Source organism: Bubalus kerabau, chromosome 9 (assembly GCF_029407905.1).
Source record: "Bubalus kerabau isolate K-KA32 ecotype Philippines breed swamp buffalo chromosome 9, PCC_UOA_SB_1v2, whole genome shotgun sequence".
Taxonomy (NCBI): Eukaryota; Metazoa; Chordata; class Mammalia; order Artiodactyla; family Bovidae; genus Bubalus; species Bubalus kerabau.
Genome location: NC_073632.1, coordinates 83,118,452 through 83,190,540, shown reverse-complemented (window position 1 = coordinate 83,190,540; position 72,089 = coordinate 83,118,452). Strand labels below are relative to the sequence as shown.

The 72,089-nt window shown below is 39.2% G+C and overlaps 2 protein-coding genes across 2 annotated transcripts in view; both read left to right on the top strand.

Annotated features, from left to right (window-relative positions):
* Positions 1 to 22,080, top strand: part of IFNGR1 (interferon gamma receptor 1) — a 24,162-nt gene extending 2,082 nt beyond the window's left edge. The window contains exons 2-7 of the mRNA XM_055535734.1: positions 9,798 to 9,912; positions 10,571 to 10,734; positions 12,090 to 12,262; positions 14,210 to 14,396; positions 18,751 to 18,878; positions 20,908 to 22,080. Of these exons, the coding sequence (XP_055391709.1) occupies positions 9,798 to 9,912; positions 10,571 to 10,734; positions 12,090 to 12,262; positions 14,210 to 14,396; positions 18,751 to 18,878; positions 20,908 to 21,456 (1,316 nt within the window). The 3' untranslated portion in view covers positions 21,457 to 22,080. The remainder of the gene's footprint in view (positions 1 to 9,797; positions 9,913 to 10,570; positions 10,735 to 12,089; positions 12,263 to 14,209; positions 14,397 to 18,750; positions 18,879 to 20,907) is intronic.
* An 8,177-nt stretch (positions 22,081 to 30,257) lies between these two features.
* IL22RA2 (interleukin 22 receptor subunit alpha 2) lies at positions 30,258 to 49,011 on the top strand. Its single transcript, XM_055534688.1, has 5 exons — positions 30,258 to 30,318; positions 34,439 to 34,574; positions 37,528 to 37,706; positions 47,460 to 47,626; positions 48,862 to 49,011. The coding sequence occupies exons 1-5, from the start codon at positions 30,258 to 30,260 to the stop codon at positions 49,009 to 49,011; spliced, it is 693 nt and encodes a 230-aa protein (XP_055390663.1).
* The last annotated feature ends 23,078 nt before the right edge of the window (positions 49,012 to 72,089 follow it).

The following is a 72,089-nucleotide window of genomic DNA, read 5'->3' as shown; positions in this document are numbered from 1 at the left end:
TTCCGGGAGGGAGAGCCATAATGTTCCTGAAAGAAGTACAGGTGCTGAGCCAACAAAATAATAGGCTCACTCTTGCTCAAATCAGTGGGTAGCCATGGGATTATTTTCAGGAGATCAGTGATTTTATGCAGGATCAGATCCACCATTTAGAAAGACCATTCATCTTAGAGGATAGTTTTGAGATAGATTCAAAGGAGGGATGCCACATAGGAGGCTGCTACTTAAGTCTGGGAGAAGACAGTGGTAAGTTTAAATGGAAAAGAAAAAATTAGAATAGAGAGCATAACTTGGGGATGACTGGATGTGGGAAGAGAGGAAGAGAGTGACTGAGGTTCCTGGCTAGGGCAGAGCAGTAAACCAAGTACAAGGCTCTTCCTTCTGAGACTGGAGGCCTCCTGACCATGGGCCCCTTGGGACTACACAGTTCTGTGTTCTTGATACGAGCCCTGGGAGGAGGATTGCCTGCCTTTCTCCATAGGAAGATCTGTGGCCTTCTGTACTTGAGCATTGTGTAACCACAGGTGTCAGCTACCTTTTTCCATTTTGTTCTTCCACTCTGGGTATTATCTGAAGAGCAGACTGCTTTAAAACAGGAGTGGGGCTCTTAACACCTTCTCCACTTGATTATTAGCTGTTCATTCTCTGACTTTAGGTAATGCTTTGGGTGTGTTGAGAGTTTTCATTACTTTAGATTCTATATGTATTTCAGAGATTCAGAGTGCTTAAATCAGTGCATTTCAATTATATTTATTGAAGAGGGTATTAATAATTTGTTTTCATTTTATTGTGATTCGTGATTTATATGGGTTTTTGAAAGATCCACATTTTGGTTCTATATAAAAGAAAACCTAAAGAACTCAAGAGAGAAATAATCCCTTTAAAGACTGAGCTAAATGGATAATTAATGGCTCCATTTTAATTGGACAAAGAATCAAAATGAAAGATGAGCCAGAATTAAATGAGTTCCTGACAAAAAGGAATCAGTTACTTGTAATTTTCTTATTAAGGCAGTGTCTTTGTTTTAGATTATCCCAATACTAGATATCCATTTCAATCATGTCCATTCTAAATAAATAATTTAGTATATTGTTCAGATTTTCGGGGACTGTCTTGTAATTGTGATAGTGTAATAAATTAGGCAAAATTACTTGAAGCAAATGCTTATGAAGTCATCAGAAAACAATTATCTCCAGTTTCTATTTATATTTTTTCCCCACTTTTAGTAAACTATCACAAAGATGATGCTTACACAGCTTTTATTAATTAAAACCAACAAAACTTTGCACACTGTCAAGTCTTTGAGTAACTTCTCTAAGCTTTTTTTTTTTCCCCTTCTCTTTTTGGTAAAAAGATGTAAATACTACCTCCCTTCTAGGACAGTTGTGGTGTTTAACTGAGATAATGCATAACAAAGTTGAGCTCATAGCTTGTCCAGTAAATATTTCATATATGTTGGTGACTGTCATTCAATTATGTGCATGATTTTCACAAATATATATTTTAAATATTGCATTGTTTTAGTTATGAATGAGAAATTGTGTCAGCTTTAAAAACAAACTCATCCAGATCAATATGAAAAATTTTAAATGAGCTCCGTGACTAACTCCTTGTTCCAACGTTTTCCCATTCTTCCTAAGATTGAAAAGTCCTGTTTAATTTTTTCTGTTCCTAAACTATTTCTCAACTTAGAGTGAATCAGTCCAAATGAGAATTAGTCCTGAGAAATGAGTTCTCTCAGGGACTAGGTGGACCTGGTTCAATTAGAATTTTATTGGCATGCCAAGCAAACCCAACTAGATGAAATTGAATAAACAGGAACAATATTACAGCGCTGCATTTCAGATCAGAAAAGTGTCTGGGAAGAAGTTTATTGGATAAGCCCTAATTTGGTTGTGGTTTCTGCGAAAGACCTGGGGAGTTTTAGTTCATTACAAATTAAGTGTAAGCCACGATTTGATAGAACCATCCTTCAGAAAAGTATTCATTCACATCAGTTACATTACTTCTGGGTCCTATATTTTAAGGAAGAGAGAGTGAGTGATAAAACCTGCAGACAGGAGGAAGAGAAGACTTCAGGGACACTAGAGGTCTTGAAACAGCTAAGGAACTCGGGAAGGTGAAACAGACCTGAAATATTTTAATGAACTCACTTGAACCCTTAGTTCTAACACCCTTTTTACGAAGGTACAAGGAAATAATAGAAGGAATTTTAAATAGGATAATTTTTTCCTTTCGTTTCACAAAGTGATAGATAGGATTTCTTTCAAAGCCCCCCAATATTTAAATGTTTCAGTTTTTAAACTTTTATGAATGCTTGAAACACCATGTGCAAGAATTCTTAAATGTCTTTATTCAGCTTAAATTTAGAGGATGGTGCTATCAATATTTGCTAAGAGAAGAAGTTGGAAAGCCCTAAGAAAAAGTTATTTTATCAGCATCGTAAAACCAGTAGATAGATCATAATCATAAATATATTCTGAAAAGAATGCAGAAGTCTTTATGTTTTCCCCTTTTTCTGCCTGGATTTCTCATGTCATTTCTTATTTTGCTGTGTAAGAAGAAACCTTTGTGAAAATGTCCATAACCCCGCATCTTTAACATGAGGAAGTTGTTAGATATTTTGAGAGTTGCTCACTCAGAAAAAAATCTGGATGCTTTAAGTTAGTTTGTTTTTGAGTTGTAGTGTCAGATGACTTTGAATCCTCCAAAACAACTTACTGGCCACTGTCTCCTTAACCTCTTTATGCTTCTGTTTGTCCTTCCCCTAGGGAGGTTGTGAGCAGATAGTCGAATGGTGTCCATGGAGTGCAGAGCTCTGTTTTGCATTTAGATGTACACAACTTTTGGGGCTTTCCAGATGACCCAGTGGTAAAGAATCCGCCTGCAGTGCAGGAGATGCCGGTTTGATCCCTGGGTTGGAAAGATCCCCTGAAGGAGGAAATGGCAACCACTCCAGTATTCTTGCCTGGAAAATCCTATGGACAGAGGAGCCTGGTGAGCCACAGTCCATGGGGTCGCAGAGTCAAATATGATTGACCACGCTCACACGCACTCACATAATTTTTTTGTCTTTGAATGCTATTATGTAAAAATCGGCGAACTGCTGTGACTGTCTGTCTTTCGGTCGAAGCACAGATGCTTTCAGAGGCTACAGGATGGCGCATAGGAGGCTGCCTGCACCCCTATCACCGTCCCTGCAAAGGAAATCTGGAGGTGTCTGTAATGGTGTGCTTCCCCCCTGCTGCCTTTCCCAGTGAGGATCATAGAGCTGTCCTAGCTACTGGTTTAGGGGCTTCGGTGACACCTCCATTGCCCCATCTAGCGGCAGGGCTTCACCACGTGCTGAACTTCATTTGTCTTTTCTGTCCTTTCCCTTGCTGTTTTTTCATATCCTTGCTCTTTTTTTCATTTCTTATCACCAGGAAACAATCCGCTGTAACCAGATCTCTCCTTTTTATCTGTGTTGTAATTAGAATGTTATGAAAAGTGATTCTTCTCTCCTTTGTTTGATTTTGTTTAACCTTCAGCTGCTAGCTCTAGAGGAGTTTGGGGAAGCAGATCTTAAAACAGAGCTGAACTTGACTCTGGGTTGTATAATGGCAGATATAATGCTACAAGGACTCTAAACCCATTTCCGAAAACAACATGTGTTACGGAAAACTTCTGGGCATTTTTAAGAGATGGGGACATCTGTAAGATGATCCTACTTCATAAGATACTCCTTTAACTCCATTCTCTTGCTATTTCTACACATATTTTTATTGACATAGAGTACATTTATTATGAATAGAAGTTAGCTGTAAGCCTCAATTATTTTAAGCTAATTATGTAACCATTTAAACTTTAGGTTACAAAATTCTGAAACTTAAGGAGAACACTGCTCATGTCTACTTTATCATGTGATTTTTGGCAAGGATGACAAAAGCAGATGTCTGATCACCACATGGTTTCTCTTCTGTAGCATTAAAACCACAGGTTACATCCTTTGATGTAAATATTCAAAAGTCTCTCCTATAATCTAGTAGTAATTTCTGTGTTTTAGAATCCATTGAAACCTCTTTTCCTACTACCTGCCTTGATTGCTTTGAAAGCTGTGATTTAAGTCCTGTCCTAGTCTAATCATGCCAAGCTTTTACTTAAATTTTGGGAAATATTTGATTCACTATAAAGACAAATGCAACACAAGTCTACTGCTGTTTGTATTTCATAATGTATGATTCAGTAACCTCTTAAATATAAATTGCACTTTATTTTATATTCTAGTACATAGGTTTATTTCTGTATGCCTTTCCCTCAAATGCAGAAACTAATTTCAGATTGGGTACATACATATTCCTACTGGGAATAATTTTTTAAAAGGTACTTAAAAGGAAGTGAAGGACTTGTCTTTACTGGAAACTGTGAGAGGATCCTTGTTACATAGTGGCAGGAAACTTAACACCACCATCACCTTTAATAGCAGAGAAAGTAGGAAATGTGCCTGGTGAGCCCAGTGACCTAGCAAAGGAGGTTTCCAAGCAGATTGAAGGCGCCATGTGGTGTCTTTTTATTTCTTACTGTAAAATACAAGATTAGAGTAATCAAGGGAAGGACTGTTAAACAAAAGAAACCAGGACCTGATGGTTTGTAAATTCTCAGCTACTAACTGCAGTCACGAAATTAAAAGACATTTGCTCCTTGGAAGAAAAGCTATGACAAACCAAAACAGTGTATTAAAAAGCAGAGACATCTCTTTGCCGACAAAGGTCAATATAGTTAAAGCTATGGTTTTTCTAGCAGTCATGTATGGATTTGAGAGTTGGACCATAAGGCTGAGCGCCAAAGATTGATGCTTTTGAAGTGTGATGTTGGAGAAGACTCTTGAGAGTCCCTTGGACTGAAAGGAGATCAAACTAGTCAATCCTAAAGGAAATCAACCCTGAATTTTTATTGGAAGGACTGATGCTGAAGCTCCAATATTTTGGCCACCTGATGCAAGGAGCTTACTCATTGGAAAAGACCCTGATGATGGGAAAGACTGAAGGCAGAGAAGGAGGTGACAGGATGAGATGGTTAGATGGTATCACCGACTCAATGGACCTGAGTTTGAGCAAACTCAGGAAGATAGTGAAGGACAGGAAAGCCTGGAGTGTTGCAGTCCATGGAGTCGCAAAAAGTTGGACACAACTTTGAGACTGAACAACAAGAGCAGCAAAAGATGCTAAAATTAAGAAATGGCATCTCAGGGACGTTCTGATTTATTACGAATTTTCTTAACATTAGGCTTCTTATGTAATTGCAAAATTATATTTATATGTGTGATTGATATTTGATATTAATGTTGAATTGACCATAGAGGGGGATGCCTTTAATTTCCTTCTCAACCATAGAATGTAAACTGTTTGAGACAGGTTGCTTCATGAAGCTGAGGTGTGAACACACCATAGAGGAAGGAGCCCTGTTAAGGAGGGCTCAGTCCACCCTGCTGTGTATGGCCACAGGAACTCGACTAACACCAGGGCGAAATCTGGCAAGTCCAGTGCTTCCTGACTACCTGCAAGAAAATTGCTTAGAGAACCAGTGAGGATAGATACCAAAAGCCATCAACATTATTCCAGAAAGGAAAAGTAGAAAAATGCTGTCTGATCACTGGTTACAGCTTAAAGGGCATATTGAGTATTTGAACATGAGACATCATTCCAACTTCATAATTTCAATCTTTAGGTACAAAGTGTTCTACTACTTTGGTGAATAATATGGAAATTAGAGATTTCAAGAGACACCAAAGCTATTCGCTGAGCAGGAAGTGTAAAACATATTAGTTTATCAAAAAATTCTGTTTGTCTTTTATTTTTTATTGAAGTGTAGTTAATTTTCAGTATTACTTTCAGGTATATAACAGTGATTCAATATTTTTAAATTATACTCCATTTAAACTTATTAATCAACTATATTCCTTGTGCTGCACAGTGTATTCTTGTAGCTTATTTATTTTAGACATAGTAGTTTGTGCCTCTTAATCCCCTACTCCTCTCTTACTCCTACCACACCATTGGTAACCACTGGTTTGTTCTCTATATTTGTGAGCCTGTTTCTTTTTTGATACAGTCATCCATTTGTTTTTAGGTTGCACATGTAAGTGATAATATACCGTGTTTTAACTTTTTTCACTAAACATAATGCAGTCTAGGTCCAAACATGTTGCTGCACATGGCAAAATGTCATTCATTTTTTGTGACTGAGTAGTATTCCGTTATGTATGTATGTATTTATGCATATATGTATATTACATATACACATACAAACACCGTATCTTCTTTATCCATTCATCCATTTATGGGCACTTGAGTTGCTTCCATATATTGGCTTTTGTAAATAATGATGCTGTGAACATTGGAGTACATGTATCTTTTCAAGTTTTCCTAGTGTTTTTGTTTTCCTCAGATATATGTATATATCCCAGAGTGCAATTGTTGGATCATATGGTAGTTCTATTTTTAGTTTTTAAGGAACCTTCATACAGCTCTCCGTAGAGGCTGCACTGATTGACATTCCCACCAACAGTGTGTACTAGGGTTTCCTTTTCTCCACATGCTTACCAACATTTGTTGTTTATAGACTTCGATGATAGCCATTCTGACAGGTGTGGGGTGATTTTGAATTCCATTCTCTCTTTAAATTAATTTTCTTCCTAAATAAAAACGATTCCTAAAATTATGATAAGGCAGGGTTTCTCAGTGTTCGGCACTGATGGCATTTTTGACTGCCAAAATGTGGAGGGCTGTCTTGTGTATTGCAGGATATCAGCAGCATCCCCAGCCTTTGTCCCTTAGATGCGAGTAGAACCCCACCAGCACCATGCCCTTAGGAGAACCATACTGTCTCTAGACAGTGCCGTATATCCCTAGGGGACATAGCACCTCTTGTGGAAAACCACTGATATAAAGGGAAAAATAAAAAAGGGGTGGGGGTATGACAATAGAATCACACTGTCCTCGAGGGCTTCCTTAGGTGGCTCAGCAGTAAAGAATCTGCCTGCCAGTACAGGAGACATAGGTTCGATTCCTGGATCGGGAAGATCCTCTGGAGGAGGAAATGACAACTGACTCCAGTATTCTTGCCTGGAAAATCCCATAGACAGAGCAGCCTGATGGGCTACAGTCCAGGTGGCTGCAAAAAGCCAGACATGACTTTGTGACTGAGCATGCAGGCACACACTGTGTTTTTTACCTAAATAACTCTTGATCCGTGTTCTGCTTTGAAACAATAATGCAATTGCTAAATAATTGTAAATTAAGACAGTGTACCAGTTTGGCTTCAAATATTGGAATTTTTGTTTTGGGAAAAATACAGTAGGTGTTTTCTTCAGCAGTAAGCAAATATCCTGTGTATGTGAAATTAACACCTCACTTGACAGGTGAGGGATTCTGAAACAACTCTTTAGTAATATAGCAAGGAAAGAATCCAGATTTCTTAAGGTCCAACCTAGGGAATATATTTCTTATTAGAACAGTCTACTAGGTATAAGGCTACCGGGTATAGGGCTTCCCTAGTGGCTCAGTGGTAACGAATCCTCCAGCAGTGCAGAAGATGCAGGTTTGATCCCTGGGTCAGGACAATCCCCTGGGAGAGGAAATGGCAACCCACTCCAGTATTGCCTGAAAAATGCCATAGACAGAGGAGCCTGGTGGACTGCAGTCTATGGGGTCACAAAGAGTCAGATACAACTTAGTGAATAAACAACAAACAATTCAGTATAAATCTAAGTGATTATCATTATTATCTGGAATATACATTTTTTAAAAGTATAAACTTTTGGCTCTCTCTGAGGTTTTTAGGGTGACAAGTTATGTTTGGAAGCCACTGCACCTGACCACATTGCTATTCATTTATTTATTTTAGCCGTACAAGCAGATCATGTTTGATGGAGTTTTCTAGATAGGTAGGATTGAATGGTCTTACATTTCAGGTCATATTGCTAACTCTATACCTTCATGTTTGTTCACAGAGAAAGGCAAGAAAGGAGAGGGGGAGAGAGAGAGGAGGAAGGGAGGTGTGTGTTCAGTTTTCTATGGGGTGGTGGACAATAACCATTTACACCCAGCAGGGGAAAAAATGGCAGCTTATAGTAACTAGATAATGGTTGTGGTAGAGTTTGATTATAAGATGTTAAAATGACTTCTGCCTGTTTTCTTGTGTGCCACTTGCACATCTTATCAACAGACATTTTCTAAAATGGTTTAAAAGAGCAAAGGCAGAAGGAAATATAGGATATGTTTTGAAAAAAGCTGCTGACGAAACTGGACTGCTTGATGGCTCCGTCAGGCAGTCGTTCAGTATCTATTGCTGTGCTGGAGAAAAGGCAGTAAAGGTGTGTAACAGTGCTGAGTGGAGGTTTGAGAGCCCAGGTAGCACTTTAGAGTAAAATTGACCATCCCACTTGTGGCCAGTTCTTCTCTAGCCATTGAATACAATCTTTGGTACCAGATAGAGAAAATTCTAGTGATTAACGAATTGAGGATTATTATTGCAGTGCAATTATTGATAAAAACTCCTAAAACATTCTAGCGATGTGTTGCTTATACTATATTAGTATTTTTTAAAGTCAATTGTGTTTTATTTGTACTGTGGTAGAATATATATAATGTAAAATTTACCATTTTTCTTATTATAAATGTGCAGTCCAGTAGCATTAAGTATATTAACATTGTTATGCAGCCAGCACTCCATCTTTGGAACTTTTCGTGATCCGATATTGAAACTCTGTACCCATTAAACATTAACTCCCCATTGGCTCCTACCCCCGCACCTGCCCCTGATAACCACCGTACTAGTCTCTGTCTTAATGTATTTGATTATTTTGTATGCTTCATATTAGTGGAATCATACAGTATTTGTCCTTTTGTATCTGACATATTCCAATTAGCATAATGTCTTCAAGGATAATCCACCTTGCAACAGGTATCATAATCATCGTATTCGTTTGTAAGGCTGAGTAACATTCCATTATATGTATATGCCACATTTTTTATTGTGGTACAAACACTTGAGATCTACACTCATAAAAAACATTTTAAATACAGCAATTGTTGTTGTTGTTCAGTCACTAAGTCAAGTACAACTTTTCAACCCCATGGACTGCATGCAGCGCGCCAAGCTTAACTGTCTTTCACTACCTTCTGGAGTTTGCGCAAACTCATGTCCATTGAGTCGGTGATGCCATCCAACCATCTCATCCTCTGCCACTCCCTTCTCCTGCTTTCAGTCTTTCCCAGCATCAGAGCTTTTTCCAGTGAGTCAGCTCTTCACATCAAATGGCCAAAGTATTGGAGCTTCAGCTTCAGCATCAGTCCTTCCAGTGAATATTCAGAACTGATTTCCTCTAGGATGGACTGGTTTGATCTTCCTGCTGTCCAAGGACTCTCAAGAATCTTCCTATGAGTAAACAATACAGTTTTGTTAATGATAGGCACAAGGGTATACAGCAGATACCGAGAACTTACTAATCTTGTATGCCTACTTTTGTACCCATTGGACGCAATTCCAAATTTCCCCTTCCTGCCACCCCCTGGGAACCACCATTGTTCATACTGTATTTGTGTGTCCCTTACATCACAATGTTGTTTCAGTAATTTAAAATGAATTAGAATGCTTCTGTACATTCTTTAATAAAATTAATTTTTAGAAATTCTTAATTTAAGTAAATTGACTATCCTGGTGAATTCTTCAAGTGTATATTTGGCTTCTTCTGTTAAGGTTTTGTAATGTTAATGTTTGCTGCTCACTATGATCCTTCTTACTTTTTGCATCTCTTGTAGTGCCACCACCAACCAATGTTACAATACAAGCCTACAACTTGAACACTGTTATGTTTTGGGACTATCCTGTTATACTACAGAGTCCTGTGTTTACCGTACAAGTGATGAACTATGAGTGAGTGTCACTTTTATCTTTTTATCCTGTTTTTGCCAAGGCCTTTGCACATCTCATAACTGATTCTTCTGTCATCATTCCTTCCCATGTGGCAGAACTGCCTGAACTGCTTTAGGACATCCAGATATAATAAGGATGCAAATTAGTTCTTTTCAGAATATTTCCTGCCTCTTAGTTCTTCTTCCTGTCAGATTTAGGGTAGAGGAGTATGACTAACTTCTGATGTGTTAAGGCATGACGAATAAAGCTTGCAGTTCTGTGTTAAAAACAGCCAAGTCATCTTACTTCCTATAGTGTATGTATGAAGTAGAAAGAAAAATTTCAACAGAATTTTTGACAAGTATTAGGGGTTATTATATGTTGGATTCTATAAGTTATGACTGTTAATGGACTCTGGATTTGTTTAAAGAACAGATTTTTTAAAACTGCATGTGGAATGTGGTTTATATAGGTCTTATTCTGAATTGAGCCTCTTTATTGTAAATGATTTTATAGATCTTCTAACCAAAGAGTAAAAGTTTCCCACTTTATCTAGCTTCTTCATCCTGTTCTTATTCATCTCTTTCTATCAGCTCCATGCTGTGAATGAGCAGCAAAGCACGGACAGAGACGGTTCATGTATTAACAGTAAAAGTTACCTTTGTGTTCTTTATTTTAGGGACGGGAAATGGATTGATGCCTGCAATACCTCTGATCATTCTTGTAATATCTTTTCTGTAATTAATGATCCATCAAGTTCTGTCTGGGGTAGAGTTAAGGCCAGGGTTGGACAAGAAGAATCTGTCTATGCACAGTCCAAAGAATTTATTTTATGCAAAGAAGGTGAGTAGAATGTATACGTGTCTGAATTTTAATTTCATTCGTGTCTTCTGTATATATTTGCTTTTATAAGCAGTTACTAAAAATTATCACAATGTCCTTAGGAACATTTGGAGAAATATAGGGAGTTCCTGTCTTCTCTTCGCCCAAGCCCCACAAGATAAGAGGTACCTGTCACTTTGCCCTTCTAAACCTGAGAACTGCTCTCAGGACCTGAGAACTGCCCTCAGTCTTCCCCTCAAGGCCTCTGGCAATTTAACACATTAAATTTAACATTTTTAATTTAACACATTAAAAATTTTACAGCTCTATAATCTCTTCAATCACAGTGATTTTTCAGTTCTTCATGCTTCCGACATCCCATTCCCATGATCTGCCTGATCTTCGTTGTCACCTCAAGCTCCAGACTCTTCAGGGCCCATTCTTCTTTTTTGGCTAACACCCTACCTTGTAGCTTTCATATCGTCACTCATGGGTAAGAGAAGTCTGTAGTCACATGGTTCCTTCCCAGTCTTGTAGCTCTTAATGCCTTGCCTTCTAGCTTCTCTTTCATCCTCGTTCAGCTTCCATGCTTCATGACTTCAGCCACTGCCCGGGCTCTGCTCCTTCCTTTTGGTTTGTGCCCACTTCGTCTCTTCTAAAAGCCCTGCCTCTACCTGCCCCTGAAGTAGTTTCAGTCCCCAGATTCCACGCTTCTGTCCCCTGATAATTATACTATCTGTTGTGTCAGATTTTTCCCACACAGATCTATCAAGGTCATACTATGTGCCAGAAAGTATGCTAGGCCCTAGGGTATATTGGTGAGTAAAAACAGATCTGTCAGGCACATAGTAGGTGTGCAGTAAATATGTGAAGAATAGAGAAATGGTTCACCTACAAAGTTCCAGACATCAAAGACATCATAATAAATATTATGGAATCAGTGAATAGCTAGTTATGATTTTCGTAGTAAAAATTGAATGTATTTTGCAAACTTTTATGAAGTCTTCATGCCACGTGTCCATAGGCACTGGAAATACAAAGAGTTTTGATGAGGATTCAAAGATAATTACAATGCCTTTTCTGAAATGTATTTTAAAAAGCATGTTCTGTTTAATGATTTTTAATCTACAGAATCAAAGATAAAGGAAAGATAAATTCATTGAGCTTCTTTTATGTCAAGGCTTTTTACCAAGATTCCTTAAAGACAGTTAAAATATATTCTAGATGTTTGTGGAACGATTTAAATGCAGTCCTGCTTTAGAATAACAGCAACAAAAAGAGTAGGTTGATGGATTGAGTTTGGCAATGTTATGTAATATGCTGTGGATCACAGTTCCAAGGCTGATACAAATTCTTTTTTGTTCCCTACCCCCCAGGGAAAGTTGGACCACCTAAACTGGGTATCAGAAAGAAGGAAAACCATATCATTGTTGATATATTTCACCCTTTAATTACTGTAAATGGAAAAGAGCCAGAAGCTATGTATGATGATGAAAATACTTGTTATACATTCACATACAGTGTATTTGTGAGCGTCAATAGAAGTGAGGTATGCGTTTCTATCTCATCTTTTTCTACATTGAAATTTTCCTGTTTGCATAAATTGTTTTATATGTGGTAAAATGAAAGTAGAGTGTTTATGAATATTTAGTCAAGACTCATGGCTCATCAGTTTTAGTAAGAAAAAAAGAAATATATATTGAAGGGAATCAGTACTGGAGTTAATCTTTAATACTGGCCACGTGAATACATTTTAAGTTTTTTCTTTGCCTCTTTTAACAGTGTGGTTCTAATCTAGACTGTTAACCTGTGTATCTCCATTTCTCCACTGGTAAGATGAGGATAGCTTTAATCCTTTCTTCCTCATTGGTAGTGACGTGAAGTAATACAAAGCTCTAATTGGAATCACTGTCTTTGAAAGAAGCAGCTACCCATACTTCTGTAGGACATGACTGCACCCTGGCAGTGACGTGCAGCCCACACTTTGCCTAGAATTCTTCTGTTGCATCCACTCTCCACAGCACTGCCATTCCTTTACTTAACAGCATTTGTCAAGCACATGCCTGGTGCCTTTCAGGCCCTAGGAGTAGCCGTGAGCAGTGCAGACAAAGCTCCAGTGTAAGTATTGTGGGAGAACCACAGAGCAGGGAGGAGGGCCGGGCAGCTGGGTGGGGCAGTAATGATTTCCAGCAGGGTGGCCAGGCCTCGCTGGGAAGTGTTACTGGAGCCAGGGCTCGGGGAGGTTAGGAGGTGAGCTCCTGGATGTACGTGGGGAGAGTGTTTCAGGCAGAGCCTGGCAGAGGCACCCAGGCACACGAAGGGAGCAGCACAGCTGAGCAGAGCACTGGGGCAGCTGACATTGGAAAGTTCACTGGGGACCACTTCTCTTGAGACATTGGAGAGATCTGACTCTTCTTCTCACTGAGTCATTTTGCGTCATGGAAAGATGTTACAAGAAGAAGGACGTCTGATTTAGGTTGTGAAACATCACTTTGGTTGCCAGCTGAGTTGTCTTTCTGAAGTGTGTACCTGACCACATTACTTCACTGCTTAAAACCCTTTAACAAGTCCCCATTAAGTACAAAATCATTTCTAAATTCTCTTCGGTGACATGGCATAATTTGGCCTCTTGCATCCTTTCCAGCTACATGTCTCCAGCCTTCCAGCTTCATTTTCATTTGTGCTCTGGTGAACTGCTTACTGTTCTTAGTTTCCTGCAGGTACCCTGCTCTTTTGCAGAATGCCCTTCTCCACCTTGTCTGCTTTGGAGAATTTCTATTTATTCTTCACTATTCAGCTGGCAAGTCAGCTCTCCTTTGAAGTCTTTTCTGACCCCATGGACTGTTTCCTCTTCTGTGGTCTGGTTATTCCTCATTTCATAGAGTGGGGCTTTCTCATACAGTCCTCATCACTCACTCGCATTTCCTTCTTGTGTCTCCTGTACACTCTATCATAAGTTACTGGAGGTCAGGCACCACTTCTTACCTTTGTGTCCTTAGGCCCTAGCACAGTGATCCATGCGCTGTGGCTGGTTGAATGAATAATAAGCTCCCAGAGATTGCTTCAGTCCCTTCCATGTATTACTGCTAAGAGATGCTCCGGCAGGATGCCTGGGTTATTCTTCCTGTGACATGCTCGTCTCTCACACCAGCACGGTTTCAGGCACTATAGAAATAGGACCAGTGAGCATTTGTTGCTTTGACAGCCAACACTGAACATTCCTGCTATTTGAGTTTTTATATTCATAATCTATATTTTAATTTTTAAATTTATAATCTCTATAAAGAACATTTTAACAGATTTATAGCATCATGCATCATGCTTTGTTGAAGTAACAGGTTGACTTACTGTATGAATATCAACACTATTTTCAGACATGTTCAGCACTCATCATGTCTTATGTTTTTCTTCAAATGTTTGACCAGGATAAGTGGTGATTTTTTTTTTCCAAATTAAAAGGTGCCATGCATTTTCTTTGTTTTCTTCTTCTGTCCAGACTATGGATAAAATGTACACGAAGGAAGAGGATTGTAACGAGACTCAGTGCTTCTTAAATATTCCTGTGTCCTCGCTGAATTCTCAGTACTGTGTTTCAGCAGAAGGAGTCTCAGAATTATGGGCTGTTACAACTGAAAAGTCTGGTGAACTTTGTATTACTTTTTCTGATGATAACAACACAGAAGGTAAGTTGTTACAATTTTTTCCTAAATGTAGGGTTGTGGTTTAGTCCCTAAGTAGTGTTTGATTCCTTTGGGACCCTGTGGACTAGCCCAGCAGGCTCCTCTGTCCATGGATTTCCCAGGCAAGAACACTGAAGTGGATATTCTCCAGGGGATATTCCCCACCCTGGCATCTAACACACATGTCCTGCATTGGCAGGTGCATTCTTTACCATTCAGTCACCAGGGAAACCCAGTATAAGAAGTGATCACTAAAATGGTAATGTGAAAAGAGTTGATTTTTAATTTCAGTACATCTCTGCTCTTTACAAAAAATATTTAGTAGTTCCATTCCTGAGAAGTTTAAAATTAAAAATAAGGCCATTTTTCAGTCTTAAAAGATACAGAACAACCAATTTAGAGAGCCATGTGATGACCTTTGACCCAGGAAAGAAACAATGTAACACATAAAGCTGTGTGCATAAACTTCTGCATTTCAGGATTATGGGTAAGGACATAACATCAGTTTGTTACTCTAATATAGCAAAATGTTATATATCCATTAAATATTCTTCCTGGGGACAGCAAGTTTATAAGCTGAACAGTAGTGCCCTGACTGGAATTGTGTTACCTGCGAACTAGACAAGCGCTGGAAATCAACATCCAAAAATAAAGAAGATTGGTCTAAATCATAGATCATAGGTCATTTTTATAACACATTCTTAAATGTTTTCATTTTATTATTATTTTCTTTAACAGGCATTCTCATTTGGCAGGTACCTTAACAAAACTTCGGGCTTATTTTTGATGTTATGAAATTTAAAAGTTCATTATAGATAATTTTTAAAATATAAAAAGCCAGAAGGAAACAAAAGCTGTAGTTCTGCCATCCAAATGAATACTCAGTTATTCACAGTTTGGTGGAGTTTTTTCCATCCTATTTTTTCTTTGCTTTGTAGCCATGATCATGCTGTAGTACAAATATAACTTAGTATATGGGGCTTCCCAGGTGACTCAGTGGTAAAGAATCTGCCTGCCAGTGCAGAAGACACAGGAGATGTGGGTTTGGTCCTGGGTCAGGAAGATCTCCTAGAGTAGGAAATGGCAACCCACTCCAGTATTCTTGCCTGGAAAATCCCATGGACAGAGGAGCTTGGCGGACTGTATATAATATAGTCCGTGGGGTCACAAAGAGTTGGACACAACTGAACACATGCACGCACGCTAAGCATATGCTATAAATATTTTTTCATTTTATTTTACATACTTTATCAATAGTATTTTTAATGTCTCTAAAATATTTTATTATGAAGATCATATTTGAAGTGAAGTGAGTGAAAGTCGCTCAGTCGTGTCCGACTCTTTGAGACCCCATGGACTATACTGTCTCTGGAATTCTCCAGGCCAGAATACTGGAGTGGGTAGCCTTTCCCTTCTCCAGGGGATCTTCCCAACCCAGGAATCAAACCCAGGTCTCCCGCATTGCAGGCGGATTCTTTACCAGCTGAGCCACAAGGGAAGCCCAAAGATCATATTTAATGTTTCTCAATTTTTGGATTAACTTGTCGATTTGTCTTTATAAATCATACTTTGGTGACTGTCTTTGGGTGTGTGCGTGTGTGTGTGTCTGTATGTATGTGTGTATATATATATATGTATGTTACAGTGTTCAAGTGTTTTTAGAATATATTTCCTAGGTTAAAAATGTACAAAAAATTTTGCAAATTTCTTTTCAAAGAATGAAAATCTAGCCTGAAGAATCAGACCAAACACTTAAAATGAATACTGAAAACTTTTACGCCGTTACGTGAGGATTTCAAATAGATAACTTAAAATGATGCAGTGCATTTAATATCCGTTTGTGTTATGCTGTTTTGAGTAAGAAAATGCATAAAATTTGAAATAATGCAAATACCCCAGATTTATTTAAAAAAAAGAAATCCTGAGTTACAAACCAGACTGACAGGTGGCAGCACAATGGTACCTCTTTGGCTCATATGCAGGCAGCATTCTCTGCCTGTCCACTCCAGTGCTTTTGAGCAGGGTGCTGTGTTGCTTATGGGGTTATTTTATCTTTTCCTTTTGTAAAAATTTTTTTCATGTCCTCTAACAGGTGTGATACAGGCATTTATTTTAGTAACTTCCAGAGTTATTCTGTTTTTTTGTTAGCATACGATTGCTGTGTTAGTTTCTGCTGTACAACATGGTGAATCAACTGTGTGTGTGTATATATCCCCACCCACCCCCCATCCCACCCAGTTAGGTTATCACCAAGCACCAAGCTGAGCTTCCTGCGCCTTACAGCAGGTTCCCACTGGCTCTGTGTTTTACACGTGGTGATCTAAGTATGTCAGGCTAATCTCCCAGTTTGTCCCACCCTTTCCCCTCCATGTCTACATGTCTGTTCTCTACATCTTCATCTCTATTCCTACTGTGGAAATAGGTTCATCTGTACCATTTTCTAGATTCCACATATATGCATTAACGTACAATCCTTGTTTTTCTGACTGCGCTCTATATGACACATTCTAGGTCCATCCACATCTATACAAATTACCCAATTTCATTCCTTTTCATGGCTGAGTAATATTCCATTGTAACTGCTTACCACATCTTCTTTATCCATTCCTCTGTTGATGGACATTTAGATTGTTTCTATGTCCTGACTATTGTAAATAGTGCTGCAGTCAACATTGGGGTACACATGTCCTTTTTTTAAATTTATTTATTTTTTAATTGAAGGATAATTGCTTTATAGAATTTTGTTGTTTTCTGTCAAACCTCAACATGAATCAGCCATAGGTATATATAAGTCCTCTCCCTCTTGAACCTTCTTCCAATCTCCCTTCCCATCCCACCCCTCTAGGTTGATACAGAGCCCCTGTTGGAGTTCCCTGAGACATAAGCAAATACCCATTGGCTGTCTGTTTTACATATGGCAATATAAGTTTCCATGTTACTCTCTCCATACATCTCACTTTTGAATTACGGTTTTTCAGGGTGTTTGCCCAGTAGTGGAATTGCTGGGTTGTATGGTAGTTCTGTTTTTAAGGAACCTCCATGCTGTTTGCCTCAGTAACTGTATCAGTTTACATTCCCACCAACAGTGCAAGAGGGTTTCCTTTTCTCCACACCCTCCCCAACATTTATTGTTTGAAAATTTTTGATGATGGCCATTCTCACTGGTGTGAGGTGATAACCTCATTGTAGTTTTGATTTACATTTCTCACAATTATGATGTTGAGCATCTTTTCTTGTGCTCTTGACCGTCTGTATGTCTTCTTTGGAGAAATGTCTGTTTAGGTCTTCCACCCATTTTTCAATTGGGCTGTTTTTTGGGGTGTTTTTTTTTTTTTTTTTTAGATTTTGAGTTCCAGGAGCTGTTTATATATTTTAGAGATTAATCCTCTTTCCTTTGCTTTGCAAATATTTTGTCCCTTTCTATCTTTTTGTCTTGTTTATGGTTTCCTTTGCCATACAAAAGCTTTTCAGTTTCATTAGGTCCCACGTGTTTGTTTTTGTTTCTATTTTCATTACTCTAGGAGATGGGTCAAAAAAGATCTTGCTTTCAGAGTTATTATTTCAAAAAAGTAACTTTGGAATAGAAATTAAAGGTAATAAAATGCTGTGGAGGATGCAAATACCACCACAGCATGTAGAGCACTGTTAATTTGAAGAGAGGACTGGAAAAAAAAAATTGAAGATTGTGCTGTGAAAATAAAAAGCAGCATTAGAGAAAAATATACAGTCGTGATTGTAGATGTTTGTGCCCTGAAACAAATCTTCCCTATTTTATATTATTCTTTATATCTGGTTTACATTCAAAGGGACTTTATTCCTGTGCAGCTTGCCTGTATGTGTGTATTTGTGTACGTCTGTGTATTTTATTAAGTTTTTGTAATCTTTAAATAACAAAATGTAACAATTCAGAAGAGTGGGACTAAAAGACATACAGATTGTTATAAGAGTTACAGACAAAAAAAAAAAAGTTACAGACATTGCCAGAGTTTATTTATAAAGAGATATATTTAATTATTTTTTTTTTGCCTTTTCAACTGAGAGAAACACCCTGTATTGGGGGCTGTAAGGAAATTATTATGAAAAAGTCATTTTAGCCACACTGTATGACAGTATAATTGCATAAAGTTTAGAATCTGAAAGCTGGGAAGAATCGCACGTTGATATCTTGGACAGGTACCTAATTTTTTACTCATGTCTTCTGACTTCTGTGTCAGTGTTCTTTAAAACTCTGACCATATTAATTACCGGATATGTAAATCCATTAAAGAATAGCACTGAGACTGTATAAAACTGTTTGATGGATCTAGCACTGTTTGACTGCAATTCTAATTTGTGATTTTTTTTTCCCTTTTTGTAGATCCTGTTTGGATTCCTATTGTTGCTGCTTTACTTCTCTTTCTTGTATTTGCTCTGGTAGTTGTATGTTGTATCATTAAGAAGTTTTATCCAATTAAGCGAGAAGGCACCAAGTTACCCAAATCCTTGGTAATATATTTAGATTTTTTTTTCTTTATTTATTTATAGTTGGCTCTTGAACAACATGGATTTGTACTGCACAGGGCCACTTCAGTATTTTTTTAGTGAATATATTGGAAATTTTTTTTGGAGATTTGTGACAGTTTGGGAAAAAACTCACCATATAGCCTAGAAGTATTGAAAAAATTAAGTGAAGTTAGGTATGTCGTAAATGTATAAAATGCGTGTAAATATAATACACAGGGTACATACAGGTCAATCAGCTGTTTATGTTATTGGTAGTTCTGGCCAACAGCAGACTCTTAGTAAAGTTTTTAGAGAGTCAAAAGTCATATGTAGATTTTTTGACTGCAAGAGAGGCTCAGTGTGCCTAATCCTTGTATTGTTCAAGGGTGAACTGGACACTAAATGTTAATTTAAACCTTTTTGATAATTCTTTGAATTTTTTTTTAAAGTAGAATGATACTCAGCTGCATGTCACCTATCATAAATCACTCAATCTGCCACATACCCAAAACCACTTTTTTTTTTTTTTTTATTACTATGCACCAGGTGCCTTTTTATATGAGGGGCAGAGGCATAGTTAGGCCTAAGTGCTCAGGAGCTTAAAGTCACGTGGGAAAATGATAAGGATTAAGTGGTTGTCCAGTGCGATCTGAGGTTTGAAGATCGAGGTTTATATACATGCCAGTGAGGACTTGGTCCATCTTTGCAGAGTTGGGTTAGTCATGGCTTCTCCAAGGGCAGTGATAGCTAAACAGTCTTGAGAGGCAGAGGAGTTTGTCCAGGTACCGAGGGACAGTGTGCTAAGGCCCACTGTCAGTAAGGTGTGGCTTTTGAAAACCTGCGAATACAGAAATGCTTCATGGTAGTTGAAGTGTAGAAGGAAAGGTGACCAACAGTGAGTCTAAACTAGAAGGTTGACATTTTAGTGCCTAACATTTTAAAGTATGATGAAAAGAACATTTAAAAGTGTCAGAATGATAACTGTTTAAGTCAGATATGACAGGAATCATACCTGTGGTATGTAAAGGGCACATGTAAATTTGTTATGGAAACACTGTCTTTAAGTAGAGGGGATAAGAACTGTCAAAAGTTAGCAGACAATCACATATGAATTATTAACTACTAGTGCCTGGAGAATCCAAGGGACAGGGCAGCCTAGCGGGCTGCCGCCGTCTATGGGGTCGCACAGAGTCGGACACGACTGAAGCGACTTAGCAGCCCCAGCAGTGGTTACGGTAACCCACTCCAGTGTTCTTTCCTAGAGAATCCCAGGGACGGGGGAGCCTGGTGGGCTGCCGTCTATGGGGTCGCACAGAGTCGGACACGACTGAAGCGACTTAGCAGCAGTGGTTAAGCACAAACGAAGCTCTCAGTATGCTATTTTACACCTACTCGAGAAGGAAAAATAAACCTGAATATCCACTAGTACCTTGTAATAAAAGTCGTGTATGCTGGCAAAAAAAGAAATTTTAACCCTGAGGAGTTGATAAGTATGCAGTGTGTGTACAAAGTAGCAGCAGCCTAAGCATGCCACACTCTAAAAAATGAATCCTTCAAAAGATAGTTTCATAAATAAAAAGATGTATAAAAATATTAACTTTAGCATGTTCTATAAATGGTAAAAATTCAAACACCTTAACACTTAGTATTAGATAAATGATTTCATCAATATAAAATTATTGAGCCTATGAAAATTAGACTATAAAGACAAATGGTGAAACATTACCTAGAATAAGTAACTGTACTCCTATTACAAACGTAACGTGCGTGCTTGTTGAAGGTAACACACAAAAAGCAACATATGTTGGTGAGATAGTGACTTTCTAAAAACTTGTTTTTAATCTTAATAGTGTTTCCATTAAAAAGAAACAAAAGGCAATTATCAGACTCTATTCCACTGTTATCCTAAATATGCCAATGAGTGATACATTTAGTTACCCTCTACCCTTTTAAACCTTTTTTTTTTTTTTTGAGGATAAGCACTTAAGTTTAATAATTTATTATGTTTAATCACTGATTTCTCTTCCCTTAGCTGTCTGTGGTGAAAAATGCCTCTTCAGAGGCAAAATTTGATTCAAAAGTTATATCACCCATCACCTACCAGCCAATCGCCGTAGAAAATGAGCAGCTGTCCCCAGGGACCATTTCAAGCCTGCACACTGAGGACGATCCAGGAAAAGTGGAACACGGAGATCTTTCTAGTGAAATGGAAGTGGTGACCATTGAAGAAAATATTTCTGACTTGGCCCCAGGTAGTCCTCTGACCCCAGAGAGAGAGGATTCTATCCACGCAAGCAGCAACCAGTCTGAATCCTGCAGCATCACTTTGAATGCGTATCACTCCAGAAATGGCTCTGATAGTGGCCTGGCGGTGTCAGACAACTGCTCCAGCTCAGAATTTCCCCCAAGTAATAAAACGGAAGTAAAGACTGAAGGACAAGACTTCATAACACCGAGAAACACCACCACCTCCTTTGGTTATGATAAACCGCATGTGTTAGTGGATCTGCTTGTGGATGAAGGTGGTAAAGAGTCCTTAATTGGTTATAGACTTACAGCAGACTCCAGAGAGTTTTCATGAGATCAACCAAGATGACAAACTGGGAAGGATCTGTTTTTCCTGAAGAGCTTTTCCGCTTGTATTCCATGAACAGATCCAGGATTTCAGAAATGGCGTCATCTTGATAGAAATCAGATGGAGTGTCATGTTTTAGATAAAAGTGTAAAGAGCCTGTCTGGCCATGTCACTTTTGGTCTGAAAACTGCAGTCTCTTTTTAAAAAAGCCATTGTCACACGTGAACCTTTGCATCTACATGTTAATGGTGAACATAACCCTGCTTCCTGTAGGTGTTAACTCCAGGGTCCTTTCTAACCACTTTAAGAGATAATAAGGATTGTTTTTCTTTTTGTGCCTCAGCATGGTATACTCTTGCCTGGAGAATCCCAGGGATGGGGGAGCCTGGTGAGCTGCCGTCTATGGGGTAGCACAGAGTCGGACACGATTGAAACGACTTAGCAAGCAAGCAGTGTATATAATTTTTTCATATACTTTCAGGAGAAATCCTGAATGCTTTTCAAAACTGCACTTAAAATTGCCTTGAAATCAATAGTATTAAATAGAGTGTGTAAGTGAAAGAATGTATGTATATTTTTATGAGAAATTACCATAAGGGATATTTTTTAATAAAGTAACTTTAAAATTCATTTTCGTTTTCATTCAGTTAACTGGGATGTTTTTTATTCATTCACTTGTTTCTATCCATTAATATTATAGAATCATTTTCTAATTATTCATATCTTTAAAACCATCCTAAAAATAGCCTAATCTTTAAAAATGGTCTTTTTGTATCTATATCTTAATATTTAGCAATCAGTGTGCAGAACACACACAAGGAAAACCAAAAGTTTATATTACACAGAAGTTTGGGGAATTACTAAGAGGCTAGGAATTTTAAGACTTAAATTAATTAACTGACCCCCAAAAATGTTAAATGCAAATTACGTGAGTACATTAACAAGCCATGGAAAAAAACGTATTTCTTCTCACCTAAAAGTGCAGATTAGGTCGTGGAGGGCTCCCCGCCTCACCCAACTCAGGCCTCTGCTCACCTCCACTGGCAACCACACCTTGCTGACAAGCTCTCCCCCTGCCCCCTGCTTCATCTTTCTTGAGGGCACTGATCCTTGCCTGAGAAAGCAGTCATGTGTCTGCCACCACATGTAGATGCTAGGATGTCAGCTCTCTGAGAGGAAGAACTTTTCTAATCCCCTGTAATATTTCCAGACTTCAGGACAGTGCCTGGCAAGTGTTACTGAACACAGCAAGTGTTCAGTAAATACTTGTTGATGAAATGAATTGTCTATACAGTCACTTCTATTTGGCTTACGATTATGTCCGTGTCAGTTTTACTCCTTTTGCAGCGAAGTGTGTGTGTGTAGAGAGAGAAGTGGTCTGTTTTTGTGATTCCAGAAAAATCTGAAAACTTTTGCAAGACCACAAATTCTTGCAAGCAAGAACTGAGTTAAAATCTGGAATAAAGGTGTGGGATTAAAGTCAGATGATAAGCTAGACATGTTACAAAACAACCCTTCTAATTTTTTTTATAATTTTATTTACTTTTGGCTGTGCTGCATCTTTTCTGCTGTACTCGGGTTTATCTGGTTGAGGCGAGCAGGGGCTACTCTTTATTGCAATGCTGCTCTTTGCTGTGGCTTCTCTTGTGGAGCTTGGGCTCTAGGCACGCAGGCCTCAGTATTTGTGGCATAGAGGCACAGTAGTTGCAGCACTCGAGCTCTAGAGCATGGGCTCGATAGCTGTGGTGCATCAGCTTTGTTACTCCATAGCAAGTGGGATCTTCCCAGACCAGGAATCGAACCCATGTACCCTGCATTAGCAGTCGGATTCTTATCCACTGCACCACCAGGGAAGTCTCTTTTATATTTTTTAAGAGTACCAATATCCATGTTTTGTAACAGGGAATCAAACTCAGTGAACTGATTTTTCCTCAACAATTCCACCTGTGTTGTGTCATCTATAGAACTGTTCTTTTCCATCATTCCCAGTGTCTTGCAGGGTTACATGAAACAAGATATGACTCACTGTCTAGATCTGTAGGGATCCTTTGTTTCACACAGCAGGAATCCCCCTTGACTCCTGCCTGAATGTTTGGAAAACTGCAACAGTTCTCTGGACTCCCCCAGCCTGCAGGAAAGACTGATGTTTATCAAGTCTCTGCTCTAAGCAGATGTCTGGCAAATTTCTTATTGATCCCAAGTGACCTAATGTGGAAAGTATTCTATGTTTCTTCCAAGTAAAGAAATTGGGGCACAGGGAAGTTGCTAAAAGTTGTTAGGTAAACTAGAAATCACAGAGGTGTTATCTTGGGAAGACAGCACCGAAGGCACTCAGAAGCCAATAAAACCTGGAGGACAGCAGGCCTGGGACCAGTGCAGCTGGGAGTGGGGTGGGTTGCAGGTCAGAGGTGAAGGGGTCAGCCAAGTCCTGGAATGTGGAAGCCAGCAGCCCAGTGTGACCCTGGGCAGGAACCTCTGTGGGAGCCTCTTGGGCTGAGGAAAGGACAAGATGGGGGAAGGCAGGTCACCTCTGCAGTATGAGGTGGGACCCTGACTTTGGAGAATTTACGAAGCCTAAAAGTCTAGACTCCAGAAATCAAAAATTAGTGCTCTGGGTTTTCTGGGCATTTGGTGGAGGGGGATAAAAAATGGCATCCTCCAGGCCTTTGAGCACCTGGCTGGGGACGACACTGGTGAATGAAGCTCAGAGAAACTCATGTTGAGAGACTCAAACTCACTGTCACTTGCCTCCAAAGTCCAGGATTTTTCTGTTGTGGTCTGATGTCTCTAGCTTCCTATTATTCAAAACCAAAGGGGTAGGGGGGACCCTAAACCTTCCACTTGTCTTTGAATATGTGTTATTCTTTGACAACTGGCACCTAACCCCAGAAACAGCCTTCGATGAAGCTGGGAATATACTGGCATAAGTTACTTACGGCGGTTACTCACAATGCTATCATAAAATAGTACATGAAGTCATTATTTTAAAATGGGAAATTCCTTTGCTTACTCTGAGGTTCATGAGGATTTTTAAATTTTATTAAGAAGCTCAATGTCCTTGTTGGATTGTCTGGCCATGTTTTATCTTCGTTCGTGAATAATAAATTAATACTGATCTGTTTCTCGGCTCTTCAACTCCTCGCAGAAAGAAAGCAATAATAAAGGGGGTTTCCAAAGATGCAAGTGGTTGCCAAAATCAGCATCTTTTTCTTCCCTGGGAATCACAAAAAAGCAGCAATGAGAACTGAAATCAAAACGTTTTCCCACTTGGAAAGTTTGTTTTTAATTCTCTTTAAAAACGCTTGGATCAGAAAAAGTAATCCAAGTTACAGAATTGTTAATAATAGAGGGGAAGAAAATCACATTTCAGAAACAAAAGGGAGAGCCTGCGGGATACAGTCCAGAACAAATTCCTAGTGTAAATATTTGTATTGATATCAAATAAAGAACAAAGCAAATGCAATAAACATGTGACACAAAGAATTTTTCTTAAAAAGAATAAGTTATATAGAAGAAAAGAACTTTAAAAGGTAAAAGAGGAGAAATGAATGAGACATGAAATTTTCAAAAAGCAGAATATATATATCACAAAGTCTGGTTCCTTGAAAAGTGGTAAAGATAAATAACTAGCTTACCTAACTAAAAATAACAAAACAAGGGAGAAAATATCACTACTCAGAATAGGAAATTATAAAAGGGAAGCTGCAGAAACAGGCGAAATTGCATGCACCATAAGGGAATAATTGGCTCAACTCTCTGCAAATACATTTAAAAGCATGAATGAAGTACAGACTGACTGTTCTAAAGAAATACAATTTGTAGAAACTAAACCTAGGAGACATAGAAAATCTAAACAAACTAATGATTATGCGAGAATTATAATAAAATTGGCATAGAAATGCTACCCCCAAGTTCCCCGACGTCTCACCCAGGAAAGCACCCAGATGGTTTCTCAGGGAAATCTCTCCAACCTTCAAGAAGCAAATAGTTCTCAGGTCACATAGATTAATCTGTCCAGCTTCATAGCCACATAACACGGTGAAGGTCATTGTTTCTTCTGTGTGTCTGACTGAACTACAGTGACCCCAGGCATCAGAGAATCTCAGTCCTCTCCCAACAGGACTCCAAAACTCAGACCATAAAAAGCAAAGTGTTAGTCACTCAGTCGTGTCTGACTCTTTGCAACCCCATGGACTGTAGTCCACCAGGCTTCTCTGTCCACGGGATTTTTTCAGGCAAGATTACTGGAGTGGGTTGCCATTCCCTTCTCCAGGGGAACTTCCCCACCCAGGGATCAAATCCAGGTCTCCTGCAATGCAGGCAGATTCTTTATTGTCTGAGCCACCAGGGAAGGCCCCCAAACAGAGAAGCATCTTATTCCTTTAACTTCAATCTTGCAAATTCATGAAAACTGCTATATCACTTCCTTTCACTGATTCACTAGATACATATTCTGTGTTTACTCTATGCCAGGCATCCTTCCCAATGGAAGCAGCAAATAAAACATACAATGTTCCTGACCTCATGGAGTTTGTATTCTAGTGGAGGAGACAGACAGCAAGAATAACATAACACAGTACATTAAATGAAAGTGTGATGGAGAAAAATGAAGCAGATGAAGTGCTGCCATGGTGGGTGGTCACAGAGGGATTCACTGATAAGATAATATCCAAGTTAAAATATGAGGGAGGTGAGTGACTGAGCCTGGACATCTCAGAAAGAACATTCAGGCAGAAGGGACAGCTAATAAAAATAAGTCCTAGTGGAGGATGTGCCTGATGTATCTGACAAACAGCAGAAAAGGCCACCAGGGCCGGAAGGCTTGGGGTTAGGAGGAGAGTTATAGCAGATGAATTTAGAATCTAGCAGGGCCAGATTATACAGAGCTTCAGAGGTGACCATCAAAATTTTTATTTTTATTCTGAGAGGCATGGGAAGACATGGGAGGATTCTGAGCAATGGCTCTGATCTGACATTTGAGAGAAACAATCTGCCTGATGCAGAGGACAGCGACAGAGGCAGGGAGAATGGCAAGGAGATAGTCAGCCTCAACCCGGGAAGGAGATGATGGCAGCAGAGACCTACATGGTTGCGATCACGGGGGTGACCTGGCTATGCCAAAAATCCTTTCAGAGTTGCAACAAGGTACAGGCATATGCTAGTGCTTAAGTATCATGACTGATGACACCCAATAGAGTTTTTGAGGTCAGTGGAAGACCTCGGTCAAGAACAATCGAAGCAAAATCAGTAGCATCTTTTATCCAAACAATATGAGAGAAGAGCAGAAAAAGTTATCTTAATAAAGCCCTAAATCCAATGAATGGAGATTGAGAATAATCTATTAGTGTACAAAGTTCAAAAATAAAATTAAACTTGATCAAATTGGTCATTGTGCTTATTGCCTGTATTTGAACAATGCAGTTCCTTTTTTTCTGAATTCAAGCCCATAAACTATTTTAAAACTTATGCCAGCTATTTCCAGAATGCAGAAGTACTTAAAGGTCATGGTTATTACTCAGCGGAGTTATCGAGGGTCCAGTGGGTAAGAAAGAACAAATAATTTCCCAGTTAAGGGTACTAGAGGCATGTGGTTCTCTGTAGGCTGAGAAGAGTGGTGTTTGAGATATAATTAATGATTGAAGTTTGAAAGATGTCCTGCTGCTTACCAAGTCATAGAATGAAGGAAAGGACATGAAGCAGAAACCCAATCCATCCGACCCTCTTGGATAAACCCACTGAAATAGTGCAGAACATCAGTTTTTAAACACCTTTCTGAAGATAATAAGAAACATATAGCCCTTCATTACCAAGATGCCTGAAGACAATGACACGGGCTCCCTGTGGACTGACTCTGTTGGCGTGTTCAGTACCACATGCCTAGTCGGGTGCCTGGCACACAGCACATACTCAGTAAAGATATGTCTGAGTGAATAAACAAAGGAATAAGTAGCTGAATCTTCTTTGACATCATTCAATCCCTTTATGGAATCAACATTACAAGAAAAAAGCAACTTCCGATTTTTATAAGCCTCAGACCCTGAGGGCAGGCAGACCTGGCTTCACTGCCCACTGTGTTACTGCATGCTATCAAGCCTGGTCAGCTTCTCTTGCCTCTCAGCAACTGTTTCCTCATCTGCAAAATCAGGATAATAATACCAAACTCCTGGGCTTGTTGTGAGGATTAACTAAAGCAATGTTCAAAAAGGATCCAACATGCTGCCTCATAGTTATTAGATACTATTATCATCACTAAAATGGCATTAAAATTACAGCGTCACATAAAATTACAGATGTCACAGCGATGACATCTTGTAGATAAACTTAAAATTTTTTTCTTTTGTTACAAATTATTTCAAACATATACAAAAGTACAGAGTATAATGAACTGCCTTGTACCCAGAACCCAGTTTCAATAGTTACCAATTCATTGCTGGTCACCCCCCTTCCCCAACTGCTTGGATTATTTTGAAGCAAATCCCAGACATTATGTCATGTCATCTGTGATATTTCAATATGTATTTCTAAAATAATAACTAAAATCCCATATCACTCCCTAAAATAATGAATAAAGATTCCTTAATCTGATGAATTGTTGGTCAGCTGGAAGCCACAGGAGAAAAGAGAATCAGGTCTGTCCAAGGCAGGGCTTTAGGCAAGTTCTCTCCAGATCCAACACGGTAGAGGCATCCATGGTCACTGTCAAGGTGGTCTCTTCCTGCTAAGGGGCTGGTGGCTGGGAGTGGGGGATTTGGGAGGGGAAGGAACAAGTTTGCAGCCAGCGTTTCATGCCTGAAGCTGAATAAAGCAGGGGTCTCCCATTGTCTGTAAGTTTCTTACTTCCCAAAGCAGATCTCATTTGATGTGAAATAATTCTGTACAAATTCCTCTGCTTTCCAATTGGTGGTATTTTAATTGTATCTTTTCATTAACTTGAGGCATGGTTGGCAGTGTCGGCTTTTATGCAGACTGTGATCTCAGACAATCAGACAGCTCATCTAAGGGTGACAAGATGAGCTCGGTTTCTGAAATTTAACAAAGCACAGACATTCACACATATTTGAGCAAATTTGGTTCTTAGTATATTCTCTGCTCTCTTCCAACCTTCTCCCCCAACCCCATTTTCCCCTTATTTGTTCCTACAAAAAGTCGTTACAGTGGAAAACCCAATTTCCTTCTCTGCTTCTCTACTTATTAAACCTTGAATTCATTTCTTTTTTTTTTCTTAACTGGAAGTTGGAGCAATTTGGTTGCTCTAAAACATGAGTTATTGGCATTAAAGATATTGAACATCAATGGTTCAAACCTAAATCACTATTCCCCACTTGAAACCAAGGTGAATAAAAAGTCTAGCGTTCAGTGGTGAATTATGAGCAAGGAAATGAAGGATGATGCTGAAAATGCTAAGGAACAAAGATCCCTCAGAAAGTATTCATACAAAGGGTACCTGAGATAGGCTGCTGTTTCTTCTTTGAAAGCCTAAGTCAGCTTAGAAGCAGTGGAAACTTTAATTGGAGGAGGTAAGGAGTTTGGATTCAGAAGTCTTACTCTGCCAGAAAGTGCTGGAAAACCCAGCATTGTCTCCACAAAGCCCCCCATCCTGCTTAGGGACTGTGCCTACTTCCCCCATTAAAACTCATCTTCAAGTAAGTAGGGACAATGTCTATGTTATTTGCTGCTTCATCCTTGATGCTGAGAACAATGCCTATCTCATGGTAGGGCAGAAACTATGTTATTGAGTCAAGTATTTACTTACTTATTACTTAAATAATTATTAATTAATGGATACTGCTCAGCAGCCATCACTATTCCCGACTAAAGGGGTTATTCCACCAAGAGCTTGAAAGTTCAACTACCCAAGAGGAAAAAGAAACCAGCATGTGTTTCTTCTTTTACCTCAAAAGCCTCTTTAAAAGAAAATCTTTGAGTTTCTTGTACTTGAATGTATAATCTTCGTGTTGCTAAAAACATGCAATAAAAAAAAAAGTTTGGTAAGAAAACTGATGTAGTGAATCATGGGCAAAGAACAGATGACCTAGTTTGATTAGGTTTCCAAGAAGATATGATGAATATTTAACATAGTTCAAAATGATTGCCCTTGGTCTTCCTCCTTTTAAGGATTTACTTGGTTTGTTGGGCTCAGAATCTTTATCAGCTAGATTGCTGGAAATGGAGAGTGCAGATGGAAAAGCAAGAGGCATGAGCTGCGTGGGGCCCAGGGCGCTGTGGACTGGGACGGCCGCAGAGGGTGGGAGAGAGCCCTGAGGAGAGGCCAGGCGGGTGGAGGGGATGAGGTCTACACAGGGGAGGTTACTCAAGGAGCTCCCATGAAGGGAGGAAAAGGAAAAATTAGCCAGAGACCCCACCTGCTTGAACCACTACCAGGGGCCCTGATCACTGCAACTGCCAAGCCCGCTACTCAGAGTCACTGGCAGCCCCTCTGTCCCCTCTGAGAGATGCCGTTTAGGCCTCCTCCGCTCACCTGCGAGAACCTTGCACAATTCCTCACCCTGCCTGCCCCCCGGCCCACCAACCCTCAGTGCTCTGCCTTTTCTCAGCTAGCAAAGCTCCCAAGAAAAACAAGCTTCCACATTAAAGTGACTTCACTGACAATATTTTTGAAATGATTCTTAATACTCAGTCCTCTCAAATGATAATACATGAACAGGATGAAATTGTATTTACTTCAAGAAGCATGGTTAAAACCAAAAGGGGATCTTCGAGCGAGAGGATTCTGGTTTCCTCTCTTGTCCAGCGCTGTCGTCTCATTAAGGTGAACGCTGGCCACCCGACCAGTCACACTTGCGACCATGATGCCGAAATGTTGCTTTCTAGGCTTCCTCCTCAGTGTCCTCCTGCCTGGTGTGGTAGGTAAGTGCTTCCTTTCTTCCTAATGTCTCAGTGTTGTCATCAGAGTCTGCTCCAGGGGACTGTTAGACATGGCAGTGGCACCTTTCTGGGCTTTGTAAAATTTTCAGCTCTCTCCTATCACAAATTGGTCAGAACAGACATGGGGTCAGTTTCTTGGCGTGTTAAGTCGCTCCAGTCATGTCTGACTCTGTGTGACCCTATGGACTGTAGCCCCCCAGGCTCTTCTGTCCATGGGATTCTCCAGGCAAGAATATTGGAGTGGGTTGCCATGCCCTCCTCCAGGGGATCTTCCTGACCCAGGGAGCAAACCCATGTCTCTTGCATCTCCTGCATTGGCAGGCAGGTTCTTTGCCACTGGCACCACCTGGGAAGCCCAGTTTCCCTCTATAGCCTGGATAAATACATGCAGACTTCACGAGTAGCTACTAAAGAGGAGGCACTCTAGTGGGTTCAAAAAACTCCACAGGACAAATACACACACTTCTCTGTCTCCTTAGCATTTCTTTCAACTTCAAGGGACAAGCAGAGCTCCTAAACCAGACTGCCTAAATCTAGATTTCAACTCTGTCTCTTTATTATCTAGAAAAACTGGGCTGATTGGCTTAAACCTCCTCTGCCTCGATTACTCCATCTGTAGAATGGGGATTGTAGGTCACTGTAAGGATTAAATGAGTTAATAATATATGCCAAGTGTTTAGCACCGTGCCTAGCATAGACTAGATCATAAACAACATGTGAGAATTTGCTGTTGGCATTCATGGAGAATTCTTCAAGAGCAGAGAGCATCTTGTCACCCCAGCTTACCTCTGAGCAAAACCATGAGGGCCCCCAGTTAACAGATGTGTACCTTTCAGTGTAAGTGGCTCAAGTAACTTTCCCAGCATTCTACAGTTGCCCAGTGACTGATACTTTAAACACAACAAGCCTCCATTTCCCAGAAATGTGTGGATTTGGGAAGACTATGCCTTTGGTCTTTGGTCATACCAAGGATTTAATTAAAAGAATATGACAGGAATTCAAGTGCCACCAAAATGACCTTGGTGCTGCATCTTACCAACCCTAGGCAAATCACACAACTTCTTTAGACCTCGGTTTTCCCATCTGTAAAATGTCCTAATAAAAGTACCTACCTTATTAGGTGGTTGTAAGAATGAAAAAAGAGATGAAGCTTTGAGCACAGTGCCTGATAGATGTTTAATGTTCAAAATATGTTTTATGAATGCCAGCCAGGAAGAGGAGGAAGAGGGCAAAAAGGAGGAATATCTTTGACTTCTCACTGTTCTGCTTCCTCCATTGGCTCCTGTCCCCCCAGGCTTTGCTCTTGGTTTGCTGTGGCCGCTGAGGGGCAGGCTCTGGAGCCAGACAGCATTGGTATAAAATCAGCCTCACTGTCTGCCACCTTGCCAGCTCTTCTACCTCCCCAAGGCTTGGATTTTGGTCTGTAAGAGAAAGACCATAATATTATCCTTTTCATAGGTGAGCTGGGCGGATTCTTGCAAGTAAAAGACCTGCGGTGCTTTGCAGAGGGCTTGTTATTTTCTTTGATGGTGCTTATCAATGGTGTTACAAAAATGAGAGAAGAAGCCTGAAGACAGACGAGATAAAGGACACTGGACCATTTGTCTTCAGGATAGCAGATCAACTGTAGGCAGGATCTTTAGGAAACTGTGCCTATCACTTCCTATCAACTCCTGAAAACTTTCAAAGTTTTTATGTGCTAAATATGATTGATCCGATAGTGACTTGCCTGAGCGAAACCAATCATGGCATTTGACTCTTTCCAAGTGATATGTTCTTGTACTTTGGACAAAAGGAAGTCCAAAAAAGTAAAAAAATAAACAAAAACCAAATAACAGCAATTTGGTTGGTAAAAATAAATACCTAAGGAAATAGCCTTATTCATTGGAGAATAACACATGTTTTATTTATTTACTTATTTTTGGCTGTGCTGGGTCTTCTCGCTGCTTGCAGGCTTTCTCTAGTTGCGGTGAGCGGGGGCTGCCGTCTAGTTGCAGTTCATTGGTTTCTCACTGTGATGGCTTCTTTCGTCGTGGGGCATGGGCTCTAGGGTATATGGGTTCAGTAGTTGTGCACGGGCTTTGTTGCCTCACAGCATGTGGCATCTTCCCAGGTCAGGGATCAAACCTGTGTCCCGTGCATTGGCTGGGGGATTCTTAACCACTGGACCACCAGGGAAGCCCCAAGAATAACAAATTTCGAAAGTTCAGGGAAGAGATCATAGGCATTGGAATATTCGCTTCCCTTTGAATGATATTTGACCAAAGACTTGAAGGGGGTGAAGAAACGAGGCTTGTGGAAATCCAGAGAAGAGTATTTGAGGAAAAGGAAAGGGCCAATACAGAGACCTCAGATAGGGCCACCCCCCGGTATGGTAGAGCAGGAGAAAGGAGGACACTCTGGAGAAGCCAGGGGGCAAGTGATAGAAGATGAGGAAGAGACAGGTGGGGGAGACATGCTTCCTGACTCCTGCTTCTGCCTATCTCCTATCCTTCAGCAGAAACATTGGGCCTGTCAGGAAGGCAAACCTTTAATTCTGCCTCTTTTACGCTTTCATCTGGTACTCTCTTCTTTTTTATTTAATTTGCTTACACAATGTTACATGACAAATTTATCCAGTAAAAAAGTCAACTAGGACTCTAGCAAAAAGTTTAATAAAAGAAAAACAGTTTATTAATGAAAAAGATTAATAAAAGAAAAACAGTTTATTAATGCATACATAGCACATCACTAGTGAGGAACTTAAATGAAGATGAACTCAAAATGGTGTCTTAAAATCCCAGCTTCTGTAGCATCTTCAACAAAGAATGATATACCTGTGGAAATATGGCAGGACAAAGGAGAGCATTTCTAGGCTTCCAAAGGTGGCAATCCGTGGGAAAGTAAATACGGGGAAACTAATGGAGTAAGTTTCATTTGCAGATTCTTTTAGTGTTTTCTTTGGGCTGGTAAGAGTCTGTCTCCAGTAAAAGAAGAATTTATATGCCGGCTTCCCTGGTGGCTCAGAGGGTAAAGAATCTGCCTGTAATGCAAGAGACATGAGTTCAATCCCTGGGTTGGGAAGATCCCCTGGAGGAGGGCACGGCAACCCACTCTGGTATTCTCACCTGGAGAATTCCATGGACAAAGGAGCCTGGCAGGCTACAGTCAGGGGTCACAAAGAGTTGGACATGACTGAGCGACAGCATATCATAGCATTTAGGCAGAAAAGGAGGGGATCAGGAAAGTTTTTAGTGCGTTTGCTGCTTCTCAATTGCCTTCAGCTCAAAATAATTTTTATGTCAAAGAGACATTTCTGGGGGTGATATATTCTGGTTTCCTTCAGACTCCAGAAAAAAAATTGTCAAAGATCTTTTACCTCCAGTGAACTAAAGGCTGGTGAGACTAAGCTTTCACATTCCATTAATTAAGCGAGAAATCACAAACTGTGCCAGTGTGAAATTATGCCCATTCCTGTCATGACCCCTGATGAGACTCCTCTCAGGGAAGTTCCTGGCACGGGCAGTCTCCCTCCATAGCTTAGACCAGTCACCTGAACAATTATGCTTGGGCACTTGGAGCCAGGATGCAGGCAGGTAAGAGGATCTACTCCTGAGTACATGGAATAAAGTCAGGTCAACTAGACAGGCAGAGGACAATGAGGCAGGACCTGGAGATGGAGGAAAAACCAGAGAAAGGAGGAATGAGTGCTAGGGTGAGGTCCTGGAGGCCGAACTGATCCCAGGCGAAACCTTGAGGAGTGGTAATACAAGGCCTCCTAGGAAGATGGGCATCTCAGTCATTATATTTCATCACCACCAGGGACAGATCAAGACAGTATCTTCTCACTCTCTTACTTACTCTCCAGTTTAGGAGTGATGTGGGAGATTATCACGTATGTTTTTACAGTCTGGATCACAACTGTTTTGAGACTTTAGCATGCATCAAAATCCATCACATCAAAGATCCAAAATGTTGATTTCTGGGCTCCATGTCTACCACCTGCTCTCATAACAACTATTCCAAAGAATCCCAATGGAGATATTACTACACTGAAACTTATGGCTAATGACAATGGTGCTTGTATCAATGTTCAGTTTTGTCTCTCTTCTTATTATTTTAGAAACTCAGCCAGCCAACGAGTCTCTGAAACCTCAACGAGTCCATTTTCAATCCCGAAATTTTCACAACATTTTGCGCTGGCAGCCTGGGCGGGCTTGTCTTGGGAACAACAGTATCTATTTTGTGCAGTATAAAATGTAAGTAATCTGAGTGTCCTCCAGCTAGTAAATGGCTGCTGAGATTCCATGTCCTAGAATGCAATGGCGTGTCAGGATCTGAGCTTTTGTCAGTTTCAGAAGGGTTGAGAAGAAGCAGAGATTGGGGCAGAAGAGTGTCTCCCCTGAAGGTGACACAAAATGTATGATGACGTGAAGTCTGTGGAGGGAGGTACTTCATCCCTAGGAGATCCCACTGAGGCCTTACAGGCTCAGCCTTCAGCTTCACAATAGACTCTTACTATTCATTTGTCCACTGAGTGCTAGAAGCGACTTGTTTAGCATATAATAAGTACTCAATCTCAATTAAACTGATGCTATTGAGAGTTGAAAAAGAAGTTGTGGGACACATGGAAGTGAGTGTGTAAAGTATATTTTCGATTAAAAGTCTTTTTAAGTTTAGAGTGAGTTTGCTATTTAGAAAAGTCCTTTTAAAACTGAATGCCTCTTGTAAGCATGAACACAAATTGGAACACACCACGGCATGTTCCTCTTGCATGATCTTCAGGCTAATTCTGATGGATCAGTGCAAAAACTCAGATATAATCTACTCCTTTCCTGGATCGATGCCTGGGAACAGAAGTTTCAGATTTGCAGATGGCAGATTTTCCCCTTCGCACATCTTGTTCTGGACACGGTGGGGCAGTGGAGTACAAGGTGGGAGTTGAGGCTCTTCTCTTTCATAGATTGAGATGCTAGTTGAACATGAGGTAGGCAATATTACTGTTTAGCTTTTATGGTTTTCTATTAGAAATTCAGAAGATCAGATGCAGCTATGGACCAAAATGGCAGTTTTTATGCCATAAATTCATTCCTGTCTCTCTAGCATGGGATAGATTCAAGGTCAAATTTTTCCATTAATCAATCTCTCTAACTTCAGAAGGACTATCTCCAGAAGTTTCTCAGTCTTGGTGGGTTTTTTCAACATGTTTTGTGGAGCAATTATAAACTTTATGAATCTTTGTGATAAAAACTTCTCCACTTCTAAAATAGACTTGTGCATCTATTTTGGAAATGCTCCTTGCATATAGGAAGTGGGGATCGATGATCTTTTTATGCTTCCCCTTTAGGCAGTATAAACATGTCCAAAATGAGCCTATTTGTGGTTCAATATAAACAGTGGATTAGAAGTTGTTTTACCATGAAATTAATGAAGATTAGACTTTAGGGCCCTATGGAAGAATTTCATAGTTCTAATTCTTTTTCTTAAATAGGGCTCCCAGACTTGTATAAAATTCAGAATATCTGGATCCCTTCCTGCCTATGTGGTATTTTCAGTAGCACAATGCAGATTTATATTTTTGAAATTTTTTATTTTGGGTCTATCCAGTTCTCGTGGATATACTGTTAGATATCTCATAGATATACTCATAGATATATATTCCCTTTGGAATAGGACAAAAGATGATGTATTACACCAAAAAAAGAAGCCAGTCATTACAGCTAAATTTAGCTAGCAAAGACAATGTCTCATCAATAAATAAGAGTTCAGTTCAGTTCAGTTGCTCAGTCATGTCCGACTCTTTGTGACCCCATGAATTGCAGCACACCAGGCCTCTCTGTCCATCACCAACTCCTGGAATGCACCCAAACTCATGTCCATCGAGTCGGTGATGCCATCCACCCATCTCATCCTCTGTCGTCCCCTTCTCCTCTTGCCCCCAATCCCTCCCAGCATCAGAGTCTTTTCCAATGAGTCAACTCTTCGCATGAGGTGGCCAAAGTATTGGAGTTTCAGCTTTAGCATCAGTCCTTCCAATGAATACCCAGGACTGATCTCCTTTAGGATGGACTGGTTGGATCTCCTTGCAGACCAAGGGACTCTCAAGAGTCTTCTCCAACAACACAGTTCAAGAGCATCAATTCTTCGGCATCAGCTTTCTTCACAGTCCAACTCTTACATCCATACATGACCACTGGAAAAACCATAGCCTTGACTAGACAGATCTTTGTTGGCAAAGGAATGTCTCTGCTTTTTAATATGCTGTCTAGGTTGGTCATAACTTTCCTTCCAATGAGTAACCATCTTTTAATTTCATGGCTGCAATCACCATCTGCAGTTAGAAAACATTAAATTGTGTTCAATATATGTTATTGGTTCTGCCCATATGGTATCTTTTGATATAATGAAACTATTGTCAACATATAGTTTGCAGAGAACAAATACCATCAATGTTCCTCCTTATATGACTATAGAATTATATTTCAAGTCCTTCAGCAAATACTTTGGGGTCTTTTCTCCCCAGCATCTAATCCCTCCTCTGTTCCCACCATCACCTTATTGCGTTTTCTCTTATCTGTGACTGGTAATCTTCCCTTTTGCTGTTACACCATCCCAGAGTGTTAGGCTGAATCACTGTATCTGGCTCTTTGACTCATTATGTTCTCTCCTTGGGTTCTCCTCCCTCTCTCCCAGCCTCTAATTGCAAAACTCCTTAGCTAACCCTCACTACCACCCCTGATCAGTTGCCAAAAAAAGAGATTGACTTTAGGTGTTGGGTAAACATCACCTGAGATGAAAAGTGGTAGCAACTTCTCAGAACCAGCCGCATTACTCAACAGCAGGCTGATGAGAAGTGAGGAAAACCACAAAGCCCTGAAACCCCAGGAGCCTGAAGGACGTAGTCAAAAATGGAAGTTGGTTCAGACACCAGAAGAAAAACTTGCCTAAGTACTAAAGATCCAAAAACCCTTATGCTAGGGATACAGAAGTTTATCAGGCTTGAATTTATCTTTCAACAAGATAGCATTTTTATTAACAAAAAGAAAAAAAACATTTAAAGAGACTTAAGAACAACTGTTAACTTTCACAGGGGTGCTGATGATATTGGAGGACAAATGCCAACCAGTCTGAAAACTGAATAGACTGAAAAAAAACCTGAAGACTCCTCCAGTGGGATAAAGGAACTCAGATTTTGTCTTTTTCTGTCTCTAGGTATGGAGAGAGACAGTGGAAAAATAAAGAGACCTGCTGGGGGATTCGAGAGTTCTTCTGTGACCTTACCAATGAAACGTCAGATATATGGGAACCTTATTATGGGAGAGTGAAGACAGCTCTGGCTGGGATCCACTCAGGCTGGACCATGACACAGCGGTTCACTCCATGGTGGGAAAGTGAGTTCCATGGCATTTCTTTGCATTTGCTTTCCCTGACCTTCAGTAGCCCTCACGGAGCCTGGCTAGCTAGCTACCAGGCCCTGGGCTTTGCTGAGGTGCACACCATCATCTCATTTGATCTCATTCTCAGAACAACTCTAGCAGATGGGTTTTACTGTTCTCATTGACCGTCCAGAAAATTAAGGGACAGACTCTTTGGAAGTAGCCCAGGTCTCACAGCCTGTACAAGCCAAGTTGGGATTCAAAATGGGCTGCCTCTGATTATGAAGCCGACACTCCATCCTGCTGCTAGGATGTTGCCATCTAGAAAAAAAAGTATTTTTATATAGCAGAAAGGATTCTTATTGCCCTTCCTAAGCATGAGGGTTACGTTCTTGAAAATACACATTAGACAATTTTTCTATTGAGAAAATTAAGGCTTTTAGTTACCTCTCCAAATAGGAGATCCAAAATACTCTCTTGTATCCAATTCTCAATAATGTTTGTTCTCCTTCTAATTTAGTCATAATCTCAGAATAATGTATTATAACGCATGATGAAAGTTATTTAAAAAACTAACAGACTTCATATAAAATAGACAAAATGTATGAGAAAAATGTGTCTAAAGTGTATGTACAAAGATATGCATAACAAAACAAGAACAAAAATATAGATATTATAGTCCTCACAATGCAACTAGTCATGAAGCTGTGGTTAATATTTATAACTTCTCCTCTCATGATTAACTCAACATTTGCTTTCTTTTCAGCCAGCACCTCAGCCTTTCATTTTTCAGGAGTTTGTGTCCTTTTGATCTTTCTTCTATTAGTTTAACATAGCCTACATTAATTTTTACCTCTGAAAACAGGAGTTCTAAGAAGCACCTCTGAAGATACCTAGCATATTTGACCCCAGTGTATTTATAACAGCTCTATTTCATTTTGATAATTGGAACCAGTCACCCTAGACAACACAAGGACCTCTCTTCCTCCTTGTTGGTTAAATGGCATAAAAATCTCCCAACCGTCAGGACGCAGCCTTAACTTCCAATTCTTGGAAACTATTGTCATAACCCAGAAGAAGGAAAGGATCAAGTGTATGGGAAACAAACCATTTGATGAATCATTCACTGTGTTTAAAAGTGAGAATTGCCCCTCCATCTTTTGCTTCCTGTATCCTAGACCAGTGAATTCTGTCCATGGAAGAAATAGCACCATTTATTGGTCATATTTCATATGAATAGAATCACATAATATGTGATCTTTTGTGACTGGCTTTTTTCATTTAGCATTTAATGTTTTCAAGATTCATTAATGTTGTAATGTATATCAGTATTTCATTCCTTCTTGCTGCTGAAAAGCATTGCAGTACCTGAATACATTGCATTTGTTTATACTTTCCTCGCTTGATGCATGTTTGTTTGAGTTATTTCCACCTTTACGCTACTATGAATAGAGTACCTGTGAACACTCATATACAAGTTTTTGGGTTGACATGTTTTAATTCTCTTGGGTACATACCTGGAAGTGGAATCACTTGGTCACCTTATAACTCTGTTTAATCGTTTGAGGAAATGCTGCATTGTTTTCCAAAGCAGCTGCACCATTTTCCACTCCAATCAGCAGACTATGAGGGTTCCTATTTCTCCACATCCTCAGCACCACTATCTGCTCTTTGATTATAGCAGTCCTAGTGGATATAAAGTGGTCTCTCATGTGATTTTGATTTGCATTTCCCTGACGATTAGTGATACAGAGCATCTTTTCATGTGTTTATTGGACTTTGGCATATGTCCCTTGGAGAACTGTCTATTCAGACCCTTTGCCCATTTTGAAATTGAATGCTTTGTTTTTAATCACTGAGTTTGAAGTTTTTTTATGTATTATGGACAACAATATCTTATCAGATATGTGATTTTCAAGTATGTTCTCCCATTATGTGTTTTGTCTTTGAGCTTTCTAGATGGTGTCATTTGAAGCCCCAAGTATTTAACTCTGATAAAGTCCAGTTCACTTATTTTTTCTCTTGTTGCTCATGATTTTGGCATTATATCTCAGAATCCTTTGCCAAATCTAAGGCTATGAAGATTTATCCTAAGTTTTCTTCTAAGAGTTTTATAGTTTAGCTCTACATTTAAATCTTTGATCCATTCTGTATTCACACAGTAGTATTCTGAGTCCCCAAGGATTACCATCAACTCAGAATCATGGACCAGTATTTCTATGATCTATTGGATCATAGAAAAAGCAAAAGAGTTCCAGAAAAACATCTCTTTCTGCTTCATTGACTATGCTAAAGCCTTTGACTGTGTGGATCACAACAAACTGTGGAAAATTCTTAAAGAAATGGGAATATCAGACCACCTAATATGCCTCCTGTGAAACATATATGCAGGTTGAGAAGCAACAGCTAGACCTGGACATGGAACAATGGACTTGTTCAAAATTGGGAAAGGAGTACATCAAGGCTGTATATTGTCACCCTGCTTATTTAACTTATATGCAGAGTACATCATGAGAAGTGCTGGGCCAGATGAAGCACAAGCTGGAATCAAGATTACCTGGAGAAATATCAATAACCTCAGGTATGCAGATGACACCACCCTATGGCAGAAAGCAAAGAGTAACTAAAGAGCCCCTTGATGAAGGTGAAAGAGGAGAGTGAAAAAGCTGGCTTAAAACTTAAACATTCGAAAAACTAAGATCATGGCACCCAGTTCCATCACTTCATGGCAAAGAGATGGGAAAACAATGGAAACAGTGACAGACTTTATTTTCTTGGGCTCCAAAATCACTGCAGATAGCAACTTGCAGCCATGAAATGAAAAGACTCTAGCTCCTTGGAAGAAAAGCTATGACCAACTGAGACAGCATATTAAAAAGCAGAGACATTACTTTGCCTACAAAGGTCCATATAGTCAAAGCTATGGTTTTTACAGTAGTCATTATGAATGTGAGCATTGGATCATAGAGAAGGTTGAGTGCTGAAGAACTGATGCTTTTGAACTGTGGTGTTGAAGAAGACACTTGAGAGTCCCTTGGACTGCAAGGAGATCAAACCAGTCAATCCTAAAGAAATGTCCTGAATATTCATTGGAAGAACAAATGCTGAGGCTGAAGCTTCAATACTTTGGCCACCTGTTGCAAAGAACCAACTCATTGGGAAAGAACTGAGGCTGGGAAAGATTGAGGGTGGGAGGAGAAGGGAGCAACAGAAGATGAGATGGTTGGATGGCAGCACTGACTTAGTGGACATGAGTTAGAGCAAACTCTGGGAGATCATGAAGCACAGGGAAACCTGGTGTGCTGCAGTCCATAGGGTTGCAAAGATTCAGACACAACTGAGCGACTGAACAACAGCAACTACCAAAGAGGTGCACAGTGCTATGACAGCCTGGTTAAGGAGGGACCTGATCAGGGATGTCAGGAAAAGCATCTCTGAGGAAATGACACTTGAGCTGATAGCTGAAGATGCATATGAATTTGAGCAAACTCCAAGGGTAGTGGAGGACAGAGGAGCCTCGTGTGCTGCAGTCTATGGGGTCGCAAAGCGTCAGACACAACTTAGCTACTGAACAACACCAACTGCAAAGAAGGTAGTGCATCCCAGGGATTGGCAAATGCCCTTTTTGCAGGAAGAAGCATGGCAAATACAAGAGACTGAAAGACAACCGTATGGTTAAGAAGAGTAGGCAGAAGGGAGCAGAAAATGAGGCAGGACTGGAGCAGTAGGCCATCAATGAGATATTGCTTTGGAGTAATCATTTCCTCCAGAAAAATATAATTTAAATCAAGGGGTCACATGATCAGACTTGGGTATTAAAAAGATCACTTTGGGTATATTGGAAGGTTACATATCAGAAAACAAAAAACAAATAGGATACGGGTAAGTGAGGTAGATTCCTGAAATACAAGACATAGAATTTGGCTTGAATTAGGGTAATGAAAAGGGCTACAGAAAATTTATTGTTGGAGGGACATTTGGTAGGAAAATTTGTCAGGGCTTGGTGATAGACTGTATATAATGTTAAGGGAGAAGGATATGTGAAAGAGGACTTCTAAGTTTCTGGTTGGCATAATTAGATGAATCACTGAGATGTTTTTCATGGGATTTGATGGGAAAAGACCAGTTTAATGGGGGTTCAAAGTAGTTATGATTGTTGAGTTCAATTTTTAATGTATTGAGTTTAAGATACTTTTCAGACACCCAAGGATAATATCTGTACAGATCCAGGACTCGGTTAGAGACACACATTTGTGAGTTATTTGCCTACGGTACAAAGGGTATTGATACAATTTGCTCACATGCATGCTTAGTCGTGTCAGATTCTTTGCGACCCTTTGGACTATAGCCTGCCAGGCTCCTCTGTCCATGGGATTCTCCAGGCAGGAATACTGGAATGGGTTGCCATTTCCTCCTCCAGGGAACGTTCCTGACCCAGATAAAGAACTGGCATCTCCTGCACCGCAGGCACATTCTTTACCTGCTGAGCCATCGGGGAAGCCTGAGAGAATTGCCTAGGGAGAGGATACTGACTGAGACAGTGTTGAGTGTTGAGTAAGACCAGGTGTTGAGAGAATCCCAACAAAAGATGCCTGAGTAGGGAGGATAAATCTTAAAAGGAGACTGAAAAGAAATAGCCAAAGACGTAGGAGGAAATCAGGGGACTGCTTTATTTGTGAATATCTCGAGGAGAGAGAAGTCAATAAATAAAACAGTGCTATGAGGTCAAGTAATCTTAAATTGGCCATTGTAACACAACCACAGCCCAGTGAAAAGGCTGATAATGGTCTCTGAGTCACAAAGTCCTCCGTCGTAGATCACAGATCAGGAGCCCTTATGAAGTCTGTAGTCAGGTTCACTGGTGTTCCTAGGCCAATGCTTGAAATTATGTGCTTCATCTGTATTTAGGATCAAATAACAATTTAAACATCCAGACTCTAAAATAAGGAGTCACTACATTCAAAGGACGAGGTCTGTATGCATATGATTAAAGGAAAATTCTGCAACAGTCATAACTTGGGCCAGAAATAACAAAATTACTAGGAGAAAATCAGTTATGCATATCGTGCTGTGCTATGCTTAGTCACTCAGTCATGTCTGACTCTTTGTGACCACATGTACTGTAGCCCACCCGGCTCCTCTGCCATGGGGATTCTCTAGGCAAGAATACTGGAGTGGGTTGCCATGCCCTCCTCCAGGGGATCTTCCCAAACTAGGGATCAAGCCCAGATCTCCCACACTGCAGGCAGATTCTTTACAGTCTGAACCACCAGGGAAGCCCATTAATACTGGAGTGGGTAGTCTATCCCTTCTCCAGGGGATCTTTCCAACCTAGGAATCGAACCGGGGTCTCCTGCATTGCAGGCGGATTCTTTACCAGCTGAGCTACCAGGAAGCCCTATACATATCATACTGCCTACAAAACTGACTCATGCTTCTCATTTTTCAAGTGATAGGCAGGAGGTCTATGGTCACCAGAATTCGGAGGATGAAAACCATAAACAAAATTAAATATCAACCACTTTGCATGATTAAAATGTAAACAAACAAGAATTCCTTCTTCAAGCAATTGGGCAAAGTTTCCAACATAGTTGAAAAGTGAATTAACATTTTTTTTGGTTACAAATTAAAATGAATCCCCCTTTTCTAAGAGGCTTAGAAATTCTGAATATAATATACCACATTCTCTTAACTCTGTAGACGGAACGGGAAAGAAAAGGAAGGAAATCCCCAGGTGCCAAAACAAAGCAGCTAGAAACTAGAGAAGAAACAAAGTGAAGTTCCACTGCCCTGAGGACATTTGCCCAATTCAGTAACTAGCAGTAACTAGACCCCGGGAGGGGAAACAGCCATTCCCTGAACAGAAGACAATGTCATAGCCAGCACGGCGTGGGAGTATACTTCCAGAAAATCTTGCCCCCACATAGGGCTACACTCCCAATAAAAGTGCAGGAAAAAGCCCTTTAGAGAAACAAAGAAAGGTGTACGTTTCAGTCTTGACTGTTAGGAATCAAATGTTTCCTAAATTCAGAAAGTTTTGAGATTCAAATACATACAACCTTCATGTTCCAGAAAACACCACTTTGAGGCTGTACCAGGCTGACGGTGCCATGGGATACCTTGCAGAAGCAAATGCTCAGACCCAAGTTCAGAAGCAGCACTACAGAGATGAGGTCATGTGATCCGTGTCCATGGTGCCGTCCAGTAGAGTAACCACTGTCTTTTTAATGAAGGAGACTGGGTCAATTGGAAAAATAAGAAATCTTGGTCCCCTACATCCCTCATTTTCAAAATCAAGTATGGCGAAATGAAAACAGTAAAACTTGGCAACTACAGACTGTGGGCCAAACTTGACTTACTTCTGTTTCTATAAAATCACATTTTATTGGAGCAAAGTCACCCCCATTCATTTACACTTTGTGACTGCTTTCAGTCATCAATGGTAAAGTCAAGCAGTTACAACGAGACATATATGGCTCATGTATATGTGTGCATGCCCAGTCACTTCAGTCATATCAGACTCTTTGGGACCTTATGGATTGTAGCCCGCCAGACTCCTGTGTCTATAGGTTTCTTGAAGCAAGAATACTGGAGTGGGTTGCCAAGCTCTCCTCCAGGGGATCTTCCCAATCCAGAGGTTGACCCCACATCTCTTATGTCTCCTGCACTGGCAGGCAGGTTCTTTACTTACTGAGGCAGCTGGGAAGCCCCATATACAGCCCACAAAGCCTAAATATGTATTATCTGGCCCTTTACAGAGAACTTTTTCTGATTTCTATAAAATAACATGGGAATCCCTGATGGCTCAGGGAAATCCCAAGGACAGAGGAGCCTGGTGGGCTATAGTCCATGGGGTTGCAAGAGTTGGACACAACTTCAGCAACTAAACCAACACTGTAAAATAACATGGAAGAATATTTTTATGATTTGGAGATAGGTAGACCCCCAAAAGTACTAATGAAGAAGGAAATGACTGATAAATTGGACTACACTAAAATTATGAACTTCTGATTATTAAAATATAACATTAAAATGATGAAAATGCAAGCCACAGAGACATAATATTCACAATGCATGTTTTTGAAAAAGGACTATGTCCAGAATGTACAAAGAACTCTTACACATCAATAACAAGGGGCAAAAGACTTGAACAGTCTTTTCACAAAAGGGAACATTCAAATGGCCAATAAACATGAAATTCCACTAGTTAGCAGGAAATGCAACTTAAAAACACAATTAACTGGACAGAGGAGCCTGGTAGGCTAGTTCATGGGGTCGCAAAGAGTCGGACACGACTGAGAGACTTCACTTTCACTTTACATACTTACTAGAATGACCAAAATTAAACTTTTTAAAATATAATAATGTCAAGTGAAAAACAAAATCTTTCATATACTGCTGATAGGAATAAAAATGGTGTCTTTACTGTGGGTAAAATGTAAGTATTTATAAAAGTTAAACATATATTAACTCTATCACCCAGAAATTTCACCCTTAGTTATAGTCCCAACAAAACGCTTGTTTCCCAAACTACATACAAAAGAATGTTCATTAAACTTTACTCAGAATATCCAAAAACTAAAAACAAACTAAGAGTCTGTGAATAACACAATGGATGAACTGTGTTATTCATACAGTTAAATACCACACAGCAATCCAAAAAAACAAATTCTTGATACATGTATCATGGATGGATATGTATGTGTTAGACTGCCAGGGCCACCATAGCCAAGTACCACAGGCTAGGTGGCTCAAACAACAAAAGTTTATTTTCCTACAGTGTGGAGGCTAGACATCCAAAATCAGGGTATCCACAGATTTGGTTTCTTTTGAAGCCATTCTCCTTGACCACCTCACTCACTGTGGCCTTGCATGGTCATCCCTCTGTATTCAATCTTATAAGGATTCCAGTCATTGGATCAGGGATCACCCATATGACTTCATTTTATCTTAACTGTGTTTTTTTTAAGATCCTGTCTCCAAATACAGTCATATCCTGAGGTGCCAGGGTTAGGACTTCAACCTATGAGTCTGAGGTGGGGCATAATTCAGCCCATAATTATATACATACAAATAAAAGTGAAAGAGTGAAACAAGCCAGGCAAAAAAGTGTACATTGCATGATTCCAAAAACAAATGTACATGGCAATAAAAGCTAGGACAATTGTGGTTATTCTCTGGGGTTAAGTCATTGGAGAAAACATGGAGTTTTCTGGGGTGCTGATAATGTCCTTGTTCTTGTCTGGGTTGTATCTGTACAGGGGTGTTTATCTGTAAAGATTTGTTTAGCCATATTGTCATGATTTTTTTGTCTGCATCTATCTTATAGGTTGATTTTTAAAAAGGTTTATTTAAAGTTTAAAACTTCAAACCAAAGCAACAGAAATGAGTACCAACTTTCAACATGTGTTCACAATAAAAAAACAAGGAAGCAGATCAACACGAGCAAGTTTGTAAGAAACAAGCACTCGGCCGGACCAATGCTTTAAGGATTTGTATTATTGAAAGCAGATAATAAAATAAATAAGTTAAAAGAAATAATAGAGGAGAATAAAAACATAATCAAAGGACAAAATATTACTAAGACCAAATAGACTGGAAAGTACTCAAATAGAACTCATAGAAATAAAAATATACAATCAATTAAATTAAAACTTTGATTTTAAGAGGAGTTAAAGATGAGTTTTGGAGAAGGAAATGGCAACCCACTCCAGTATTCTTGCCTGGAGAATCCCATGGAGAGAGGAGCCTGGTGGCCTACAGTCTATGGGGTCACAAAGAGTCGGACACGACTGAAGCGACTTAGCACGCACACACGCAAAGATCAGTTTAGAAATGCTGTTGTTGTTCAGTTGCCAACTAGTCTCCAACTCTTAAATCAATGGACTAGAAGACAGCTCTGAAGAAACTATTCAAAATACTGAGAAAAAGAGATGGAAAAATAAAAAAGAAATTAAGACATGGAAAAATCAAATAAGAAATAGTGACAGATACTGAACTGAAATTCTAGAATAAAAACATATGTATCCCGATCTCTATATCAATTTATCTATCTATAAATCTATTGATCATGGCTTATTTTCAAGAATTATAAAATATAGAAATCTACAAACTAAAAACACATAATGAATGCCAAATAAGAAAACAACAACAAAATCAATTAATGAATTAATTCATTTAGAATTAATAAATGAATTTAACTTGCTAAATTAAATTAAACTGACCTTAAACCCTGCCCCCAAATAGTTAATCTGGGGGAAATTAAAGTGATAGTTTATGATCTTTCCTTGTTAATGATCATCTGATTATTGACACCAAAATTCAAGAAACAAAAATTCTCTCTCAATCCTTCTCCAGCTACTCTGTACTATATAACATAGTTCCATTGAAATAATGTTATGCAAACAAGTCTTCGAATGATTTTAATGCTGCCTTGAAATTTTACCTCTTTAAGGACCTACAAAATATTTGCCTTACACTAAGAATATTCACCCAAATAACTTTTTATAGTTCATTTTCTGAAACAATCACTGCAGGCTGTGGAAGTGATTGATAAATGTCCTCTTAAAGCTGATTCAGAATACATCAGTCTTTGCAAATAAAAAATCATCTTCAAAGAAACTTCTCAGATATTTATATTTTGAGTGTCACCAGTATCCCTCCATGATAACTTTTGCCTGATCCCTGAATTTAATAATGATTTGTTATTATGTGTTCATGGGAAATATTACATTTTGAGTGATTTGTCAAAATTTCCTATTCTTTCAGCAAAAATAGATCCTCCAGTCATGAATATAACCCACGTTAATGGATCTTTGTTAGTAAATCTCCATGCTCCCAACTTACCATACAGAGACCAAGAAGGGGAAAATGTGTCAATGGAATACTATGAGCTAGTATATCGAGTCTTCGTATTTAACAATTCACTGGAAAAGGTAAGTTCAGATAGATAAATCTGGTATTTTTTCTTTTGTTTAAGTAACATTCTAGCCATGAAACAGGTCCTGTCTTTTGCTACTCTACCCCCTCTCATTTTTCCTTATCTGTTTTTAGTTCCTTCTCCCTTTCACCCTCATTGATAAGCAATTGATGGTTACCATCACCATCAGAATTGTGTGCACACTTGCACCTTTTTAATCTCTCAGTTGGTTTCCATTTGATCTTCCCTGTATATCTAAAGATTGATATTAACAATATTCAATTCCATTTGATGGTCACAAATATTCATTTTTATGGAATCTTTACACACCTTTTAAAGTGGCTTTTGGATCACAGCATTACATATTTGTGCCAATTTTGCTATGATAATATTATCTCCCATTGGTGCCTTTATTTTGGTCTGGTGGTTAACTGAATGTTCCCCTTTTTGATATCCATCTAAGACAGGATTCTTTTGGCTATAAAAACAACAGAAACCCATTCAAACTGGTTCAAATAGAAAAGTGGAGGGGAGAGGAGGATTTTTACTAGGAGGTAAAGATCAATCTTCAGAGAAGGCAATGGCACCCCACTCCAGTACTCTTGCCTGGAAAATCCCATGGACAGAGGAGCCTGGTGGGCTGCAGTCCATGGGGTCACAAAAAGTCAGACACAACTGAGCAACTTTACTTTCACTCTTCACTTTCATGCACTGGAGAAGGAAATGGCAACCCACTCCAGTGTTCTTGCTTGGAGAGTCCCAGGGATGGGGGAGCCTGGTGGGCTGCCGTCTATGGGGTCGCACAGAGTCAGACATGATTGAAGCGACTTAGCAGCAGCAGCAGCAGCAAAGATCAATCTTAAGACAGCTGGAAGCAAGAAATAAAGTGTGGCCAGGCTTTATAATGACTGGGAAGGAGAACTGGAGAAGTAAGTCACATGTCTACAGTTGTCTCCAAGTCTACTCCATTCTCCTCACTGCACAGTTCAAATTCTTAAAAAAGAGACTCTGACCACTGGGGCAATCAATGGACATCACTCAGGAAGTCGTCATGTGGTTCCTCCACAGACACGTGACCTATCCCTTTCTCAGTCTGGGAACTAGGACTCGGGAGATGGAGGATGTGTCTGGGAGGCAGCTCTACAGCCCACTACTACTGTGGTCATGAACAACTTAGTTTTATCAAAAATAGAGCAAGCCAATGACTTACTGAAAACTGTTTATCATGTCATTTTTCCCCCTTGTGTGCAGGAGCAAAAGGTGTATGAAGGAGCTCACAGAGTTGTTGAAATTAAAGTTACCTCACCTCACACTGGTTACTGTGTAGTGGCTGAGATATACCAGCCCATGTTAGACAGAAAAAGTCAGAGAAGCCGAGAGAGATGCGTGGAAACTCCTTGAAGTACTCTGCAGAGTGCAATTCAAAGCTCTCTGAGAATGAGACGACTTGTTTTGAAGAATCTTATTGAAAGCCATTCTTATATTTTCTTTTTTTTTTAATTGAAGTATAGGTGATTTACAATGTTACAATGTTAGTTTTTATATTTTCTTAACACAGTGTTCACCATTATACTTCAGGGACTTTATTTAATAGTTCTTTCTTCTTTTATATTTTATTTGTAAATTAAAAATAAGCAGTACCTCTCCCCTCCCACCCCCAAAATCATCAGAATTTAAAGAGTTAGAAAAAAAGGACTCTCTGAAATACAGAACTTTGTTTATGGTTCTAACATCTCTAACACAATTTCCATTCTTCCAAGTCTTCTAAATAAAAACTAAAGAGCCAAAGAGGTGTAGGCATTTTTAAAAAAATATTCTTGAATAAATCTTTAATAATAGTTTTACAAACAAGTGATCCAGATATAATTCTTTTTCAGTCTCTATTGACAGTTAACATGACATAGGTAATTCAACTTTAACAAAAGTGGAATTTTTATGTGAAGAAGTATTTTCCCATATGTTTTTATTTTATACGAATATACTCCAAAGACATTCATTTTCCATTATATAATATTCCTACTTAATGAACCAATATTTTATTTGAAGTTCTACCCTATGTAAATAAGAATGGTGTTTTTAAAAAGCTTCTCACAGTCTCTGGATTAATATCTAAATAGTTTATCAACAATAACATCTAAACACCAAAGAACGCCTACTCAATACAACTTCCCTCATTTAGCACATACTCACATTAATATTCGGAGAAGGCAATGGCGACCCAATCCAGTACTCTTGCCTGGAAAATCCCATGGATGGAGTGGCCTGGTAGGCTGCAGTCCATGGGGTCGCTAGGAGTCGGACACAACTGAAGTGACTTAGCAGCAGCAGCACATTAATATTTTTCTTCTGTTTTTGTTTTGATTTTTAATACTGCCTGAGAAGACTATATCCTTATTCTCAAAATCAGGTATAATAATTTTCAGCAACAAGTTAAAAAATAATGCCTAACTCTAAATTACACCACACTCATTACCCAGCCCTTCCAGTGAAGGGTCTCCTGCCAGTGGGATCTTCATTATCTCTGCATACAAGGATCTTTTGAATGACAATTTGATTGGGGACATGGGAGATGGCTGGGGACCAGGTAGAGAAGTTGGCTTGCAGCTGAAAGCATAGCATGGGTGGTGGGTTTATTGGGGAAAGGAGCTGGTGCTGATAGAGATTGTAGGGCCATTAAAGACCCCCAACAACCTTCTAATAGCTCCATGTCCCCAGTGAGTAAAGGTCTATGACCTTGGGCTCAAGTGGCCTTCCTCACTTTGGGCTCAGCCTTGCATATGTGTTTAAGGTTGTCTTTCTTGTGAAACAATATGAATTGGAGAACCTTTATACAATTTCTCATAAACATTGTTCAAACTGTGACAAAAGTATAGAGTTTCTGGTTTTACACAGTTACATGTATGCATGCACGCTCAGTTGCTCAGTTGTGTCCGACTCTTTGCAACCCCACTGGACTGTAGCCCACCAGGCTCCTCTCTCCATGGAATTTTCCAGGCAAGAATACTGGATTGGATTGCCATTTCTACTCTGGGGGATCTTCCTGACCCAGGGATCGAATCTGTGTTTCCTGAGTCTCCTACACTGGCAGGCAGAGTCTTTACCACTGAGCCACCTAGACAATAATAAACATTAAAAAGTATTCAGAAATGCAAGGAGGGAGGTAGTAAGAGAGAAAGAGCTAGAGAATTAGCCTTACTGCTTTTCTATAAAGTTATAAAAAGTGAATTTGAGCATACATCTCAAAACTAAAGTTACTTAAATCTGTGTTTTTGAATTATGCTTTTGGGGGGGGAGCTTACTGTCCTTTTGAGGGGCAATTAACAGCAATGGAATGGGTTGGGAGTAAGGATTATATATGGCCAACAGCATTTAAATTTTTGAAGTTCAATAGTCCTAACGTCTGGCTTAAAAAAGTTATGGTTGCCTCATGAACGTTATTAGCTAGAATCAAGTTTTGTTTCGTGTTTGCTATACTTTGTTTTAGCTTTCATACTTAGCCATATGGCTTGGGCATTCTTAAGCAACTATAAAATACCTTGTAACAAAGATATGTCATATTCTTCATTGTATTCGGAATATATTGTTACACTATTTCAATCAATAAACTTTTTTATAATCTTGTCTCTGTATTAATTCCTTCACAGTTATAAAAAACACATCCATACACAAAAAGAATGTAGGTAGTCTTAACATTGAACATTATGTACAAACTAACTTAATTTCTTTTGCTCAGTGCTCAGTTGCTCAATCGTGTCTGACTCTTTGTGACCCCCTGGACTGTAGCCCTCCAGGCTCCTCTGTCCATGGAATTTTCCAGGCAAGAATACTGGAATGAGTCGCCATTTCCTGCTCCAGGGGGATCTTCCTGACCCAGGGATTGAACCCACACCTCTTGTGTCTTCTGCACTGGCAGGTGGATTCTTTTCCACTGAGCCAGCCTCCTTTTAATTCCATGGGCCTGCCCAAGACACTCATTGTGATGCCAACTTAGCAGAGTCAGAACTGCTATCCTCCTCCACCTGGAGTGGCCATTCTTTGCCCTCGAAGGAGGCATTACACCAACTCATAGCATTTCCCAGTCTGGGGATCAAAGTAATAGTTCAGACACGCGTCATACAACAGAGTCAGCACTTCCTTGTCCTCTTCCACACTCATGTCTTCTTTACATTGAGCACTCAAGGTTCTAGAAGAATCCTGATGCTGCTCTGCTGGCTGTTGACTAGGAGGAGCAATCAGTGGGCTCAGCATACTTAACCAGTCCCTGTTATGTTGGAGGGTCTCCTGTGGAGACATGAGTCAGCAGCGACTCACCGCGGGGACAGCGGCACCAGCAGCAGCAGTGCTGGGAGGTGCCCCTGGGCACGAGCCCTCCCAGAGATCGCCAACAATCCCACTATAGAGCCTGTAGACTTCAGGGCTCAATAAAGCTATTTTTTAAATGAATTTTTTTTGGAGTATAGTTACCTTACCAAGTTGTGTTAGTTTCTACTTATAGCAAAATTAGTCAACTCTCTCTCTCTCTCTCTCTCTATATATATACACACACACACATATATCCCTTTCAATAAATCTTTTAATTTTTTTGCTTTGCATTTTGAAATATCTATTATTTGGGTTTTTGAAGGATAGACTTGTGAAGCCTGTCAGATGAAATCCTAATTAGACTTGCTAGACCACACTAAGTTCCAGCCAGAACGGAGCAGAGTTGAGCAGGACTTGAGGCATTCATTGATCTTGAAAAAGAAAAGTGAAAGTGTTAGTTGCTCAGTCATGTCCGACTCTTTGCAAACCCATGCACTGCAGCCCGCCAGACTCCCCTGTCCATGGAATTCTCCAGGCAAGAATATTGGAGTGGGTTGCCATTTCCTTCTCCAGGGGATATTTGCAACCCAGGATCGAATCCCAGTCTCCTGCATTGGAGGCAGATTCTTTATCATCTGAGCCACTAGGGAAGCTCATCACTGATCTTGCCCCACGATCAAATGGCAATTCCACACTTACAGGTTCTCAGGCCAAAAACTCTGGAGCCATCTTTTTTTTCCCCTGTTTCAGTCACATCCCATATTCAATCTGTCAGTAAATTCTCTTGGATCTAAACTCCAAAATACAACATTTCTCACAACTACCTTATTCCAGGCCAACAGCCTTTCTCATCTGGATGATTTCTAGAGCCACGTGGCTAGTCTTCTTCTTTGCTCTTGCCTCACTCTCATCTGGTCTCAGCAGGGTAGCCGGGTGATCTTCTAAATGTAAATCAGATCATGTCACTCTTCTGCTCCTAATCCTCCAGTGTCTCCCCATCTCATAAAGGTAAAAAAAACAACCAAAGTTCTTCTCATGGTCCCCAAGACCCTGGATGATCTAATTCCTTAGCTCATAATCTCTCAGACCTCATTTCCTGATTTCAGCTATTCTCACTCTGCTCCAGTACACTGACTCTGCTGCTTGGCCCTAGAATGAAAATGCCCTTGCCCCGAGGCCTCTGTACCAGCTGCTTCCTGGAGAGCAGTGCTAGAAAGCCATAGGCTCATGCCATCACCTCTAGTAAGTATTTACTGGAACGTTGCCTTACCACTCAGGTTTCCCTCATCATTCAGTCTAAAGTTGCAAACTACCCATTACAATTCTCTCTGCTCCTCATTTTTCCCCACAGCACTTAAACCACTTAATGCACTGTAGTTTACTTATTTATCTTGTTAATTGTTTATCTTTCCCTCCTCCACTAGGGCTCTCATTTTGTTTGGTTTGGTTTTGTTCCCACAGCTGTCTCTTCGTTCTCTAGAACAGAACCAATGCACAGCAGATGTTCAATTCATATTTGTCAGATAATTTAATGAAACAAGAGTAGAACCACTGAGATCATGGGAGAAGTGGTGAGGAGGACAGGAGGGGGAGCTTTTCTTATCATTTTGTACAAGCTGCTGCCTATTCTTCTCCATAAGTTAGTGTGAGAGAGCAAGCCACTCTTGACAAAGTTGTAATAATGGAGATAAGCAGAGAATAGCTTGTGGGCAGCTCTGAGCAGAGAGCTCTCCTAGAGTAATTGTTTCTTCTTCCAACTCGTGTCATTTCGTAGGCATTGTTTGTTCTCCTTGGATAGTGGTCAAGCCCAGAAGTCCCATCCCAGATTTTCTTTAAAAGGATGGAGGGAGAGACATTGGAAATGTGAAAAGGGCATGCCCACTTTGATGAGGAGGAATTTTAGAGAGTGTTCTCAAAATAGGGTTGAGATAAGAGTTCATGGCATAAATTCATTTCTAGGATGGGTTCTCATAGGACAGCAACCCAAGATCAAGCTTGGGATTATTTGTATGAGTTCTATGGAGCTTCCCAGATGGCATTAGTGGTAAAGAATCTGCCTGTCAATGCAGGAGATGCAGAAGACACTGGTTCTATCCCTGGGTGCAGAAGATTCCCTAGAGTAGAAAATGGCAATCCACCCCAGTATTCTTGCCTGGAAAATTTCATGGACAGGGAAGGCAGGCAGGCTACAGTCCATGGGGCCTCAGAGTCGGACATGACTGAATGACTAAGCACATACATGAGTTTTATGACATCAAACATGAGTTTTATGACATCCTTAGCAATGGCTTTTTTGCCAGAAAAAAATACTATTCAGAGGATATTTGGATTGTTTTCAATTAATACTTGATTTATGAGAATGACAAATTCAAATCCCTTATTATTCTTTGTTTCTCAGTTCAACTTATAAACCTTATTACTCTGTTTATAAATCTGGCAGTCTTTAAACAATCACTCTTAAGAGGGCTTTTACAATTTAAGTGAATTATTCTCGATATCTATAAATTTAATATATTTCATATTCTTTTGACTATCTCAATTGTATAACACAAAGTTTTCAAAAACTGTAAGAGATCTGATAGTTTACTCCAATTAGAAGCTAACAAATTAGCTTGTCAATATTTTTTCAATGCTGACAGCTGATATGAGACTCCTGGGTCAGAGACAAAGAGCTTTAACACTCATGGCAATAACATGACACAGAGTATCATCATTTTGTATCAGTTCACTGTTCAATAGGTCTGGGTTAGAACCCAGATATAATATGACAACTAAATTTAATGTGATATCCTAAATGGGATCAAGAAACAGAAAAAAAAGGACATTAAGTTAAAATTAAGGATTTCTGAATAAAGCATGGACTTTAATTAATAAAAGGTATCATGATTGGGTCATTCATTATGACAAGTATATATTACCAACATCAGATAATGATAAGGGAAATTAGGTGTAGGTATATCTTCATAATTTTTTTATAAATTCAAAACTATTTTTAAAGAGTTTCTAAAGTTCAGTAGATAAAAAGTATTAAATAATAGAACATATTGTACTTGAATATTGAAAACACTGTGAAAATTGTAGTCAGTGACTAAAGTTCAGAACACTGGTTTTGCACTTACCAAGGATGTGTGAACTAGCTATGAACACTCACTCTTCCTCACCACTGTGATGTAAGAAGATGTGTGATCTAACCGCATTAGTGTCCACCCATAGGTTACAATTTCAGATGACTCTTAGGCAGCACTAATTAGAATTCGTTCATCAACCACCCTGAGAATGAGCAGAGACTAACCACCGAAAGCAGAGCTGAAACTTCTCCAAGGGTGAAACATGTCTTTCTCTGGAGGGAACTGGGGCTCCTTGGTTTCTGGGTTCTCAGGGGATTTCTTAGGTGGGGAGTCACCGGTAACACCAGGCTCTGGTTTACCACAGGGACATGGCTCTCCAGAAGCTTGTGTCTTTCAGCAATCTCCTTGGTAAACATGATTCCTTATTTGCACAGGCAAGACCTCACTCTGGAGGTGGAGAGAGAGTTAAGGACCACACTCACTGATGCGCCATCCCCAGTGGCTCCCTACCTTCTGTCATCCCACCCTGTTCACAATCATCTAGGGATTGCGGTACTGTCCTTCCATCAGCACTCAAGGTCCCAACATGAGAGAAGAGAGCATCAACATTTCTCATCTGTAAAATCGAGGACAACAGGAAAGGGCTGGTCTAAGCCGGTGGTCTGGAACTTTAGCCTATGTGAGAATCTCTGGAGGGCTTGCTACAATGCAAGTCAGTGGGTTCCCCTCCAGGGTTTCTACTCAACAGAGGGTCAATAACTGACACTTCCAACAAGTCCCTGATGATACTGATGCTCCTGGTTGGAAAGACATTCTTTGAGTACCACTGGCTTAAATGATCTTGAGGACATCTTTCTACTTTCATATGTATTGAATTCATGTATCTCAGACTCAAGTGATCATAAAAATCACCTGGGATTTAGGTTAAATATACAGATCAGCAGACTCCTCCGCAAACCTTCTGACTCAGAATCACCAGGAAAGCACCCCAAGTGATTCTTAAGATCAGAGGAGTTTAAAATGTTCACTACATAAAAACTCAGGGTGCCAGCAGTGAAGGTGGTGTTAGGTTGGAGTAGGGCATGGTGGGAAGATCACAGGCCATCAAGGACAGCACACAGCCCCAGAAGAAATGGCTAACGCTGAAGGAGGGGGTGAGAAGGAATTGTCAGGGACACGGTTAAATAAATTATGTATAGCTCTAATACTCCACATGTCCATGGATCTAATCATAGTCACTTATATTTGCCTAATGTCTTACATCTTAAAAGATACTCTTGTAAAATGAGTTGTGGTCTTATTACCCCCACCATAACATTCTGGAAACAGAGACTCAGAGAAGCTAAGTGACACGACCAGCATCACAAAGCTATGAGTGGCAAAATCAGGACTAAAGTTCTTCTAAAGCCTAGACCAGTGGGTTTCTTCCCAAATAGCATTATTTGAAGTTAAAGAGCTTCTTTTCTTTAAACTATATGATCCATGCATCTCAGGAAACAAAATTTCATCATGAAGATGCTCATTTCTTTGAATGTTTTGAAATCAATGATGGAAGTCTCTTTTAAAATAAAAATATTCTAAACCTTCATCGCCTAATACATGAGTGGGTTTGGGTAGATAGGGAGTAGAATGCTGATCCTAGTCTAGTAGGTAATAAAGCATATGCCACCTCCATAACCCCACCTCGTTCTGGCAGGAGGTAGGAAGAAAAAATTATAACAAAGGAAAGAACAGTGAGTAGGGATGCAGATTCCCTCAAAGGTATGTTTTGAGGGGAGGGGTAGGGTGAGGAGTGAGTCATAGATCCTGCTTCCCAATTTTGCCTGCAGGGTCCCCAGTAATGCTACTCAATTCAAATTAAACAGAAACTAATACTGATTCTGGTTGAAAGCAATATGAGGCTTTCATTTGACCTAAATTCTCCTCTAATAGGTTAAGGGACAAAGAGAAACTTCTCCTTATAGAGGAAGACCCTGCCCAATGATAGCAACCAAGATGCTCCACGTAAAAGACCATGTTCAAAATGCTACCAGCCAAGAAAGAAGTCTTATTTAGAATGAGACCAAGAATCTTCCTGGAGTTATTTCTGGCCCTCTTCTCTGAAAGGCAGATTCAGGACCGTGTTGTTTTTCCCTGGTGTGACCGCCCCCCTTCTTTCCCGCAGCTTGTTTGTTGGGCAGGGGGAGCTGCTCGATTAAACAAGAGACTCAAGGAGAAGGCCGTTAGAAAATTGGAAAGAGCAGCAGCTAGAGACCAGATGCTCCTGCCTTATAAATTAGTAGAAGATTATGCACAGCCAGCTGTACCATATAAATGCCCAGTTTTTATACCACACCATGACCCTCTGTGTTTATCATATGGTCCAGCATCTGGTCAATTCCATCCCCAACTCCCATATATCTATTCAAATCAAGCATTGGCTGGGGATTTATTTATGTATATGCTTCAATCTCAATCAGGATACCCTCCTGAGGTCCTAACTTACAGTGTGGTAGCAGAGAATTAACCCAGCAAGTCCTTAGAAGTTGAGAAGGCCAAACGAGGAATGTATGTATGTCTGTAGATAATAAAGACTAGATATAGATATAAGAGATATAGATACAGGTATGTAAGTTTCAGAGTTTTTACATACCAAGATACAAATTTTCTTTGTTGTTGTTCATTCGCTAAGTCATAGCTGACTCTTTGTGACCCCATGGGCAGCCGCATGCCAGGCTCCCCTGTCCTTCACTATCTCCCTGAGTTTATTCAAGTGGATTTTCTAGAATAAGGTAAAAGTAATGTTTTGCTGGAGAAGGAAATAGCAACCCACCCCAGTATTCTTGCCTGGAGAATCTGATGGACAGAGGAGCCTGGTGGGCTATAGTCCATAGGGTCGCAAAGACTCGGACACGACTGAAGCAACATAACACAATGTTTTGTATGCCTTCAATAATTAAGATAAAAAAAGAGACTTTCTTGTGTTTTTAAATCTTAAGTTAAACCTAAGGTTACAAAAAAAATTTTCTAAGTTTCTTTCTTTTGTAAAGACAGATTTTTTTCCAAGAAAAAAATTCATTAATTGATTACTTGGCTTTGTGCGTCTTGTTTTAGATGTCTTGTTCGTTTATTTTTAATGAGACCCAAGTTCTGTGGGCCCTGTCTTATGGTACAGACCAAAGAATACTCTGATCTTCCCCTTACACCACACATCAAAACAAATTCTAGATTACCAAAGAATTAAATGGAAAAAACTTAAACCAAAAATAAACTTAGAAGAATACACTTTAACAATTTTTTTCTGATCTCTGGAAGGTAAAGACTTTTAGATCATAAAAACAAGGGAATAAGTTACAATAGAAACAGATTGATAGATTTTACTCCATTAAACTTTAAATTTTCTCAATCATCAAATTTAACACAAACTGAATTAAAAGTCAAACAGCATGGTGTGATTTTTTTTTTTTTGGTAACAGATAATGAAAAAAGAGTTAATAATCTTAACATATGAAGAAGTCCTGGGATCAATGAGGAAAACACCAAAGCAACAGATACATAGGAAAAAGACATAAATAAACAGTTCTCAACAGAGAAAACACAGTTTTCAGTAAATTTTTATTGCTCAATTCATTAGTAATGTTAAAAACTTCAGTTGAAACAAAGTACCATTCCGCACCTATCAACTAGAAAAAGATTAAATTACAATAGCAAGGATGGAATGAGATCAACAAATAGGGCAATCAATCTGGAAAGCAAATTGGCTTCAAAGCGTTCGAGTCCTTTGACGCATTAATTTTATTTTGGGGCCTCATACTAAGGGTGAAAATTCCAAAATGCAGATACAAATTCAGGCACAGTGATATTCACTGCAGTGTTTAATAGCAAAACAAAGAGCGGAAACCATCTGAATGCTCTTCAACAATAGGGAAATGGCAAAGTACATTAGGACGTGTCCTTTAGACTATTATGTTCTAATCAAAAGTCACTCTTAGGAAAATTTGTAATGACATAGGAAGGGACATTCATATTTCTCTGCCCTAATTAATGCTGCACCTTTTCCAAGGACACTTGATCTGCATAAACTCTCTGTGCAGTACTGAAAGGAATCATGTTTCATCCACAAATATGCCAATTTGGCATAAAGATTATTTTAAGCTAAAGGAAATTAAGACTCAACAGAAAAAGGAAGACTTCTCTGCCTTCCCCTTACTTGCCTGCATGCAGGCATAAATTTCCGTTTGTGAAGGTAGCTTAAGTTCTCCCCACACTCCTATTCCAAAATGAGGAAAGTGACCTTTATTATGAGAGAGAGTCAAAACCAACCAAGATGACTCTGCATAAACAAACTTTACTAAAATAACCTGTGTCTTCCACTAGTTCCCCCATATATTTCCTAGTCACTTCCCCACAATTTACAGTCCCTTGAAATCCAAACCCTCTTTTGTGTGTCAAAATGTTACATAAGCTCCCAAGTCTAACCCCTCCTTTGAGTTTCACTTCTTTCCTGTGAATTCCTGTGCATGTAAAATAAAATATTAATAAATGTGTATTCCTGTGTACATTCACAGGTTCCCAGACACAGAACCTAAGAGGACAGAGGAAAAGGTTTTCCTCCCCGACTGTTTTTAGCATGTAGAAATTCCTTTATGAATATTAGCTATTACAGACATTCTCATTTAATCCTTGAAACAACCCTGTAAGTTGGGATTGTTTTATCCACTTCATGAAAGAGTAAAGCAAGGCTCACTGAGGTCAAGTATAGGGGTATCTAACTGAAATATGCTTGAACAAAGGTGGGTCAGAATCCACAGACCATGCTTTTCCCAACACATTCTGCTCAAAAACTGGAGAATTCAATAAAACTCATCATAAAATTCAACAGTATTTCATATTAAAAGTTGTTTTCAAAAAAAAATTGTTTTCCATTGTTTTCAGGGTTGCATTTTTGTACTATGTATAGGTATGGAAAGAAACTGCTAAGAATGACTTTCGTAGGAAAGAGAATGGTTTAAGATGTTAAGAGTATTCAAAATTGAAGCAATATAAAAAAGAGCCATCATACTAATAGTAATACTTGACTTGCAAAAAGAAAATAGTTAAAAAAAAATTTGTGGTAGAATGATATGTTTCTTTTTTATGATTTTATCTCACTTCAAAGTCTTCTGATATCTGGAGGCACATATGCCTATAAAATACAGATCTGAAATCCTAAACCTGGACTCTGAAGTATATTATTGAATGGAATGCTATAAACGTTACCCAGCTGTTACCTATGCTTGCAGCAAACAGAGGTGTCTGAAAATGGCTTCAAGTAACTTGTAAATATCAGTGCGGCAAGAAAAGAAATTTGTTTGTTTCTACTACATCACAATGTTAAATGGATTCTCTTAGATTTGGCTAACTACATTTCTCTTTGGTTTATTTTTGAAAGATAGCATCCCTCTGATCATATTTGAGATGTATGTCAGTATGGAGGTCGGATCGTTACAATGAATAAGAGAAGGGGCTGCTGCAAAGTATGTCTCTGATACAGAAAGGAGTCACTGAAGACTTCAGAGTAATTTTGAAAAAATATTTAAGTATTAGAGTGAAATAATCATCATGTAAAAACATTAAATTCAAAGAGAAGGTTTTAAAAAGAGAAGGAGGTGAGGAAAATGAGTTGCCTCCTTTCTTACAAGATTTCATTTTAACTTTTAGGGGCACTCTGTGGAAAATTCTGAAAGAGATGGGAATACCAGACCACCTGATCTGCCTCTTGAGAAATTTGTATGCAGGTCAGGAAGCAACAGTTAGAACTGGACATGGAACAATAGACTGGTTCCAAATAGGAAAAGGAGTACGTCAAGGCTGTATATTGTCACCCTGTTTATTTAACTTATATGCAGAGTACATCATGAGAAACGCTGGACTGGAAGAAACACAAGCTGGAATCAAGATTGCCGGGAGAAATAACAACCTCAGATATGCAGATGACACCACCCTTATGGCAGAAAGTGAAGAGGAACTAAAAAGCCTCTTGATGAAGGTGAAAGAGGAGAGTGAAAAAGTTGGCTTAAAGCTCAACATTCAGAAAACGAAGATCATGGCATCCGGTCCCATCACTTCATGGCAAATAGATGGGGAAACAGTGGAAACAGTGTCAGACTTTATTTTTCTGGGCTCCAAAATCACTGCAGATGGTGACTGCAGCCATGAAATTAAAAGACGCTTACTCCTTGGAAGGAAAGTTAGACCAACCTAGATAGCATATTCAAAAGCAGAGACATTACTTTGCCAACAAAGGTTCGTCTAGTCAAGGCTATGGTTTTTCCTGTGGTCATGTATGGATGTGAGAGTTGGACTATGAAGAAGGCTGAGTGCCGAAGAATTGATGCTTTTGAACTGTGGTGTTGGAGAAGACTCTTGAAAATCCCTTGGACTGCAAGGAGATCCAACCAGTCCATTCTGAAGGAGATCAGCCCTGGGATTTCTTTGGAAGGAATGATGCTAAAGCTGAAACTCCAGTACTTTGGCCACCTCATGCAAAGAGTTGACTCATCGGAAAAGACTCTGATGCTGGGAGGGATTGGGGGCAGGAGGAGAAGGGGACGACAGAGGATGAGATGGCTGGATGGCATCACTGACTCGATGGACGTGAGTCTCAGTGAACTCCGGGAGCTGGTGATGGACAGGGAGGCCTGGTGTGCTGCAATTCATGGGGTCGCAAAGAGTCGGACACGACTGAGCGACTGATCTGATCTTATCTGGATGTACCATCTCGATGGATATGAGTTTGAGCAAGCTCCAGGAATTGATTATGGACAGGGAAGCCTAGCATGCTGCAGTCCATGGGGTTGCAGAGAGTCAGGCACAACTGAGCAACCGAACTGAACTGAACTGGATGCAAACACATCTGTAAATATGACCAGTGAGAAACGGCACATCTTGACTTGGAAGCACATTATCCAATGGAATACTATAAATGTGACTACAGTTGTTTCCTTACAAACTACAAATATGAGTCCCAACATGGTCCACCAAGTGGCTTTTAAATATTGACAGTGCAAGAAATATTAACTTGGTTTTATGTAATTGGGCACTATTGAGATTTTTCCAGGCTTCAGATTTTACTGCTAGTAAAAGCTGTAAGTCGAGGCCTCCTTTATCACCAATTTCTTCCCCTTGGACCTCCCTGCAAGCCCTTTTTTCCAGCATAGTAAACAGTTGAAACCCAGCATAATTAACCAATTTTACAAGATAGTTTTATCATCAACCTAGAATACAGGTGATACAAATGTCTTCCCCTCTTAAGGGAGAGCAAACCTATTTTAAAATCATCAGACATTTATGAGATCATCCTCTCTGACTTCTTTATTCCCAAGACAAGCGCGGAGAGGGTGGGCAGCCAAGGACAGAGAGGGAAAATTGCACCTCTCTCCTTTAAAGTGTGCTTTAAAAGTAAACATCATATATTTGTCACAAGAAAGAAAAACAGAAAGATAGAGAGGAAGGAAGGAAGGAAACAGAAGTTCCTGTCAAGAAAACTGTCCTGGTGAGTGTAATGTGAGAGAATAAGAACTGTTTGGGGAGATAAAGAGCAGTAGTTTGGGGTTTATTTTGTTTTGTTGGCTTGTTTTTAGTTACTGGCTTCAAATCACAATGACAATTCAAAACTACATGATGTCCAACTTCAAAAACTGAACAAATGATCCTCAGCTTCATTTGAAGGGCAAACACCTTTCGGTACAATGGCTAGTGGCCTTTCTGGATCCTTACGTGATCTATGCCCAGGAATCTGTGTTTTAATACTGAGGCACATCTGCTACGCACAAGTGTGCACAGTGTTTCTGCTGCCCTCTTATTAATGGATTTCAGAGGTATTTCCATTCAGTCTCTACTGTCCCAAATACCAAAGAAATCTGAAATTATGCATACTCTAATTCTAACAATAAATGTGTTTGAGTGTATTTTTTTATTGGGCTATAGTTGATTTATTATGTTGTGTTAGTGTCAAGTGTACAGGAAAGTGATTCAGTTATACAAATACAGCATGTATTTTCCTTGAAAAGTGGTGATCTAAATGTGACATAGGTGGTAACACCCTTAATCAAACACAGGTTTAATGAAACACCATTTCTTCAAACACACTGGTATCACAGTACATGAATCTTTAAGAAGAGATTAGTGCCTATGCTGTTTTATAAGCTGCAAACATTATTTCTTATATCTGATCTATCAATCTGTCTGAAAGTATGAAAAGGATAGATACTGTTAGTTTAGAGTAAGGAATTTATGGATTAAAGAGAGTAGAGAAGGCTCAATTTTTTTTTTTTTTTTTTTTCTTCTTGGTGGACCCACAGCACACTGCTGACCTCCTGTGGCCATACTTCAAAGTGCCACCTTCAAGTTAAACCTGGCTTCTTTTCAGGTCTCAAACAGCAACTGCAGGAGAGGTCCCTGAGTAGCATATATCCTGTGCTTCTGTGTCATCATTGGGAAAGTGGTTGTCATTGTACTGGGGTGTGTTCTAGTTTGCCCTTCTTTTTCTAGCTCTTTACGCTGTAAAGTTACGTTGTTGAATTGAGATCTTTCTTGTTTTTTAATGTCAGCGATTATAGCTATAAGATTTCTCCTTAGCACTCATTGCTTTTGCTGTGTTTCATAAGTTTTGGTATGTTTTATTTTCATTTTTATTCATCTCCAACCAGTCCATTCTAAAGGAGATCAGCCCTGGGTGTTCTTTGGAAGGAATGATGCTAAAGCTGAAACTCCAGTGCTTTGGCCACCTCATGCAAAGAGTTGACTTATTGGAAAAGACTCTGATGCTGGGAGGGATTGGGGGCAGGAGGAGAAGGGGACAACAGAACACCCTTGATGCCATCCAGATGGCTGGATGGCATCACTGACTCAATGGACTTGAGTTTAAGTGAACTCCTGGAGATGGTGATGGAGAGGGAGGCCTGGCGTGCTGCGATTCATGGGGTCGCAAAGAGTCGGACATGACTGAGCGACTGAACTGAAGTATTTTATAATTTCCTTTGTGATTACTTCTTTAATCCATTGCTTAAGAGCATGTTTTTTAATTTCCACAATTTTTGGAATTTACCACTTTTACTTCTCCTATTGATTTCTGACTTTATCCTCTTCTTTTTTTTTTTTTTTACTAGAATAAGCACAGATCTGGTTATAAATTACTTCAGACAGCAAGTAACATACAGTCAGTGGTATACAGGTAAATGTCTCAAAACCAGTTTTCTGGGGACAAACGGCCCCAATTTGTACAACTTGCCAGTTTGTATGGTGTAATTATTTCTGTCATAGCCCATTTCAAGTTGACATTACTAAACTAGGAGCTGGAAAGAGATGAGGACAATCAACTCTTGCAAGCTGGTCCTCACACTTCACAGGTCCAAGGCCATGTATGGCCCAGTTTTAAGTTTGGATTCTTTATCCTCTTGAGTAAGTCCAAACTGTTTTGTTTTTAAGAATTTGATACAAGAATTTTGACAAGTTTTTGGATTATTGTTGATTTTTCCAAAATTTTTTTTGCAGTGAATTATACTAAGTCTCTGGACAGCATGAAGATCCATGCATAGACTATGGTATGTAAGATGTATAATGATCAATCATTGTTGAATAAATGCCTGACTTTCTTTACATCTTAAAATTCAGTATATTATAATCATAATTATACTCTAATAATGTGTATGTGAAAGGACTCAGTCGTGTCCGACTTTTTGCAACCCCATGGACTATACAGTCCATGGAATTCTCCAGGCCAGAATACTTGAGTGGGTACCTTTCCCTTCTCCAAATGATCTTCCCAACCCAGGGATTGAACCCAGGTCTCTTGCATTGCAGGCAGATTCTTTACTAGCTGGGCCACAAGTGAAGCCCAAGAATACTAGAGTGGGTAGCCTATCCCTTCTCCAGGGGATCTTCCCGACCCAGGAATCAAACCATGGTCTCCCGCATTGCAGGTGGAGTCTTTACCAACTATATCAGGATAGCTCAGTTAATAAATAATAGACAATTTTTAAATAAATACATTAAAAGATGAAATCCCACTTTCTAACTGAATGTGAAATCCAATATGACAAGGAAAAAGCGTGGATTAACAATCAGATTATCATATCTAAGGGCATCCTAGAACAAAGGTAATCATAAAATCCACTTGGCTTCCATCATTATTTAATGTTGAGACAATGCTGCATTATCTGCAAATGCTTTTTAACAACTTACTATTCTGGAGCACTTTATGACCAAGATTTTAGGGCATTTTAATTATTATTATTTTTTAACTGAAGGATAATAGCTTTACAGAAGCTGTGGCACATATATACAATAGAATATTACTCAGCCATAAAAAGCAGTGCATTTGAGTCAGTTCTAATGAGCTGGATGAATCTAGAGCCTATTATATAGAGTGAAGCAAGTCAGAAAGAAGAAGATAAATACTGTATACAAACACATATATATGGAATCTAGAAAGATGGTGCTGATGAATTTATTTGCAGGGCAGCAATGGAGGGTATTTTAATTTTTTAAAAAAAGATTTCTATTTGAACACATGTGGTAGAATTTTAAATTGAGATATCTAAATCAAAACCCATTACCCTCAATTTTACCACCTCAGAAATGTCCAACCTTCACTCTAGAGTATGAGCTGGGAACACTCACCCCCTTTTTTAATTTACTTATTTTTTATTGAAGGATACTTGCTTTACAGAATTTTGCTGTTTTCTGTCAAACCTCATCATGAATCAGTCATAGGTGTATATATATCCCCTCTCTTTTGAACCTCCCACCCATCACCTTCCCCATCCCACCCTTCTAGCTTGATACAGACCCCTGTTTGAGTTTCCTGAGCCATACAGAAAATTCCCATTGGTTATCTATTTTACATATGTTAGTGTAAGTTTCCATGTTACTCTTTCCATACATCTCATCCTCTCCTCCCCTCTCCCCATGTCCATAAGTCTATTCTCTATCTCTGTTTTTCCATTGTTGCTCTGTAAATGAATTCTTCAGTACCATTTTTCTAGATTCCATATATATGCATTGCTGCTGCTGCTGCTAAGTCGCTTCAGTCGTGTCTGACTCTGTGCAACCCCATAGACGGCAGCCCACCAGGCTCCCCTGTCCCTGGGGTTCTCCAGGCAAGAACACTGGAATGGGTTGCCATTTCCTTCTCCAATGCATGAAAGTGAAAAGTGAAAGTGAAGTCACTCAGTCGTGTCTGACTCTTAGGGACCCCATGGACTGCAGCCTACCAGGCTCCTTCATCCATGGGATTTTCCAGGCAAGAGTACTGGAGGGGGTTGCCATTGCCTTCTCCGATATATACATTAGAATACTATATTTATCTTTCTCTTTATGATTTACTTCACTCTGTATAATCGGTTGTAGGTTCATCCACCTCATTGGAACAGACTCAAATGCATTCCTTTTTGTGGCTGGATAATATTCCACTGTGTATATATACCACAACTTCTTTATCAATTCATTTGTTGATGGACATCCAGGCTGCTTCCATGTTCTAGCTATTGTAAATAGTGCTGCAATGAACAATGGGATTACATGTGTCTCCTTCAATTTTAGTTTCCTCAGGGTATATGCCTAGGAGTGGGATCGCTGGGTCATATGGTGATCTTATTCCTAGTTTTTTAAGGAATCTCCATACCGTCTTCCATAGTGGCTGTGTCAATTTACATTCCCACCAACAGTGCAAGAGCATTCCCTTTTCTCCACACCCTCTCCAGCATTTATTGTTTGTAGATTTTGTGATGATGGCCATTCTGACTGGTGTGAGGTGATATCCCCACTGTAGTTTTGATTTGCATTTCTCTAATAATGAGCGATGTTGAGCATCTTTTCATGTGTTTGTTAGCCATCTGTATGTCTTCTTTGGAGAAATGTCTGTTTAGGTCTATTTCCCACTTTTTAATTGGGTTGTTTGTTTTTCTGGTCTTGAGTTGTATGAGCTGCTTGTGTTATTTTGGAAATGAATCCTTTGTCAGTTATTTCATTTGCTATCATTTTCTCCCTTTCTGAGGGTTGTCTTTTCATCTTGCTTATAATTTCCTTTGCTGTGCAAAAGCTTTTAAGTTTAACCAGTTTTCACTTGTTTCCTTTTTTTTTTAAAAGGCTTAAAATGTATTTTAATAAGTTCATGTTGCATTATTCATTTCTCAGAAAAACTTCAAAGGTATTAGGGACAAATCTAACATGGTACACCAATAAAAAATGCACAGCATAACTACCTAAGATAGGCAAAGCTAAGAGCTACCGTCTGACATTCAGCATACAGCAACCCTGTTCTCAAGATTGTACTAGGCCTACCAAGAAAGGTGTGAATGGCAACATCACAGACACAAAAGGGCCATTTCTGGGTTGTCCTTACCCAAGAAAAAGATGGAGGCAAGTTTAACACAAGATTTTTTAAAGATACACTAAATGAAAATCTCTAAGAGAAAATGTCTTCCTTGGGACATGAAAGGGTAATATATGGGACATAACAGAACCGTATGTATGTTGTCTGTGACCTCTGTGGACATGTGCCTGAATTCCCACCTGGGAGTGATTGGAACAGTGGGGCCAAGGTCATTGGGGGATGTTTGGTTTTTGTGGTATATGTGGCAGGATCTCTGGGGTGAGACAGTGCACTAAGTTGTGTCCGACTCTTGCGACCCCATGGACTGTAGCCTGCCAGGCTCCTCTGTCTATGGGATTCTCCAGGCAAGAATACTGGAGTGGGTTGCCATTTTCTTCTCCACACTTGTTTACTTTTGTTTTTATCTCCATTACTCTAGGAGGTGGGTCACAGAGGATCTTGCTTTGATTTATGTCATCAAGTGTTCTGCCTCTGTTTTCCTCTAAGGGTTTTATAGTTTCTGGTCTTACATTTAGGTTTTTAATCCATTTTAAGTTTATCTTTGTGTTTGGTATTAGGAAGTGTTCTAATTTCATTCTTTTACATGCTGCTGTCCAATTTTCCCAGCACCATTTATTGAAGAGGCTGTCCTTACCCCAGTGTATCTTCTTGCCTCCTTTGTCAAAAATAAGGTACCCATAGGTGCATGGGTTTATTTCTGGGCTTTCTGTCTTGTTCCATCAGTCTATATTTCTGTTTTTGTGCCAGCACCATACTGTCTTGATGACTGGAGCTTTGTAGTATAATCTGAAGTCAGGAAGGTTGATTCCTCCAGTTCCATTCTTCTTTCTCAAGACTGCTTTGGCTATTTGGGGTCTTTTATTTTTCCATATGAATTGTGAAATTTTTTGTTCTAGTTCTGTGAAAAATGCCATTGGTAATTTGATAGGGATCACATTGAATCTGTAGATTGAGTTTGATAGTATAGCCATTTTCACAATACTGATTCTTCCGACTCAGGAACATGGAATATCTCTCCATCTGTTTATGTCATCTTTGATTTCTTTCAACAGTGTCTTATAATTTTCGGTATACAGTTCTTTTGACTCCTTAGGTAAGTTTTTTCCCAGATTATTTATTTCTTTTTGTTGCAGTGGTGAATGGGATTGACTCCTTAATTTCTCTTTCTGATTTTTCATTGCTAGTAGATAGACATGCAAGTGATTTCTGTGTATTGATTTTGTATCCTGCAACTTTGCTAATTTCACTGATTAGCTCTAGTAATTTTCTGATACTATCTTTAGGGTTTTCCATGTACAGTATCAGTCATCCACAAGCAGTGAGAGCTTTACTTCTTTTCTAGTCTGGATTGCTTTTATTTCTTTTTCTTCTCTGGTTGCTGTAGCTAGGACTTCCAGAACTATGTTGAATAATAGTGGTGAAAGTGGACACCTTGTCTTGTTCCTGATATTAGGGGGAGTGCTTTCAGTTTTTCACCACTGAGAATAATGTTTGCTGTAGGCTTATTATATATGGCCTTTACTATGTTGAGGTAGTTTCCTTTTATGCCTATTTTTTGAAGAGTTTTAATCATAAATAGGTGCTGAATTTTCCCAAAGGATTTTTCTGTATCTATTGAGATTATCATATGGTTTTTATCTTTTAATTTGTTAATATGGTATATTACATTGATTGATTTGCTCATATTGAAGAATCCTTGCATCCCTGGAATAAACCCAACTTGATGATGGTGTATGAGCTTTTTGATGTGTTGCTGAATTCTGTTTGCTAAAATTTCGTTGAGGATTTTTTGCATCTATGTTCATCAGTGATATTGGCCTACAGCTTTCTTTTTTTGTGTTGTCTTTGTCTGGTTTTGGTATCAGGGTGATGGTGGCCTCATAGAATGAGTTTGAAGTGTTCTTTCCTCTGCAATTTTTTGAAAGTTTTAGAAGGACAGGCATTAGTTCTTCTCTAAATATTTGATAGAATTCTCATGTGAAGCCATCTGGTCCTGAGCTTTCATTTTTTGTGGAGATTTTTGATCACAACTTCAATTTCAGTGCTTGTAATTGGGTTGTTCATAATTTCTATTTCTTCCTCATTCAGTCTTGGAAGATTGAACTTTTCTAAGAATCTGTCCATTTCTTCCAGGTTATCCATTTTATTGCCATGTAGTTGTTTGTAATAGTCTCTTGTAATCCTTTGTATTTCTGCATTGTCTGTTGTAACAGCTCCTTTTTCATTTCTAATTTTGTTGAGTTGATTCTTCTCTCTTTTTTTCTTGATGAATCTGGCTAATGGCTTGTCAATTTTGTTTGCCTTCTCAAAGAAACAGCTTTTAGTTTTATTAATCTTTACTATTGTTTCTTTCATTTCTTTTTCATTTATTTCTGCTTGGATCTTTATGATTTCTTTCCTTCTACTAATTTTGGGGGTTTTTTCTTCTTCTTTTTCCAGTTGTTTTAGGTGTAAACTTAGGCTGTCTATTTGATGTTTTTCTTGTTTCTTGAGGTAGTATTACTGCTTTTGCTGCATCCCACAGGTTTTGAGTTGTCATGTTTTCATTGTCATTTATTTCTAGAAATTTTTTTATTTCCCTTTTGATTTCTTCAGTAGCCTGTTGGTAATTTAGAAACATGGTGTTTAATCTCCATGTACTTGTGTTCTTTACAGTTTTTTTCTTGTACCTGATATCAAGTCTCATAGAGTTGTGGTCGGAGAAGATGGTTGATATGATTTCAATTTTCTTAAATTTACTGAGGTTTGATTTGTGACCCAAGATGTGGTCTATCCTGGAGAATATTCCATGTCCACTACAGAAGAAGGTGTATTCTTCTGCATTTGGATGGAATGTCCTGAAGATATCAATGCAATCCATCTCATCTAATGTATCATATAAGACTTGTGTTTCCTTATTCTGTTTTGGTGATCTGTCCATTGGTGTGAGTGGGGTGTTGAAGTCTCCTACTATTTTTGTGTTATTGTTAATTTCTCATTTTATGTCTGTTAGTGTTTGTCTTACGTATTGAGGTGCTCCTATGTGGGGTTCATAGATAGTTACAATTGTTATGTCTTCCTCTTGGATTGATCCGTTGATCATTATGTAGTGTCCTTCCTTATCTCTTGTAATCTTCTTTATTTTAAGGTCTATTTTGTCTGATATGAGGATCGCTACTCCAGCTTTCTTTTGCTTCCCATTTGCATGGAATATATTTTTTCATCCTTTCACTTTCAGTCTACATGTGTCTTTAGGTCTGAAGTGGGTTTGTTGTAGACAGCGTATATATGTGTCTTGTTTTTGTATTCATTCAACCAGTCTGTGTCTTTGGTTAGAGCATTTAGTCCATTAATTATCAATATATATGTTTCTATTGCCATTTTCTTAATTGTTTGGGTTGAATTTTTAGATCCTTTTTCTGCTCTTGTATTTCTTGACTATATAAGCCCCCTTAACATTTGTTGTAAAGCTGGCTTGGTGGTACTGAATTCACTTAACTTTTGCTTGTCTGAAAAGTTTTCATTTATCCGTCAATTTTGAATGAGATTCTTGCCAGGTACAGTAATCTTGGTTGTAGATTTTTCCCTTTCAGTGCTTTAAATATATCCTGCCATTCCCTTCTGGCCTGCAGAGTTTCTGCTGAAAATCAGCTGTTAAGTGTTTGGGGTTTCCCTTGTATGTTACTTGTTGATCCTCCCTTGGCTGCTTTTAGTATTCTTTCTTTGTGTTTAGTCTTCATTAGTTTGATTAGTATGTGTCTTGGCATGTTTCTTCTTGGGTTTATCCTGTATGGGACTCTTTGTGCCTCTTTAACTTGATTGACTATTTCCTTTTCCATGTTGGGGAAATTTTCAACTATAATCTCTTCAAAATTTTTCTCATACCCTTTCTTTTTCTCTTCTTCTTCTGGGACCCCTATAATTCAAATGTTGGTGCATTTGATATTGTCCCAGAGGCCTCTGAGACTGTCCTCAGTTCTTTTCATTCTTTTTACTTTATTCTGCTCTTCAGAAGTTATTTCCACTATTTTAACTTTCAGCTCACTGATTCATTCTTCTGCTTCATATAATCTGATATTAATTCCTTATAGAGTATTTTTAATTTCAGTAATTGTGTTGTTTGTCTCTGTATGTTTATTCTTTAATTCTTCTAGGTCTTTGTTGATTGATTCCTGCATTTTCTCCATTTTGTTTTCAAGGTTTTTGATCATCTTTACTATCATTATTCTGAATTCTTTTTCAGGTAGTTTGCCTATTTCCTCTTCAGTTATTTGAATTTCTGTGTTTTGAGTTTGTTTCTTCATTTGTGTAGTATTTCTCTGCCTTTTCATTATTTTTTTAATGTATTGTGTTTGAGGTCTCCTTTTCCCAGGCTTCAAGGAAAGTTGAATTCTTTCCTTGAATAAGGTTGAATTCTTTCTTCCTTTTGGTTTCTGCTCTCCTAAGGTTGGTCCAGTGGTTTGTGTAAGCTTCATATAGGGTGAAATTTGTGCTGAGTTTTTGTTTTGTTTGTTTGCATAGGGTGCTACTGATGGTTGGATGATGTCAGGTCTTGTATTCAAGTGGCTTCCTTTGTGTGAATTCTCACTATTTGATACTGCCTAGGGTTAGTTCTGTGGTAGTCTAGGGTCTTGGAGTCAAAGCTCCCACTCCAAAGGCTCAGGGCTTGATCTCTGGTCAGGAATGAAGATTTCACAAAAGTGATTTGTTATGGCATTAATTAAGACTAAAACAAATATCCAAAAACAAGAAACCAAAGATGAACCCCAAACAAA

Coding starts and splice junctions, on each gene's coding strand:
- IL22RA2 (XM_055534688.1), top strand. CDS start 30,258: ATGATGCCGAAATGTTGCTTTCTAGGCTTCCTCCTCAGTGTCCTCCTG. Junction 30,319..34,438: donor CCTCCTGCCTGGTGTGGTAG/GTAAGTGCTTCC, acceptor TTATTATTTTAG/AAACTCAGCCAGCCAACGAG. Junction 34,575..37,527: donor TATTTTGTGCAGTATAAAAT/GTAAGTAATCTG, acceptor TTCTGTCTCTAG/GTATGGAGAGAGACAGTGGA.